General features: G+C 39.2%; 3 protein-coding genes across 3 annotated transcripts in view; 2 read left to right on the top strand and 1 right to left on the bottom strand.

Annotated features, from left to right (window-relative positions):
* Positions 1-10,150, top strand: part of LOC131300373 (uncharacterized) — a 10,425-nt gene extending 275 nt beyond the window's left edge. Inside the window, exons 2-7 of the mRNA XM_058326171.1 lie at positions 1,990-2,082; positions 3,167-3,301; positions 3,405-3,494; positions 4,518-4,667; positions 6,972-8,569; positions 9,015-10,150. Of these exons, the coding sequence (XP_058182154.1) occupies positions 1,990-2,082; positions 3,167-3,301; positions 3,405-3,494; positions 4,518-4,667; positions 6,972-8,569; positions 9,015-9,918 (2,970 nt within the window). The 3' untranslated portion in view covers positions 9,919-10,150. The remainder of the gene's footprint in view (positions 1-1,989; positions 2,083-3,166; positions 3,302-3,404; positions 3,495-4,517; positions 4,668-6,971; positions 8,570-9,014) is intronic.
* A 16,638-nt stretch (positions 10,151-26,788) lies between these two features.
* On the top strand, positions 26,789-58,438 carry LOC131300370 (putative protease Do-like 14). The gene is made up of 11 exons (XM_058326169.1): positions 26,789-27,454; positions 38,034-38,126; positions 38,223-38,356; positions 40,809-40,948; positions 41,031-41,317; positions 41,603-41,663; positions 44,046-44,176; positions 50,725-50,845; positions 53,253-53,345; positions 57,812-57,936; positions 58,186-58,438. The coding sequence occupies exons 2-11, from the start codon at positions 38,059-38,061 to the stop codon at positions 58,232-58,234; spliced, it is 1,209 nt and encodes a 402-aa protein (XP_058182152.1). The 5' UTR covers positions 26,789-27,454; positions 38,034-38,058; the 3' UTR covers positions 58,235-58,438.
* LOC131300372 (uncharacterized) lies at positions 45,532-50,725 on the bottom strand. The gene is made up of 2 exons (XM_058326170.1): positions 47,332-50,725; positions 45,532-45,768 (listed from the first exon to the last, which is right to left on the bottom strand). Exon 1 carries the CDS (start codon positions 49,480-49,482, stop codon positions 48,826-48,828), a length of 657 nt encoding a protein of 218 aa, XP_058182153.1. The 5' UTR covers positions 49,483-50,725; the 3' UTR covers positions 45,532-45,768; positions 47,332-48,825.
* Positions 58,439-72,089: the final 13,651 nt, after the last annotated feature.

The following is a 72,089-nucleotide window of genomic DNA, read 5'->3' as shown; positions in this document are numbered from 1 at the left end:
CTAATTGTTAATTTCTATTTGAGTGCAAATAATTCTCAACAATCCGCATGTATTTATGGAGTTGTGAAATGTTTTAGGGTTTCATGAATTTAATTCGAGTCATCATTTCATTGTTTCTCATACAGTTAGGTTCTATGCAGTTAGATGGCCTCATTGACACAAATTTTTAAATCCACAAGTATAGAGGATTTAAGACACCCGATATTTAGTTTCTTTGTGGAGCTGGCACTCAACTTTCGGGGGCTGATTAAAGATGGGGCTCTTTTTTGTTGGAATATTATGAGGAGTACCAAAGTATGTGGGGCCTTAACATTTTATTTTTTGGGGCTTAAAGCGGCTGCACCTTTAGTTTTAGCTCAAGTCCAACTCAGTTTGGTTAAAAATGGAAAAAGTCTCAACAACTAAAGCTGAGTAAGTTGGAGTGTAATTTAGTCATGCATCTTGAATTTTACCTGTTTTCGCTTCCCAGCTTGGATTATATTTGGTGGTTCACTCCTTATTTGAGTCTAGCCTTCCCAGCTGCTTGGTTGAATTCCAGTCAATAGTGTTCTTTTGGTTTTTGTTTCTCGCTTTCTATATTTCTTGAAGATTCTGTACTAGTTTTACTTTCTTGAGTGTTGAACATGTCATTGGGAAGATTGCTGCTTACTATCCACCACTGATTTCTAATGTACTGAACTGTTGACATAGGTAGTTAAGAACATTATCACCTGCAAGTATGAGAGAGTTTAATATTCAGCGTACTCCTCTGTAGTTGAAATAATTAAGTGTTATGGTACGTAATGTGACTTTTGTTGACTTGGATCTGAACTTAGATGCTGCGAGGAAGTTCGTTCATACACAGCTTTTCTAGTTGTTTCATCGGTTAAGTTGGCACCGGAACATTTGTAAAACATCTCTCTCTTTTCCTATCATTCCTAATTGGAAGGAGGCATCTTTAAAAATGGGATGAAGCTGAGTAAGGGGAAAAGGGCGAGGGCTGTGGCAGCAGAAGGGGCTGATGACTTGTTGTAACTGGCAAATATTTCGTTTAATGCTTTTTATGTAGTTCTGTTCAGAGATATTGTCTTTTGGTCCTTTCTTCTGTATTGAATAATTCAAAAGTGAGTTTGAGATTCTAACTATTGGAATATAGAAGCATATCGTTGTGGTAGCACATTCTTAAGTAAGCAATGGTATCTCATTCTTAAGTAAACTATGTACTTCATCTTAGGTCCTTTGTCCTGTGAAATTCTTATAATTCTATAACGTAGCTATGGGTGGCCGGGATGGCATTGCAAAAATTAATGAATACCAAAGTACTAGATCACAGTAACAAGAAACTCTCTGGGTGTTTGTTCATCTTGATTTGTGACATGAAATTGTTTTTCACCAGATGATTGAAAAAGGTCTGGCAAGCTCTTTAAATTAGTTTAAGCCGATATCATTTTGTAACCATTTCCTTTTTCCTCATCAATTTCTTATTTATTCTTTTGGCTACTTCATGGTGGATATGGTGTCAGTTATCTTTGCAATTACCACTATTTTTGCTGACATAGGGGGAGGTGCCATTGTTGTTGGCTCAAAAAATATACTTCCTCTGTCCCTAAATTTTGGTTCATATTCTGTTGTTTGAATGTCCTATAACTTTTTCCATTTTATCCATTTCATGGGGGGAGGTGACTTCTTGAAAAAAATGTGTGAATCGTTTGTGTCACAGAGGCTACATGCTTATATGTACCCAGCATCATGACAGTGACTGAGATTATATCGGTTTTGGCCTTTGTAGTATGGTCACATCTTTATGCTGTATGAACCTAATACAAGGTCCTCTTTTCTTGAGGTTTAGCATTGTTGTGTGGTGATGTTACTCCAGCTATTAATATTCTTTTTCGTGTTTTTTGTAAATGGGAATTTACAATTTGGTACTGAATATCAAACTATATTGAAGTCTTTTCCAAGTGCCTAGATGGTGGTACTTTGTGTTTCACTTATGGCTTTATTTGGCAGGTTGTTGAGAGCCGTGTACAACTGCTTACAAAACTTGGGGAGTCAGATGTATCTGACAAATCTGATTTGGCTTCTCTTAGTGCATCCCTCACAGTATCCAGCTGACTCTGTTCTACATTTGTTGCACGGAGTTTGTTCATTTCTACATAAATTTAAGTCATGGTTAATTTTGCTTCCCACATAATTGCTGTGGGTAAAATCACCCAAGCAAGAAACATGCTTTTATAATTTTCTATCTCCTTGAGAGTCAAAGTTATTGAAACCATTTATAGGCATTCTTATTGTAATTTCCTCCTGTTTGGTCAGGCCCTAGCCCTAACTTCATTGAATTGCCATGGCATATTGTAGTTATAGGCCTATAACAATCCGAAAAGAAGGCATTTTATGGCTTTAGACTCACTGCATTCAATTGCTGAGAATGATTTTGCTTGTCACTTTTCAACTGATTTGTAAGTAGACTATTCTTTTGTTTTTTCCTTTTTTTCTTGTTTTCACAATCAACTTCATGTATTTTAGTTCTTGTGAAAAATTAAATTCCATAAATTTCATGTTCATAAGTTGGTTTCTCTATTTTATGTTGTTCCTAAAAGATGGGTGGAGAAGTGTCTTGCGTTAATATGCTAAAAAATGGCCGGTAAATGAGCAATTGGGCTTCTTGCGAGGCAGATTGATTATGACAGGGTTTTTTCTTTGACAAAAAAGAAAATTGCAAATCATGATCTCAGGGAGATGCCTCAGGTTCAAAGCACATTGTTTAACTTAGATTTGAGGGGGGAAAAAACAGATTACTAATTGTGGGGTCCTATGTGCAGCAAGGAAGTGCTCGTTTTCTAGTTATAATGTTCTACTGTATATCCCTCTCATTTGGTGAATACCAGTTCTCGGACAAATGACAACCCTCTGAAAAAATTTAGCACTGCCATAAGGCCTTGATCAATTCCAGGATATGTTGAAAGGGAAGCAGCAGGCACTCTAAATTCAAAAATCCTGGAAAGTGTAGACGTTCTAGCAAACCAAATCTAGCAAGAAGAACTTCTCACATATTCAACGCATTTTTCGTTATTGACTTTCTTCCTGTTTCTAGTTCTCATCTACAATACGATCATGACTCGTTGTTAATAGCTCCCTCAAGCTATTTAAGTTCTTTATATTGATTAGTCCCTTAACCCTTGACTAGATGTTCTGGGAAGATTTTACATGTTTGGACATCTCTCAGTGCATGTTAAACAAAACTATTTTGCATGTAGCTGCAAAAAACATAGAATCAGACATATCAGGATGCCTGGGGCACTTTCTTTCCCTTGGGATCAAGGTACATTTGATTTTGATCCTCCATCAACTTCACAAGGTTATGAGAATTCACTTTCTTGAAGTTACTGGAAACATTTGTGCTAGAGTATTTTTCTCATTCTTAGGCAAGCATATGGTGTGGAAAGCATTTGAACATGACACTCATGTCAATTGAGGAGTCCGAAGAAGAAGAGCATTGCAACCTCTTTTTTCAGGTAAGTGATAACAAATATTGATATCCAAGTCTAGTGCACATACTCATATGCATAAACTTGGTTCCCAGGTTTATCTTTCTTTCAATGACAAGATGAAACTTCTCAAGTGGGGCTTCCTCTTGACTAATGCAGTATAGGATTTTTGAGAAACAATGTGCAATGAGAAGTGCCCGTTTCACTGTTCATAATCTACATGTGGAATTTTTTTTTTTTTTGGGGTAAATAAAACTTGTAGAAACTTGCTTCCTGTGGGAACAACATAGCATTGGAATCACAAAACACAGTTAATTACTTTCATTTTTGTGAGAACATGGATTTACATCGTGCTGACTAGAGGTTGTTAGCTGCTAGTTACTCATCCAGAACTCCGGATTTCAATTGAATATTTATAAATTAAGTTTGAACTTTACGCGACGAATGAAACGGTATGGAACCACTTGATAAGTAAGATGGAACCAAATTTAGGTTCCCCCCCTTGGATTATGAAGTGTTGGATGACAATAGTCAAAAACCCCATCTTGAATTTACTGAGGTTATATTCAAAATAAAAATAAAAATTTACTGAGGTTTTACTGTCAGGCACTTGTTCATATAGGATGACAAAAGAATTGTTGAATAAGGTCATGTATCCATTTCGACTCTGTAACATCTACAAATTATCAAAAGAGCTATCTATCAAGGTGATTATGAATTTTGGTCTGAGATCGTTGCAAGCAGAAAATTATCATTCCGAAACCTACATACTCTAGGCCTCTTGGGCAAGTAAACTATTTTCTCATCTGGATCTGTTTTAGATTGCAAGTTGTTGCCTTCTAAGAATGGTCCTCAGTCAATTTTTGATATTAAGTCAACATTTGTCATCGTGCAGCTTTTAGTTCAACACCTTTCTTGTGGTAGTCTATCCAAGTTTTCTTTGGTTTCTGAACGACTGCTAGATCTGACAGTAAATTTTCACCACCATGGTTTTTCATATGTCTTCAAGCGTTAAGATTTGCCTGACAGCTCTGAAATTTTCTTTTGTAGTTGCTCTTGGATCTGTTGAGCTACTCTGCTGCTTGTTTTTCAGCTTTGGCAAGATATCCTATTTCAGATGCCAAGGAGTTGATGGATGTCGTTGAGAAATGCACCTTTGAACAGTTAAATCTAGCAAAAATTTCGATATCAGAGGTCAAGGTATGGAATCAAAAGTATTGAAGTTTTGATTGATTTTTTTTTTGTGCACTTCATGATGGAGCCTCCATTTGAGAAAGCTATCAACCTGTTACTAGTGGACTAGTTTATCTACTAAATCAGAAAGTTTGTTAACGGCTTCTAGATGTTTGGCAATCTATAATTATTCTTTATTTTCTTCTGAATGCAAAAGTCTTTTACATACATGGTGTTGACAATTGGCAGTCTTTCACGAGTAATGAGTCATGACACTAACGCGTTAGCATTGTTGTGAATTGTGGTTCTTCAAGTTTTGGAAAACCAGCCTTAAGAGAACCAGCTAAGCCAGGTTGAATTTTTGGTCATTTGATAGCTTGTCAAACTTTTCTCTAAGATCATAGTCAGGGTCAGCTGAAATTTGTATGGGTTGGCTTTAAATGTGTGTTAAGGGTTGAGGTTAGCTTGACTGAAGAGCGCATTCTTCCAAATTGCATGGGAAGATTGGGAGAAATACATACACTTCTGGGGTGTCTTTGTGAAACAGTGTCCAAATTGATTCAAGTGCTGTTGTTTTGCCATAACAATTAACAGATGAAAAGAACTAAATTCCAAACTGACACTCAAACCCAGAATGTGTTCCTAGTTTACCAACTTTACTCAACAAACTTAGGTCCTATTAATGCATTTTCAGGATGTGTATGCCGGCTGCGCTTTTCCCAGCACTGACTTTCTACTGAGATGCATGCATTTAACTTTGTAAGAGCATAATACCTATTAAACGATGTCCGGCTGGGGTAAAACTTTGAGTAGTGCACTGAATGGTGCAGTGGAGGAGCTCATTGCTTAATTCCTTACTAGTATCTATTGAAGTACATATCACACTTTTAGAGTTATTCTTAGTTACAGTAAGTTATTCGTGCTTATTGGCAGTTTTGCACTGGAGCTGTCTCTTACAAATTCCATGTTCAGCGGGAGCATATTACTATTGAGCAATGTTCTAAAAGTCGCTCGGCGTTCGTCGCTCGGTCGACCACCTTCGAGCTTCGAGACCTATTAATCGCCGATTAATCGGCTTGTAGCAATTAGTCGGGTTTTTATTTATTTATATATAAATACTCCCCAATGACAACTCTCATAAAAAATTGAACATTCATCTATCAATCCAACAACATCAATTGTTTTTCAAATATGACATAGAAATCTCTCCTTTACAGAAAACTGTTAACATGATTATAACACCAACTGGTACTAGGTATGGGCCGTTCATTTTTTAGTCACTTACCAATTATAATAACTTTATTTATATATACCAAACAATACTACACTTCGTGTTAAGATTTAATAAAAAATATTACTACACTTTGTTTCCAGAATCACTAACGTGTCAATATGGGTATGGGTTTTTTAAAAAAAAACACTAATGTTCGAGGTCGGTGGAGACGTGGAGTGAGAGGAGATCTCGAATTTGAGAGAGAGAGAGGTGATAGGCGGCTCGGAAATCTCGTGTTTTACACAGAGATATGACAGGTGACTCCGAGATCGATCAATCGATGACTGGGTGTTGAACAAGCCCTAAATACTGTGATTCAAAACCCTTAAACTGGTATGAGTATATAATAGTTACACCCCTTAATTTTCCAAAATTATAGATTTTACCCTTATTAATCGCCGATAGCCGACTAATCGCCCATTAACCGATTAATCGACTTATCGCCGCTAGACGCCGACTGACTAATCGCCGGTTAATCGCCGACTAACTCCGATTAACCTCTTGACCTACTAATTCAACCTTCGAGGCATTAATCTAATCGGTTAGGCCAAATTTCTGATTAATCGCCGATTAATCGGCGATTAAACCCTTCTTTTAGAACACTGCTATTGAGTGTGGACCTAGGTGTGTGTGTGTAGTAGTGTTGTTCTCTATATAACCATAACACAAATATTGCAACGTCAATAATAAATACAATAACAAGAAGGGCACGCACTCTTCTAAATAGATTCATAAAGCCAGCTAGTATGTGGTGCTTACAAGTTTAAATTGGACAAGATAGTATTCACTTTGAAGGCTCTATTTGGATTCCGACACTTGTGCAAAGCTTGCTTTCACTTTTCAGAACTACAAGTTTTACTGCAACTGTTAGATCATAAATGCGTGGATGCAGATTATTTCTGTTCTGCCATTGGGTTTGGGCCTACAATCAGACATTTATCTGAAGTAGATGGACCGTCTTGAGTATTGATGGTATCCTGTATGGACTCTTATAGATCTGATATCATTGGCCATTTTGTATCACTTCTAAACTATTGTCCTTTGTCGCTATTACACAGAGAATGAACGCATTTGGTTTAGAAGTACTGAAGGTGGCACAGCTAGTACTTGAGGGTGTCATACGGCTATGTAAGGTGTATTCCGATTCTGTAAACTTGGATTTCGTTGATGCAAGAGCTGAGAATGGTGGAAACAGCATGGATTGTGAAGAGGCTGATAAAGCGAATCATGTTCTCAGTATAATAAAAAGCACTGTGAAACTATTTTGCGAATTGGGAGTCCTTGCTGCTAATGATGGTGGGAGTCTTGTCACGCTGCTGAATTCGTCATGGAAAGGTGTGGTTACGTTGCTTCAGCTTGGCAAAGGGGCTTTTGCAACAAAGTTGAATGTGGCAGAGATTCTGCAGACACTAGTTTCACTTGCAACTGAGTCTTTGAGATGTGCGGCTGAAACTTGGTTTTCTTTGCTGACGGAAAAAGTTTCAGTGTCAGAAGCTAAAAGGATATTTCTTCCAGTAAAATTTTATCTGATTAATGCTGTAAGAATATCCTCCCAATATCCATGCCAGGCTTTTTCAGCATACAAGGAGATAGCACTGTGCGTCTTGATTATCTTGACATTTAGAATCTTACTGAGTAAAGAAGAACTTCTGAAAACTGCAAGCGAAGTCTTGGTGGAACTTTTGGAGCCAATATCTTTCCATTTACTTAATTCTTTACTAAACTCCGCGCAACTGAAACAGGACGACAAGTTCCTCATTCTCGATTGGTTGTTTAATGAAAATGATTTAAGCTTTGTCGCTGGAAATATAAGCAATGGGAATAGGACCACTAAAAAGGATGCAATGTTCTCCCTAAGTAGCGGCAATATGCATGGGGCAAGAATGTTACTGCTCGGTCGGGTTTCGTTATTTGTTAACCTTCTTAAAAGTGCTTCCGATCTTGAAAATGATGTGAGACTGGGGACCGCCAGAAAACTTGGGTGGCTTTTGGAGGTTTTAGTTGATGAAGAGGTATATTCTTCTTGTCTTACCCTACAAATCCCTACACCATATGGTCCTGGTAAAGCCCCAGAAGTGGCTTATCAGTCTATGTTCTTTTCTATTCTACATGCACTGAAAACCTTCATGATTGGTGTCTCTTCAAGTATAGTTTGGAGCGAAATGGAGTCGTTTCTGCTCCAAAATATCTTCCATCCTCATTTCCTTTGTTGGGAAATTGTAATGGAACTTTGGTGCTTTCTGGTGCGTCATGCTGAGGTAGACATGGTAAATGATATTGTTGAAAAACTTTGCGCATTATTGACTTTTGTGGCATCTTCAGAATCAGTTCTTGTTCCTTTTAGTGGTCTACGAAAGATTGCAAGATCAATTTGCATGCTTCTTATGCATGTTCCACAGCCTACACTGGATCAAGTCTACAGTACAATTGTTGGCAGTACCAGATCTCAGTTTTCATCCATTATGTTAGTGGCCTTGCTTATGGAGGGATTCCCTCTGAATTTGCTTTCACACAAGATGAGAAGTGTTGCTACACAGAGGATCGTAAGAGAGTATTTTCAGTTCATGGAAAGCTTTGGTGATGCATCATCGAGAGAGTATGGTTCTAGTGAGTTTGGGGCACCAGTCTTCGCACTGTCTGCTGCCCTGCAGTCTCTGTAAGTAATGAGTTCCTTTGCATATGATATGTCATCTGAGTCACCGGATAATGAGAAGCGATTCTTCTGCATCACATGTGACTAATATCTTAAGAATATGTTAAGTCTAACGCCGGTAGTCGATTTTTTAGTCCCTGTTAGTAATTTACAATGATTTGCCCCCAGGGTACCTATAATTTAATGCTTAATGTTCCCCGTTAATGGCGGAGTTTAAGTACTTCCTCAGTTAAAGCACATTAGTTACTTTTTTGGGTTGTTTTTCCTCCCATTGATTCCCAAAATTCTTACTGAGTTGGTGAATAATCAATACTCTTAGCTTGTCATCCAAACCGTTTATCATTTCCTTTGGTGATTTTATAGTGTTCCTGCTAAGTACGTACTATAAATTTGTCACCACACAGCTAATGGTAACAATTTTTAATCAAGCCTTCTCATATATTTCTAGCCAGGTCAGCGTATCTGACATTGACATGAAGACCCTCAGATTTTTAGTTGCTGTTATTCATAGATACAGAGGGACAGCAGAAAACTCAACGAAACATCACTACCGCAAGCTTCTGAGCGAAACTTTAGGTATCATCTCGAACGTGAAGCATTTATACACATCTGATGGGATGGAAGAAGTCATTTTGGAGCTTCAAAACCTATTCATCTCGGGGCCAGCAGTTTCAGACGCTCAATTATACCAATGTAAACCAAATCTCGCCACTTTCATGGCCGGCCTTGGTCACACTGAATTGGCAGAAAATGATAATAGTAGTGGTACAAAGAGTTCAGCTGTGTTGGAGTTGTATCACGTGCTATTGGGCGAGCAGCACTGGGCATTTGTTCATTTGGCAATGGAAACATTCGGGTATTTTGCTGCGCGTACTTCTTGCAGTCAGCTGTGGAGATTCATACCTCAAAATGCTGCTCTTTCTTTTGATCTGGATTTGGGTAACGAGGCAAATGAGGAGAGGTTTTTGGCTGAGTTGAAAGTATTTCTGGAGAAGGAAAGAGCTCTTCTAACTATGACACCTTGCTCTGATGAGTTTCAGTTGCTTGTAAAGGAAGGTCAGATTCTAAAACAAACGATTCAAAAATATCAAAACACTGATCTAGGGGCTGTGGGATGTGAAAATATGGGTAGCGATGATGATAATCAAGCCAGTAAAAGAAGGAAACTTCCTGATGGAATTATGCAGGGTGTGGAATTGCTGCAGAGCGGTTTGAAAGTTATCGGCGGTGGTATTCCTCATTTGGAGCAAAATCATTTTGATCGCGCTGAACTTCATGACAAATTCTTGACTCACTTCTCGCACCTTGAAGAAGTGATTGAACAATTGGTCGGCTTAGCCGGTAGTGTGTAAGCCACTGTTTTCAGCCCCTTGCTGCAGAGCGCTTCAAACTCGGTAAAGAACCGAAAACTGGTAGGAAATTTTGTAGTGCGCTGAGTATTACTTGTCAATGTCGCTATCTTGGATGAGTAGTGATATTTTACCAACAAAGCTGCATATTGCTCTTCTCCATCGTTGTAATGCTTGTTTTCATATTGCGTCTCAAAGCACACATATTGATCATAGAGCGAAGTTGGTTCAAAAATCCCTTAGCTTGTACAGTTATTCTTTTTTGTTTTTGCTTTATAATTTTTTTTAATTTCTGGCAATGCTATTGAAATAAGCTAAGCCTTCTGAGAAAGTTGCAATGTTCAAGCCCTAATGTATCGTGATTGTCCCAATGCCTCGTCGCTGAGAATTGCTTCTATTGTTGAAATGGGAGAATTTCTCCATCTTGCGAGAGAAAAAGGTCACAATGGAGCACTTGACCCTTTTTTGTCGAAATTTTGATAGAAGTTACTGTATATATTAGCTGACCAATTAGACGTGATCGGAAAACATATAAGGGTAATTTGAACTACAAGAAAAGAAACAAATTTACGCAAGAAACTATTGGAACCAAAATACATAGATATAAAAGATTACATTCCAGTGGATTAACTTAATCAATACTAGATTACTTTTGACATGGTTCAAACTGCATGCACCCGCGGAAGCTCTCACAAGCTAGAGCCCACAGGATGCACACCTCCAACTTCTGGCACACCAAATTGATCTTTTTGAGCAATACTATGGGCTCTTTGGTTATGTAGAGGAAATCGAACTTTGTTGTCGTTGCAAAAACCTATTGAATTGGCTTCTTTTTTTGTCCTTATTTAATTTTTTTTTGTATTTGTTAGTTTTTCGTCAAATTTTTTTTGAAGATTATTGCATCGTCATGATGAGAGGAATCTAAAAAGTAAAAAATTATGATCGAAATCCAATTTTTTTTAATAAAGACGAAAAAATTGGCTTATTGGCTTATTTTTGTCTTTATTTAAAAAAATTAGGCTTCGATCGTAATTTTTTTCTTTTTAAATTCTTCTTGTCATGACGATGCAGTAATCCCCCAAAATTGACAAAAAACTAACAAATACAAAAAAAATTTGAATAAAGACAAAAAAATAAGTCATTTGGCTTATTTAGCCGAACGGGCGGGTCTAAATCACATACGTAATCAGATGTCACACAGACTCATGAAGGCCTACGGTTTCAACCAGAAAGAATTGTCAAAACATATGATCTTTCAGATAGTCAGAGGCCAATAGAACCCACCATATGATTTCCACTCTTGTTATTGAATGCTTGCCAAAAAAAAAAGATCTACGTAATCCATCAAAATCACCTCGATCTATAAAGATGAACATTTATTATTGCATAATTCTCCCTTCCACTGCCCTTTATCTTCCTATAAATTTCACAATAACAAAATGAAAACTGTGTCAATGTCTTGTACCATTTCAGAACACTGTTCCTCATCAAAAATGGGTACCGTCTTTCGCTTCCCTCTCCTCCTCACGCTAGTCTTGTGCTCCCTCTTCATCGAGATAGCTCATGGCGCACCTGTCATTACCATCTTCAACAGCTTGCCTAAAGATTCACCGCCTTTGAACCTGAAGTGCAAGACTAATGTCACAGTTATCGATATTGAACATCCTGTCAATGCGGGAGAAGCGTATATACGGAATGCCAAAACGAATGATCTTTATTTTTGCAACGCGATGTGGGGGAGATATTTCGCGGAATTTGAGTCATTCGACCCTAAAAGAGACGCCGGCCATGACAAGATAATTTGGAAGGTGGAGAAAGATGGTTTCTTTTTAAGCTATGGTAGCTCTACTAGGTGGACGAAAGAAGTTGATTGGGAGACTGATTAAGTACTTATGTAGAACGACAAAAGTGCAAAGTATTCTATAACATGAAAAATTGTCTACAAAGTAATAATAAAAAATGTTCTTGTTACTTGTTGCTATTTTTTTCATCTTTTTTTTCTTTTTGATCAGCTATTTTTTTTTCATCTTTTGGGTGATAAAGTACTAAAATTCGACGAAAAATCAACTTTAAAACCAACAATGTGGCTTTTAAATGATTGGTCAGTAGCAGAGATCGAGTGGCTCAATAGGCCAACAATGACAATCAAAAGAAACCACGTCAATCAGTTTTAAGCCGACTTTTGACTTTGACATAATCATTCGAGCAGCGGCTCTAATTATTTTGTGGATCCATAAGTATATCAGACAATTTTGAATATTTCTGCATCCGGATTTTCGCACCAATATCTGTGCACATAATCTTTCTAGATGTATTTGCACGTAGACCATTTCTCTGACATTATCTTCTCTTGTACCAATCTTTAAAAAAGAAAAAAAAGAGTCTCTTGTCCCAGCAAGAAAGTGCAATTATTATTTACCCAAAAAAGAAAAAGAAAGTGCAATTAAAGGCAGAGAATAAATTATTTACACCGCCGGTGTAAACATTTGTTTCCTCCAAATCAATTACATTGCGCCACGTTGCAAAACAATGGTCCCAATTAATAAAACATGGCGACGTGGCGCAATATAATTGATTTGGAGGAAACAAATGTTTACACCTGCGGTGTAAAGAATTTAATCTCTTAGGCTCTGTTCTGGAACCAAAAATAAGTCCTTATTTTTTAAGAAGTCAATTTCAAGCTCAAAAATTATGGGTTTATTGAAATCTAAAAATATGCAATATGGATCTTGTTTGGAAGATCTCTTATACGATGCAAAAAAAATTAAAAAATTATTTTTCATTTACTTTATTTTTGAGTTTGAAAATGTGAAATAAACTGCTTATTTTTTAAAAAGGTTTCTGGAACGGGACCTTAAAGGCATATCATCTAAAGTAGGACTTTCATGCATCTTTGAATATTCGGGTAACAAGGACCCGAGTCCAAATTCATTTAGGATAATTGAACCTTTTTGAACTATTTCTTTTTAAGAATCAAAAATTAAAGATTTGTGCCAAAACAACAATTACTAAGAAGAATAAAAGGCCAAGGCTGGGCTAGAAGGCTACGATCCAACTCTGTTGCAAAAGTGCGTTTCTGTGCCCTTTGTAGGCCCATTGTTGGTAATCAGAAAACACATCCATCAAACTTAGGAGGATAAGATGTGATTCATGGTAACTAATATTACGAAATATTACGAATTATTTTTTGCTAGTTACAACAAACATTTGGTCCTTGTTATATATAATTTGGTTGGCTACTAAAATTCAACTAAACCTCCGTAGCATGGTTGTACATAGAAAGTTTGGCATGTAGTAGACTTTAATAGGTGTGAGCTTTAGCCAATGTAGTATCAGTAGTGTGGCACTATAAAGCAGTGAACCAATTATATGTCTATACTGTTTGTATGAGGTAATCAATGATGTAAGCTTCAGTGTCTGTACTCCCTCCTTACGCCTATAAAAGGAGGGCTTCCCCGTTGTAAGAAACCAAGCTAGTTCAAGCCAGTGTTCTAATAATATTACTTGTGTCTTACCTTTATTATTCTCTCTCACGATCCTAACCTACTACTTTGTGTTTGTACCCACTTCGTGTCTGTCTAAAATGACTACTTTGTAAAACCTTATAAGATATTACGGGACGGTTTAGGAGACACCAAAAAAAACACCCCAAATCTCAACCTCATAGTTCCTGATCAAATTTTGATGATCCGAACTGTTTGATGTGTGCAGAATGTGATTCTAAGAGTGCCCGCGAGAAATTAGCAAAAAAAATGACCGGAAAAGGCTTGATTTGAGCAATTTTTATTTGAACCGTTCAGTAAAAAACTGTTCGGATCAAGCCTTTTCCGATCATTTTTTGTTGATTTTTCGCGAGTACCCTTAAAATCACGTTCTGATCACATTGAGTGGCTCGGATCATCAAAATTTGATCGGAAACTATGAGGTATTTTTTTAAGTGTCCCCGGAACCGTCCCAAAGATACTATGCATAAAAACTCTAAAAAAAACTTTTATGATTTCAAAATCTTAGACAGATATAGTGGATAACATAAAAGTATAAATGCATTTATGGAAACACAATCATTGCCCAAAGGTAAATGTAAAAAAAAAATCCCTCTAAAAATTTTGAACCTTCCACTTGAAGAGCTTTTTTTATTTAAGCTTTAAGCATTTTTTTAACAAATAGTACTTTTTTATTGTCTATTTCTGATTAGGTTTTATTGATTATTCCTTTTGAGTTTTATAGAGTGTTTTTTTAGTCTATATAGTACTCGCTAAAATTTTCCCAACATAAATTAATTAACGAATGCGTTAACTAACAATAAGGTAATACTAAATGTTTTCAGAATTTCATGAATTTATGAGATAGAGCAAGATTTTGAATTTTATAAATTAAAAAAAAGACTTGTGGTTTGTGCTAAATAAGATTAGATTATGTCACATGACTCACTTCAAAACTTTAATCAGAACCGAATGAACTCTTGCCACTTGTCATACACAAAATTCTGCTCACAAAAGAAACCGCAATGCTATGTAGTATAGATTTCGCTCGACAATGAAAAAATAACCTATTCTACTTTTCCAAGTTAACCATTTTGTAAGTGGAGTGGAGTGCAGTTGATGCTTTCTTTATACTTTTATGCATATGGGCGCAGGGTTCGATTTCCGTAAGCATTTACCCCTCCCTAATCCCCTATGATATAGTAGATTAGGTTTAACGAATAACGCAAAAGAAAAAAGAAAAAAAAAGTTAACCTTTTTGCACCAATTTGTTAGCTAGACTATTAGGTTAGATAGATGAAGCAGGACAATTTCCGGGAAGACTTTTTCAATAATTATCCTATAGCTTTAGAACTAGTTTTTGAGTGGGAATGTTTTTCTAGCTTTACAAATATTATGTTTCCTTATTTGAGTTGATTTTATTTCCTACTACTTCATTAAGATTCTTAGTCTACAAGAATTAGGATTTTAAATGAATTATATAATATCGGGATAGATCGTATCGTAATGACATCCCATTCTACCATTCTGTTAGGCCTTATATGTATACTAGTACATCTACCAGGCCTAACCCTTACCTGACCTGAGCCATTCCCTTGGCCGGTTAGGAATTTTTTCTTTACTTCAATGCCTCTTGTTTTGACATAATTTCTTATTAACTTTTTTAATTAGCTAAAGATTTTATTTTTGTTATTCTTTTTAATTGTTCTTTATAATTTCTTGATTAGCAGGACATTATCTAGTGCGATTCTTCCCAAATATACGACTTCTCTACCATTTTAATTTTTCCATGTATTTAAAAAAGTTGGTTTTTAAGAAGAAATATAAGAAAAGTGAAAATAATTACGAAACAATTTCGAAGAACGTGTAGAGGAAAATATATATTGTGCATAATGCATAATATATAAAAGCAATTGGTGTCAGTGAATTTCAGAGAGAGGTCGCGGCGGCCATTAGAGAAAGGAGCATGAGGAGACATTTTTTTTTTATGCAAATAGGGTATTGTACACGTGGCACCCGCCAGCGCATACAAGTAGTTCAAACGTGTTTTGAACAGTTCAGATCTAAACTGAGGAAAAGAGGAGAGAGAGTCGTCGGCTGAGTAGAAGAGAGTGTGCTCGGATCTGAGCTATCCAAAATACGTTTGAACGGCTCGGATGTGCTACCGGGTACCAACTACCACGTGTACAATACCCTATTTGCATCCAAAAATTTCTCAACAATTGAGGATAAGCCAGTAACCAAAAGTTTGTAACCAACTTATAGGATAAGCTTTAACCTAATACCAAAAAACCCTCGAGCTATAGAGATAAACATTTGTTATTCATAATTATCCTTTCCATGGCCCTTTAACCCTTTATCTTAATTCCTATAAATTTCACAATACCAAAGTGATCTGTGTTCGTGTCATATACATTGCAAAACACTGTTTTTATTTTATCGATCGGCAACGTTGCAAAACATTATTCCTCATCTATAATGGGTTCCGCGTTTGGCTTCCCTCTCCTCCTCACCCTAGTTTTGTGCTCCCTCTCCATCGAGATAGCCCGTGGCGCACCGGTCATTACCATCATCAACGGCTTGCCTAAAGATTCACCCCCGTTGAGCATGAAGTGCAGGACGAATGTCACGGTTACTGGACATCATGTCAACGCGGGGGAAGTGCATCTACTGACTCCCGAAACGAATGATCTTTACCGTTGTTTTGCGATGTGGGGGCTAAAATTCGCGGATTTCGAGTCGTTTGACCAGAAAAGAGACACCCGCCATCACAAGATAATTTGGAAGGTGAAGCAAGATGGTTTCTTTCTGCGGTATGGCAAGTGTACTAGGTGGAGGAAAGAAGTTGATTGGGAAACTGAATAACTCATGTGTCATGACCTAATTGCAAAAGGCCTCGGTCCATTTTCACTCATTTCTGCTGCTACTTTGGAGGCTTGTTTCTGACTGGAATTTTGGTTTTTTTTGTTAAAATTTCTGCTGTTGCTGATTTAAGTCGTTAATTAGCCCTTGTCATGCAAGTTTTGATCATGGACTATAGTTTATTTCTTTCTTCGTTGGATTTCTTGTACGGGTCTTACACATTGCTCATGTTACTACTACGTACTACTAGGAATGGCAACGGGGCAGGGCGGGGCCAATACCCGGATGAGGAAATTATTACACGACCTCGACCCGAAAATTATTACACGACCCTGACTGGTATTTTTTGGGTACCTCGTTCCTGCCCTGATCGGAGAACATGTTTATCCACCCCGCTCTGTAAGAAATTAAAAAAATTTGTACTTTTAATTTAAGAAATTAAAAACTTATATTCTTACCTTTATATTTGCTGATACGTAGGTAGAAGTTTTATTTTGCTTCATTTTCGTTGACTCTGCTCTTCAATATAATCTATGGTTTATAGACGACAAAAGAAAGTCTTCTTGGTCTGTAGCATCATTACCAATCATCTTACTTCAGTTGGAAAATGCTAGACATAGACAAGAAATGTATAGAATAGATGTGTTTGACGAATCAGATTGCTTATGTTGAACCCATACCACGTAAAGCCATAATTTTTTACCTTTCCGATTCGTCTTGATGAGACGAATTAATAATCTATGAAAATTAGGTGCAAAATTAACAAACGTGAAAAAAATTTGAAAAACGACAAAATAAGAAAAAACCCAAAGATCCAACAAGCCCTTAGAGGAACTTAGCCTTAGATTGTGCAAGTGATAGCATTACAGAGAAGAACAAATATTTGAATACAAACAAAAGAGGATAAGCCAGTAATAAAAAATGCGTAACCAACTTATATGATAAGCTTTACATACCAAAACATCGCTTATTAACCTTTTTGGTTCCCAAGTATCAATTTTGTCTCATTTAGGTCTTTAATAAAAAGATTAGAAACATTTAGTCCCCAGTGTTTTAAAATGTTTCCCAATGTAGTCCCTCACAACGGCATCACACCGTTACAACAAACGGCAAAACAAGGGGCACTCTTGTCATTTTCCCACCCCCAATCTTGTCAAGCCCTGTTCGACCCAAACGGAGGGGAAACTTTATCAAATTTCAACCCTATTCAACTCCCCCATTTTAGAAAAGAATCCAAAAGTTTTCGATCGTGTTTGGACGGACTGGAATTACAAGATTCCAAAATTGATCATGGACAAGGTTCGTGGAAGAGGTATGAAAATTGGTCTTTTCTCTCCTAATTTTTAAAAGTTTTGTTCAGTTGCATGGGTTTTGGCTTCATTTGTAGTATTGATTTTGTGTGTACAATATATATGATGCAACTATTAAATGTGTGTGGGAATTGTATAAACCATGTGAGTTCTTTATTTTTTTTGCTTTTAAAGAATCTATATTCTATGCAGGGGAGAGTAAAAAACGTTTTTTTTTTTTTTTTGCTTTTAAAGAATCCATGCAGTGGAGAGTAAAAAAGGGGATTTTTTTTGCATTCAACCTATTGTGGCCGTATAAATCTTTGGACTCAAAAGGGGCAGCCGTTCTGTTTCATTAGATTAGGGTTTTGCAAATGGAGAGAGGGGAGAGAGACAATAACAGAGAAATGGGTGGCGTTATAATATGGGTGGGTTTGGATAGAAGAAGTTTGGAGTGACCCTTTTTCTTTTCTTTTTTTTATCTTTATTCAATTTTTTTGTTTTTGTTAGTTTTGCATCAAACTTTTGTGATTTATTAAATTTTCTAGACAAGAAGAATAGAAAAAGTAAAAAAAATTGATCAAAACTTAATGTTTTTTAAAAAGGCAAAAATGAGTTTAAAAGACAGTTTTTTGACTTATTTTTTATCTTTTCCAAAAAAATTATGAGTTTCGATAAAAAAAAAAAAACATATTTTCATCGCCAATTATTTAATTCGCCAAATTGCTACACATTTGACGACGAAGGTCAACTTAAGGAATAATCGGCAATGAATTTATTTTTTTCATCGTCAAGCTCTTTCGCAACCAACCTTCGCTGACGAATTTTTTCGTCACCAATTTATTTAGCGATGAAATCTAACCTTTGAAGAGAAATTTTTTTTGACACCAATTACATGTTTTCTTGTAGTGAAGCAACCAAAACATCCTCGAGCTATAGAGAAAAACATTTGTTATGCATAATTATCATTTCCGTGGCCCTTTATCCCTTTATCTTAATTCTTATAAATTTCACAATATCAAAATGATCTGTGTTCGTGTCTTATACATTGCAAAATTTGTTTCTATTTCATCGGCAATGTTGGAATTTGAGGCCAAGTCCGAGACCAAATGGAGTCACTCATGTGAGCGTTATCTGGTGACTCATATATTAAAGAGTTCTATCTTATCTTGAAAAAATAAGATAGAAGAGGTTGAACCAATCCTTCATCTCTTAGGATTAGAGGACTTCGAAAACATTAAGGATTCTCTCTTTTTCTATATAATTCCTGCACGATATTCATAATAGATACACACAAAAGATATACTTCCTCCGTCCCTAAATGTTTGGCACTTTTGGGAGTTCTCACTTTTAAGGAAGAAATATTATTCTATTGTACAAAAATCAAGTGTCTCATCTTACACTACTTTTCAAAATGGACAAATTATATGGGACAATAAAAAGCATGAAAGTGCCAAACATTTAGGGACGGGAGGAGTATAAAAACAAGTTCTAGGAAACTCTCTCTCTATAGTTCTCTCTCTACTATTAACAGGCAACATTGCTACTATTAACAGGCAACATTGCGAAACACTATTCCTCATCAAGAATGGGTTCTTCGTTTGGCTTCCCTCTCCTCCTCACCCTGGTTTTGTGCTCCCTCTTCATCGAGACAGCCCGTGGCGCACCGGTCATTATCATCATCAACAGCTTGCCTAAAGATTCACCACCACTGAGCGTGAAGTGCATGACGAATCTCACGGATATTGTTACTGGACATCGTGTCACGGATATTGTTGCTGGACATCCTGCCACTGTGGGGGAAGTGACTGCCAAAACGATTGATCTTTACCATTGTTTCGCGATGTGGGGGCTATATTTCGCAGAGTCCGAGTCGTTGGACCCGAAAAGAGACACCGGCCATCACAGAATAATTTGGAAGGTAAAGAAAGATGGTTTCTTTATGCGCTATGGCAAGTCTACTAGGTGGACGAAAGAAGTTGATTGGGAAACTGAATAACTCATGTGTAATGACCTAATTGCAAAAGACCTCAGGCCCTTGTCATGATCTCCTGCTGCTTTGGAGGGCCTTGTTTCTGACTGGAATTTTTTTGTTTTGTTAACATTTCTGCTGTTGCTGCTTCACAAGGAACTCTAAGTTCCGCTAAGGGCTCTTCGGAATTTTTTGGCTTTTTTTGGTTGTCCTTATTCAATTTTTTTTCGCGTGCTTTTTGGGCTTTAACTTGGCTATTTTCAAAAATATTTGGGTAAATGTCATAATTTCTACTTTTCCAGTTCGTTTTGACGAGACGAATCAATAATTCACAAAAAAAATAGACGCAAAATTAATAACCGTGAAATTTTTTTTTTTGAATAAAGACAAAACAAGAAAAAATTCAAAAATCTTAGCAGAACTTAACCTAATTAGGGCCGATAAAAAAAAACTTAAATTAAGCAAGTCTTTGATCAGGGACTTATAAGTTGACTACTCTTCACTTCCAGAATCTTTTCTCATTCGCATAGTTGTCCTGATGATTTAAGTCGCTAATTAGCCTTTGTCATGCAAGTCTTTGATCGGGGACTAATAAGTTTATTTCGTTCTTCATATATATAGTCTTAGTTGTTTAAAAAATTTAAGTGATTTTAGTGTTCAAATTAAGCCACATGCATCAGGCACTCAATTCCACAGGATTAATTCGTTACTATTCATATCAAGTCCAAGCATGTTTTAAACAAGTTGAACAGTTCCGATTATTAGCGTGCGGCTTCAATTCGAACTATGAGATCCGCATTTAAGGTCCTCTAGAAAAACCCCGGCCGTCATTCCAACTTCTTCGTGCAACGAATTGAAGACACCGATTTCATTATTAAATTCTAAGAAACCCATTTTGTTTTTCAAATTTTTATTTTTGTTATTTAATTTGTTAAACCTAATCTAGCCTATCTAGGTACTTGGGGAGGGGTGCTTACGGGAATCGAGCCCTGCCCATGTGTATGAAATATAAGGGAGACACTAACCACACTCCACTCCAATTGCCACTTTGTTTTTCATTGGGGTTTCCCTATTTTACAAAATTGAAGTACTCTGTAGCTATTTTTTTTTGGTCAAGCGGAAAATCATGCATTAACTTAAACGATCAAAGTCAACAAGCCAAATAAACAGCATTCATACAGGTTCAAAAAGACTACAAGAGTCATAGATTACGTCCTAAGATTACCAACACCACCCATGGCATCGGCCAGGACGAATTCCCTAGCTACAAAAGGAATAGAGTTAGAGACTACTAGTACTCTATAGCTATTACTTCACAGAGTCAACCACTAAGATTTCTTGAATTCTATTACGTCACAATAACAAATTAACAACATTTGACCAAATTAAAAGCTTGGAAACTAATACACACCCGGTATAACTAAAAATGTTACACCTCTCAATGGTTAAGGTTATGCCATCTCAATGGTTAATGTTATGCCTCTCAATGGTGGTATGCACGGTTATGCCTCTCAAAGCTTTTGGTTACGCCTGAAATGTTATGCCTATGTTACGTCTCTCAATTGTTTGATTAGTTTAGTTCCGCTGAGAAAATCAACCACTAATTAATTCAAATTTTCTAAACTTGACTCAAAATAATCTCTCCTTAATTGGCAGGCTCTTAATTAAGCTACCAATTAAAAACACTCCAATAAAATCTCCACTCCCCAATCCATTCATTTCCCATTCTCCATCAACCAAAGGCAAAAGCATCATGAGAACTTCAATTTCCAGCCATTTCTTCGCCATTTCCATACTTTTCACTCTACTCAATGCAATGACAATCGCAACGAAAACAAACGTACGAATTCTCAACGAACTGGGCACTGATCTTTTAATTCATTGCAAATCGAAAGACGACGATCTTGGCTCGCACTTGATCCCTTTCGAAGGCTCGTACGGGTGGAGTTTCAATCCGAATTTCTTTCTGACGACGCTTTTCTATTGCCACACGCAGGGACGGATTCAGAAATGTTGTTTAGTGGGGGCACCTTGTTAATTATAGTGGCGAAAATTTATTTTTCTAGTTAACCATAATAAGATCGTATACAATTAAAGCATGCATTACAAACTACAAAAATATATAAAACATACTTTCACTTAAATTATGTAAAATTAAGCAAAAATTCTCAGACAAAATTTGAGAGTATGTTTTACATGAACATCGACAAGTTTTAGAATGATCGATATAGTTTTATTAATGATATTATTTTAAAATATTGCTCTTAGACGGTTAAAAATAAGTACAATTAAGAAAGAATCGATCCAAATAGACAAATAGTTCGAAAATCAACAAGTATAAATGCATCATATGACGAAATTGAAACATAAAACTAGCTTTGTATGTATATTTTGAAGATATATGCACGTGTTTATGTGTAATAGCACACTTAATTTTATAATTATGCAAAATATACAAAAATAGAACAAAATTATTTTAGTTTTGAGCGGGGGCACGTGCCCCGCTTTCCCTCCGTCCCTGGCCACATGCGATGGGCAGGCCATCGCGACGAGGACTTCAACGTGTATGACTCAAAGAGAGATGCTTTTAGGTGCTATCGCGATTGCGTAGTGGCTGCATGTTCTGCAACCGGGTATATGTCCATCGAGGATTCCCTGTCTGAGTAAAATCCGGACAGGGGCCTGTCCCACCCTTCGAAGCCATTGATCTTTCAAATCAACGGTTGAGATTTGCCAAGCTAAAACAACGTCGTTTTAGACCAAAAAGTGTTCAGCAGATCTCAACCGTTGATTTGCGAGATCAACGGCTCTGAGGGATGGGACAGGCCCCTGTCCGGATTTCACTCGGACAGGGGATCTGGTCCCATGTCTCTATGACTCAAAAGTTAAAGATTATACCCCATGTTTTGGTTGGGATCAAAAGGTCAATGCCACCGCCACGAGTGGTGAGAAGTTAAGGAAGAATTAGGAGTATTATGCTATTTGCGGTTTACAATAATCGAACTTTCTAAAAAGTTCGTTACATGTCGTTCTCAAGGTATAACGATAAAACACAGACACCGCAGCTGTTATTTTTGCAGCTTGTTTTTTGTTCGTGTCGTTTTGATTCTTTGTTGTATCTGTTGTTTTATAGGCTAATGGGTCGCGCAAATTTTGTAAATGATTTTTATGAAATATAAGTTGGGCTAAATTTTCTTTAATAAATTAAAGGATTTTTTTTTTTGCCGAGTTTTCTGTAATAAATTTTTTTGTCATAATTTTTTTTTTTCAAGTTGGGCTAAATTTTCTTTGCCAAGTTTTCTTTCATAATTTTTTTTTTGCCGATCAAAAAAGTTGGGCTATATTTACTTCGGTTGGATCCATGGGCTTAAAATCTGCAGATATGTGGTCTCACATTCCACCAAGGGATTGTATTATATCGAGTACTGCTATAGGTACCATACAGATGATGTACCGATGGCTATGCGGGGTCCACTACGGGTTCCACATAAAAAATCCAAGCCGTTCAATAATTTTAAAACAAAAAACCGAGTGGGTATAGCAAATAATCAGCTCAATCCAGTATGTTTAGGTGCTCGATCCAAGGTTTCCATTTTTCATCCAATCTTTCCATTTTTTTCGATTTTTACAAAATGAGAAGATCAGATCGAGCACTTATACATATCGAATTGAGCTTATTTTTTGCAATGCCCACTCGGGTTTTTTAAAAAAACTATTGAACGGCTTGGATTTTTTGTGCGGGGCCCGTAATGGGCCCCGCGTGGCCGTTGGTACGCCATCGGTATGCACAACCGTCGGTCCTCATATCTTTTTGTTGTCTGAGTACTACTATAGGTACCGATGGGTACCATACAGACGGTGTACCGACGGCTATGCAGGGTCAACTATGGGTCCCGTATAAAAAATTCGAGCTGTTCAATAATTTTAAAACAAAAAATCGAGTGGGTATAGCAAAAAATCAGCTTAATCCAGTTTGTTTAGGTGCTCTATCCAGTAAAGGGTCCATGTAATTCACAGGTCAAATCATACCGTTGAGAATTGTTTTGTCTTTTCCTTCGAACTTCCTTGAGAATTCGGCTGCCATCACGACTCCTATATAAGGTAGTAATGGTTGCAATAAAGCACTCCCACATCCCATTCGGAGTAAAGCGGAAACAGGAAAGGGTTATAGAATATGATCCAATGATCCATATTTCTATCGCGCTCCTTAACGTCGTACATTTCATTGTTTTATCTCCTCTGGTCCTAATTTTTGTTTTGCAAGTTTATGGAGTGTTCAATGTTGCTGGCGTCAGTGTCCTGGTGTTTTTTTTGTTACGAATTGTTGTGTGTCCTATGTACGTTTTGACCTTTGTTGGGTAAGCTTATCGGAGCTGAGTTTTGTTTCTATGTTGGGCAGGCTTTCTTGGTGTTTTCTTTTTTCTTTGAGATGTCTTGTATTGGATGTACTACTATTTATCTCATATTTATGATATGCTATTATGTTTGTGTGTTCCTCAACAACAAAAAAAATAAGGAATGTCAATTATGTTCAAGCAGACCGTACGATTGTTGCAATTGGTTATTACTAGTACCTTAGACTTAAGTATTTTGGGTCATTCGGTGTGACTTTTGAATTAAAATTAAGATACTGAGTCAATAATCTGCTTGGGGCGTTAAAAAATAACATCATCTAGCTCTATATTTTCTCTCAAAGACAGTTGCCTCCACGTTCATTGCCTCCAATCTGAATCAACTGAAATTGAATAGTTATAACTTTAACTATTGACTTTTTGTACGTATCGTTTTGGGGTGTTAGTAATTTATTTTAATCAACAGGTATATGTAATCTTAACGTGGGGAGATTAATAAGTATTTAATATTATGGAACTCATAATATAATTGAGATAAGAACGAGAGTGCAATTATAATTCTGTAGTGAGGTGAATTATAATTAGTGAAATAAGAAATAGAATCCTGACGGGATTAGGTTTTCTTATTTACACTAGGAGCCCAGACTTATTACTCCTTAGGTCCCTATCGTTGCCCTATATATACACGTTATGCTCTCTAGGTCAGATATACGTTTTTCTATTATTCACGAAATAGCGGCAGGCTTAGAGAGAGCAAACAGATCACGAAAAAGTCTACACTTAGTTCGTGTTCTAGACGTGCAGGGGATACGATAGAAGATCGTAAGGTACGGTCAAACAGTATTCGTGGATTATAGCAAGGCGTGCTATAAATAAGTTCAACTAGTGTTCGTGTTGCAGAGAGTTGAGAGGTAGAACCCTAATTCCGTTTTATAAGGTTTTACAATTCTTGTTGTTTAATCTGTACTCGTCATTACTGAGTCTTGGGGATTCGGCTTCCGAATATGGGGGAATATCGATACTAGAGCTATGATTCCATTTTATCGAACTTTCTGGCATTTATCGTCGGTACCGGCGAGTTCTGGCCATCTTGGTGGTTTTCCTGCTACCAGTTTAAAAAATAGAAAAAATAAAGGGAAAATAGAGAAAATAAGAAGATTGAGCTGAGAAAATGACCATAGAAATAAAAACGTGGTTTGTCCGTGCGTGAAATCTTCTTCTATCTTTAGATTTGTACCTCTGGTCGATCTAGTTTTTCGCTCCACTTGGATTGGTTTTCCTTTGTTCACTTTCCCCTTCTTGGGAATATGGAGTTTGAATAATAAAGAAAGAAAAAGTTGGTTTGTGTTTTGGGGAGGATAAACAACACCTTACATTGAAATACCAGCTTCGAAAAGGGATTTACTTTTCTTCAAAAGTAAATCCCTAACTTTTAAATCCTTTTTTTTTTGTCAAATCAAAAAAAGAAAAGAAATTTACTTTTGGAGAAAAGTGAGGGTATACATTTAATATGGAACTTGTTTTATATTTTTCAAGATCAAACATGTAAAACCAAAATTAGAAACGTGCAAGAGGAAAAAGTAAGGAAGAGAGAGAGAGCGCGCGCAAAGTCAAACATATTATTAGCTGACAAAATAGAAATAGGAAGAGAGGGGTGGACGGAATAAGATGGAAAGAAAGTGGGGGGAAGGAGAGAAAGAGGAAGGGGAGCGATCACGCATTATATGCGGCAAGAGATTATAGAGTTTTTTTGGAGGACTTGGTGGAACATTGCATTTATGCGCATAAGATTTGCTGAGCTATAATTTTCAAAAGTAGGACCGGCCTGTCATTTTCCCCTAGTAATATGGTTTCACCAAACACACTCATATTTAAATATGAGTTTGGGTGAAACCATATTACTAGGGGAAAATGACAGGCCGGTCCTACTTTTGAAAATTATAGCTCAGCAAATCTTATGCGCATAAATGCAATGTTCCACCAAGTCCTCCAAAAAAACTCTATAATCTCTTGCCGCATATAATGCGTGATCGCTCCCCTTCCTCTTTCTCTCCTTCCCCCCACTTTCTTTCCATCTTATTCCGTCCACCCCTCTCTTCCTATTTCTATTTTGTCAGCTAATAATATGTTTGACTTTGCGCGCGCTCTCTCTCTCTTCCTTACTTTTTCCTCTTGCACGTTTCTAATTTTGGTTTTACATGTTTGATCTTGAAAAATATAAAACAAGTTCCATATTAAATGTATAATTATATATATAAAAAAAGTGTTTTTTAGGCTTTTTTTAAATTTTTTTCAATAAACAATAATTTTTAATTTAGAAAAATTAATATTGTTAGTTGTGAATTTATGCTGTATTTTCAATCCCCTAAACCATAAAATTCTAATTGTTAATTGTTAATTAGCAATAATATTAATTTTTAATTATCATTTAATTATTAATTATCAGTATTTTTAATCCCAAAAATCATAAAATCTTAATTTTAACTGTTAATCAGTAGTAATGTTAATCTTTAATTGTCTTTTAATTGTTAATTAACAGTATTCTTAATCCCTAAAATCATAAAATCCTAATTTTAACTACTAATTAGTAGTAGTAATGTTAATGTGTAATTGCCTTTTAATTGTTAATTAATCCCAAAACAATAAAATTCTAATTTTAACTGTTAATTAGCAGGAATGTTAATTTTTAATTATTAATTCGCAATATTTTCAATACCCAAACTCTAATCCTAAAAACTCTAAACCCCAATTTTAACTGTTATTAGTTGTGTTTTTAAATTTATAATGCAAAAAATAAAAAAGAGGAGCCTGCATTAAAAAATTATAAAGTGATGTTGAGAGCAACAAGAGAGAGAGAGAGAGAGAGAGAGAGGGGAGGAGGAGGAGGAGGAGGAGGAGGATGAAGTGATGATGTACCTGATATTGAGAGCAACAAATTATAGCCAAAGACAAAAGTTGTGCACTGGACTACGCCAGTGATTTATGGAGAAGTCAGAGAGAGAGAGAGAGAGAGAGAGAGAGAGGGGAGTACGCATGGCCTATGGAGGGAGAGGAGGGAATGCTTTTGGAAGGAATGAAGAGAGTGGGTGTAAATATGCGTGAGAGGACTTTGTTAGACATGATCTTATCTTATGAAATAAATGCGCGCGGAACTCATAAGGACTTTGTTAGACATGATCTTTCCATATAGGACCGGTCCGGAAATTCTCCAGAAAGAAGGACCAAAGCCCACTAAATGATCAGTTTCTTTGGTCCTTATTAGGAGGATACAGGAACGAACGGCGGGACAAAAACCCGCGTACTCGTTTCACTATAACATTCCCGAAGCGAGCCAATTCTCACTCCAATCGTTATGGCTCCACTTCTTAGTCGAGGTAGACCATTCTATCCACTCTCAATACACGAACGGCGATTCGTATGAGAGGGAGAGAGAGCCTCAGAGAGAAACGAAGGTCTGCGAAGAAGACAGGTGATTATTCGTCTCTCGACCGGTCGAACTTTCTAGCCTCCATTCAGCATCTCCATCGTCAATCTAATCACCATTTTCCCAGACCCGTCTTTGACCTAGTACCATCAATTCAGGTAAACACATGAACAGAATCTTGATTCGGCCGTTTCCATGGTTTCCCGACGCCGTTCCCTAATACTCCATCGTACCCTGTACGTATTTTTCTGTACCGGGTACGATGGTTTCACTTGTAGTTTTCTATGTGTATTTATCTTCGTGGATAAATTGTTTCTTCATTACTGAAAATTAGTACACTATTAGCATGACCCATTTTATGATGTTCTATTATCTATGCCTTTTATCATCCCTGTCGTGCTATTTTTACTTTATTAGCTCTTTATTCTTTAACCAAAATACTTGTTATCTACGGGGTGAATAGTTACTTCATTACTACAGATCAGTGTTCTAAAAATTGCTAGGTGCTAGTTAGGCGGAAGAGGGGCACCTAACGCCTAGCGGCTGTCTAATCACGTGCCTAGGCTGATTTTAATTTAGGCATTGGACCCCCACCTAGACCGACGTTTAGAACACTGCCAGAACTTACTAGTACACTATTAGCATGACCCATTTTATGATGTTCTATTACCTATGCTTTTATTATCCATGTCGTGCTATTTTTACTTAATTATCTCTTTATTCTTTAACCAAAAATACTTGTTATCTACGGGATGATGGGGAATAGCATCTACCTTGATTTGGGAAAACTTGTTTCCGAGATAAAGATTAACCGTGAGGACGTCTCCAATCTGTAGCGGGTGCTTTCTTTGGTTAACTAGAATCGTTCTCTTTGCTTAATCAGCGATCGTTAACTGCCATCACGCTTCAATATTCCTAGGGTAGTTTGTAAATTGCCTAGATACTAGGGCCAAAGCTAATTTAGTATTGTTTGAAGGTGAAAATGTTTGGAGAATTTTGACAGGGCAGTGACTCTAAAGTGTTGATCGGAACAAGGTTGTAGGGCATGGGGGAAGTTTGGTTCATGTTGGTTGCATAACTTGCATCTTTAGTGGTGATTAGGCGTGGAGAGCAGGTGGTACCAGAAGAGATATCACCGGCCAGAAGAGATAGGTAGATTGGTAGGATTGAATCTTATGGAACATACTTCAGTTTGTACACTTGTGACTTATCGCTTAAAGTAGTTATCGAAATTTTCGGATTCCTTGTGAGGAGTTTGAGAACAAGGCATCAAAACTGTAATGGTAGTCGGAGCGAAAAAAGAGGCCTAAGAGAGGTGTTATGCAGGGTATGTGGGAGAATCAAAGATCGATTGCGAGTGAGTTAAAAAGTGGTTAGTGAAAAAAAGGGTTGGATAAGAGTGGGGTGAGTGGAGGGGATTTATGTTGGCTGCCCTTGGGGTTGATTAGAGTATTGGGTTGGCTAGCATTTTATTTTCTTTATTGGTTTTGGCCTTTATGATGGTTGAGATGTTGTAGAGATTCACTTCTCTCTTTGTACTATTTTATGCTGCTTTTGTCCTTGGCTGGTGCCCTTGACACCTATCTCTAGGAGTACCCAATCATATTGGTTTAAAGCCATGCCATGGTTGTTTTCCCACGCCCCCCTGTAAGAAGAAAACAAAGAGAAAAATTATATGATGGTGTAATTTTAATGATGTATGGAATATTCCTTCGTTTTCACTTCCTAATTATGTCGGTCTCCATATGCACCTTTGGTTTTTCCCAAGCTTAATTGCCATCTATGCTGCATACACGTACTTCCCGCCTCCAGCCAAATGCTGCTAAAAACCTGCAAGAGGTGAAGGTCATTGGCTTGACCATGAACTGTGGTATCTGGTGGGACTATGGCCTCCCTCCCGCTATGGCTTGTTCTACCTTCCTTTATCTATAGGCTTAAGAGTGCATCCCATGTCATTGCTTTCAAGGAAGCTTGATGGAGTTGCATATGAGGGTCCTGCGTTCTATTAGCATGATCCATTTTATGATGTTCTATCACCTATGCTTTTATCATGCATGCCGTGCTATTTTTACTTAGTTATCTCTTTATTCTTTAACCAAAATACTTGTTATCTATGGGATGGCGGGGAACATTGTATCTACCTTGATTTGGGATAACTTGTTTTCGAGATAATGGTTAACCGTTGGGACGTCTCCAACCTGTAGCGGGTGCTTTCTTTGGTTGACTAGAATCGTTTTCTTTCCTTATAATCGGCAATCATTAACTGCCATCACGCTTCAATATTCCTAGGGTAGTTTGTAAATTGCCTGGGTACAAGGGTCAAAGCTAATTTAGTATTGTCTGAAGGTGACAATGTTTGGAGAAGTTTGACGGGGCCGTGACTCTAAAGCTTTGACCGGAACCAGGTTGTAGGGCATGGGGGAAGTTTGGTTCATGTTGGTTGCATCTTTAGTGATGATTAGGTGTGGAGAGCTGGTGGCACCAGAAAAGAAATCACCGGCCAGAGGAGATAGGTAGATTGGCAGGATTGAATCTTATAGAACATACTTCAGTTTGTACACTTGTGACGGCTTTAGAATAATATACTTAAAATTTTAAAATTGGAATATTATTACTAATAGGAATTAAAGGTAATATAGGAATCTACCCGTTTACCCTACCCTACCCTATACATATCATATAATTTTTGAAACACAATCACATTCTTCTCCAACTTAGGTTAATCACGCCAAGCTAGGTACATTCTTCGCCATATGGTTTTGTTTTGAGATATTGACAATTTTTTTGTTGTTGTTACTGTTACTGGCTTTTGAATGCGTAGCTAATTTATAATTGTTACATCTTCTAACCAGTTGCGTGGTTTTTTAATTGGGTAATTGAAGATTTTATAAACCAGAGAGAAAATACAAAGTTAAAGGGGCATACCCCAGTGAACAAGAACCAAAAATGCTCCACCGAGCACACTACATCAATACCTAACTAAGGAAACAAAGAGTCGCCCAGCTATACAGGCTAAAACTCCTATACATCAACAAGAATAAAAAATACTACTGGAGAAGTGCCAACGAGAACAAAGAGCAAGATTTACCCCGGTCCTCTTGACCCCTTCTCCAAGAGCTAATAGAAGCTCTAATTTCAGTCTCCAAACCCTGCATATCAAGGCTACAGTGCTGGAATATACGCCTGTTCCATTCACCCCAGATGTGGTACGCAATTGCAGCAAGCACCACTTTGGTCACTAAGTTCACAAACTGAGAGCCACTATGATGCTGAATCATCCACTCCATAATCTTGTGAAAGCCAAGGAAGCTACAAGAGTAGCTAAATCTCCTCTGAATAGATCTCCACGACTGATAGGTGTATGGACTTTGAAATAACAAGTGCACATGAGATTCCATAGCTGCAGCCCAAAGCACACACTGGGCATCCGCAATCACACCCAACTGCCACTGCTGCAACCTTTCTTTTGTGGATAACCTGCCAAGCAGAGCCTACCATTGGATAATCGTCCATCAAGGAACTGCATACTTGGTTGATGTAAAACCCCATGACATAGACATTTTATAGAATAACCATAACATTGAAAAAATAGGCTACCGCAACATCTGCTCACTTATTTGGTGACGCAAATTATATGAATTGTAACTATGAAGCATAAATTAGTCTTTTTATTTTTTGTCATTCATTTTGTTGTCTACACATAAGATTTTTTTGCATTGACTTATTACAAGTTTTCTTGGGTAGTCTCTATGGTCATGTTTGCAATGTTTGAGCATTCTGTAAATATTTTGTAACGTGTCCTGAGTAATTAGTTGCTTATCTTGCTTTTTCTCTTTGTTTTTACCCATTGTTTCCTATCTCATTATAATATTTTATTTTCCTTATTTTTATTGTCTTTCGTGAAACATTTGCATGGGGTGTTAGATGCGGGGGTCATGCGGCATATTTCTTAGAAATATTTTCATTAGTGTATATAAAGATTTTATTGTCTTTTGATTCTCTTTGTCTATCGTCTTTTTATTTTTCTAGGTTAATTGTTTGCATGAATAGAGTAATGAATGAGATTTCCATTAGATTTCATAAAACATTTCTAATGGACATCAGATGCCGGGGTCATGCGGCATATTTCTTAGAAACATTTTATATTTCTTAGAAATATTTTCATTAGTGTATATAAAGATTTTATTGTCTTTTGATTTTCTCTCTGTCTATCATTTTTTTTCTTTTTCTTAGTTAATTATTTGTATAGACAGAGTAATGAATGAAATTTCAAATAGATTTCGTAAAACATTTCTAAGGGACATCAGATGCGTGGGTCATGTGGCATATTTCTTAGAAATATTTGATTAACGTAAATAAATATTTAATTGTCTTTCGATTTTCTTAATTTTTATTTTCTTTGTATTTTTTGACTTTAGTTTCTCTTAATATGTTATTTTCTCTCTCATTGTTACTTTTATTTTTTGTTTAATCGTAAATCTTATGTTTAACGTAATTTATGTATGAAACACTTTATGAAGTAGACGATATTAGAATCCTGAACGAGGCAAAAATTAATTATCTGCTTGATAAAAATTATAAAAAACGCATATTAATTATGCAGTTTCATGAAAAGCTAAATTTTCAATAAAGCCTGTGAAAACTAGTTTCATCAAAACTAGTTTGTTCTATATTATTTCCACCATCCCCACCTCCACCTCCACCTCCACCTTCACGACCCCAAACGTCAGCACCTACCCCGCTCCAAACACCACTACCTCCACCTACACTGTCCTCAACAGTGAAATTGTTTAGTTTAGAAAACCGGCTTATTTTGCATGAACGAGACTAAATTAGCTGTTGGTCTGTTGAATCGTGTGAACTGCTTCCAGATCAATCGTCCCAGATTGATTTTGATGTTTGAAAAGGGAGTGGCGACGTCACTTAAGAACAACTGGGGTCACGTGAATCCAAACCAAACCAAACCAAACCAAACTGAGTCTTAAGTCCCAATCAACTGGGGTCAACTACATGAATCTTTATTTTCTATTGAGCTCTATCGAAGGCATCCTGCTCTGTAATATCCAATAAGCGCCTAGATCCTTGCACATTACCGCTTCTAAGGTCAATTTCGGTCTGCCTCTCCCCTTAGTGCTATCATCTACCGTAACTATATCACTCCTCCTAACTACTACGTCGACGGGTCTGCGGTAGATATGACCAAACCACCTTAGTCTATGTTCTCTCATCTTAGCTTCTAATGGTGCTACCCCTACCATTCCACGAATGTTTTCGTTTCTAATTCTATCTCGTAAAGTCTTACCACCCATTCATCTCAGCATTCTCATTTCTGATACACTCATCTTACTCGCATGTTATTTCTTAGTTGCCCAACACTCTGTTCCGTATAACATTGCTGAGTAGTACGGTAGAATATCCCCTTCAACTTTGCAGGAATCCTGCGATCGCACAACACACCAAAAGCACTCCTCCACTTCATCCATCCAACTTGTACGCCATGTGTTACATCCTCAGTAATTTCTCCATCCTTGTTAACAATTGAGCCAAGATACTTAATACGCTGGCTTCTTGGTAGTTCCTTATTTTGGAGGTCCACTTTGTCAACACTAGCACTTTGACTGCCACCAGTCGGGCGGCGACCCACAGCCAAGAACCAAGCCCGCCTAGGCATTCGGCGTTTTTCTAAAAATTATTTTTAAGGCAATCAGGAGAACACCTCAGCAAAATAGAGGGAGACAGAGAGAAAGAGTAGTAGTAGTAGTAGTAGTGTGTGTGTGTATATATATGCACACACAAAACTGCCTATAAGGGCGCCCTTAGCTTATTAAGTTAAGGACGTCCATTTCCCGACCAATTTGCGATGATCTGAACCGTTCAATATGTTCAGAATGTGATTTTAAGGGTACCCGTGAGAAATCAACAAAAAAAAAGACCAGGGCTTGATCCGAGCAGTTTTTGTTTGTATTTTATCGAACGGTTCAAATAAAAACTGCTCAAATCAAGCCCTTCCCGGTCATTTTTTTTGCTGATTTCTCGTGGGTACTCTTAAAATCAAGTTCTGAATACATCTAGTGGCTCGGATCATCAAAATTTGATCGGAAAAGGGGAGAAAAGTGGACGTCCACATTTTATTTAAAATGAGGACGCCCTCATAGGAAGGGGACTCATATATATATATATATATATATATTCGATCGGGAAAGAGGAGATCCTTAACTTAGCAAGTTAAGGAAGCCCTTAAGAGAAGCTTGGTGTGTGTGTGTGTCTATATATATATATTTACAGTCTGGATCCCCTAAGGGATGCCAGACAGTTTTATGGTGCAGACTTCACCTTCCCGATCGAATTTCAATGATCCGAGCCGCTTAAAGTGATTAGAACGTGATTTTAAGAGTACTTGCGAGAAATTAGCAAAAAAAAAAAAGACCAAGTAGGGCTTTATTGGAGCAGTTTTCATTGAATAGTTCAATAAAAAACTGCTCAAATCAAGCCCTTCCCTGTCATATTTTTTTTTTTATGATTTCTCGTTGGTACCCTTAAAATCACATTCTGCACACTTTAAGTGGCTCGGATCATTAAAATTTGCTCGGTAAATGGGAGGTCCGCATAGTAGACTAGTAAGGGATCCCTCACTGGATAATCACGTTCTGATCATAATGAGCGGCTCGGATTAGCAAAATTTGATCGGGAACTATGAGATGTTTGTATAGATGTCCCTGGAATTGCCTCGTATATATATACTAGGGTTTGTCCATGCCTGAAGACATGGCACAACACATTTTGAACACAACTTAAATGAATTACGAAACTATTGACTACCCCCAACACTGATTTATACGGGAATATTTTTTTAAAATTAGTTTCTAACAGAGTTTTTTTAGTGCATGCTCGTGCTCGAGGACGTGGATTGAATGCAGATCAACACTATAACCGTGAACAAAGTATCAACCTGTTCATATAACACCGAGGGTCGTTCAAATTTTCAAAATAGCACACAAAGAGAGAATATGGAATGTTTAGTTGTTGTTGTTGTTATTATTATTATTCTTAATTTTTTTTTTTTTTTAGGGGTGGGGGGGAAGGGAATCATTGCAAAATCAAACCTCGAACTAAAGGTAGACAATCTTGTTACAGATTGGACAATGGCGGGAGCTTTGCAATCGAAATAGCCATTTAAACTGAGAAAAAAATGGAGTCAGTCTGGTTTCGAATCGGCTGCCATCGGGAGTGTGTGTATTCAAGAGAGAGAGAGACAGTCTGAAATAGACTTGCTTCGTAATTGAAATGACAGAGAGAGAGAGGAGCAGTTTGATTGGATTCATGACCAAAACTGATCTAGTGGAGTGTTCGTTCTCAAAGGGTGTTCGGTCTCAAAGAAAAAACACAGGGGGGGGGAGAGGGGGAGAGAGAGAGAGAGATATGAATTTTGAACGTGAGATCTAATTAGTGGCAATTGTGCAATTACTATTGTTTGAGAGAGAGGGACAGTCGTAGAATTTATGGAGCAAATCAATGGTTAGGATTTATAGAGAGATAATATTCAAAAACCATTCTCCCTTCTTATGTATGTATATATATACCTCTTCCTATAAGGGTGTCCGCACTTAGCAAAGTGCAGGCGTCCCCTTTTCCGATCAAATTTTGATGATCCGAGCCGCTCAATGTGATCAGAATGTGATTTTATGGGTCCCCTTTATAAATCTGCCAAAAAAAGACCGGAAAGAGCTTCATCCGAGCAGTTTTCATTGAACGGTTCAAAAAAAACTACTCAGATGGAGCCCTTCCCGGTCATTTTTTTTGCCGATTTCTCACGGGTGCCCTTAAAATCACGTTTTGAATACATTGAGTGGCTCGGATCATCAAAATTCAATCGGAAAAGGGGACGTTCGCACTTTGACATAGTGCGGACGCCCTTATAGGACGGCTCATATATATATATATATATATATATATATATATATATAATCCCCTTCTTATGAGGGATCCCTTACTTAGCTTAAGTGTGGACCTCATAAATCCCGATCGAATTTCGATGATCCAAATCGCTTAATGTGATCATAACTTGATGTTAAGGGTCCTTTTAAGAAATTGTCAAAAAAAAAGCCGGGAAGGGCTTCATCCGAATAGTTTTTTATTGAACGGTTTAAAAAAAACTACTCAAATCAAGCCCTTCCCGGTCATTTTTTTTGCCGATTTCTCGCTAGTACCCTTAAAATTACGTTTTGATCACATTGAGCGTTTCAGATCATCGAAATTCAATCGGGAAATGGGAGAAATGGGGAGGTCCGCACTTAAGGAGCTTATTTAAGTTCCCCATAGGAAGCTCACTATATATATATACACACATATATATACACACACTTTGGTAAAATTACACCAAAGATCTTTTTATTCTAACACCACAACACTAAGGCCCTTAGCCGCCAAGCTCACCCCGCCTAGCTCCGCTAAATCTCCCTGGTCGCCAAACGAACCATCGAGGGGTGTAATCGTGGCACTGACTTGCCGCCGTGCGCCTAGGACGCCATTTAGAACACTAATTGCCTCTAAACTTACCCTCCATGTACTCTGTTTTACTCTTATTAATCCTAAAGCCTTTTCACTCCAATGCTTCTCTCCAAGATTCTAGTTTGATATTAACACTTCTTGCAGTTTCATCTACTTAGACTATCATCCGCAAACAATGGGGTCACATGAACGTAGTGAATAAAAGTTTCCTTTCATTACTATGTGTAAATTACTCATTTATGCATATTATAGCTATATATAATTATGACATCATGGTTCGAAACCATGGTTGAAACCATTGACCCCTTTTTCTTGCTCAGTCCAGTTTTCGGTTTCAAAACATTGGTGCCCCAACACCAGTAACTACACCGCTTCCGATGCTGCCGCCACCACCTCCACCGTCCCCAATACCACCACCTCCACTTAGTTTATAATTTATATCATGGGTTTGCTTCGTTAGAAATGGAATGGCTAGAAGATTCAGTTGCTGCGTCGTTAACTTATCATTGCAAGTAATTCTAAATGTCTGATTGGTTTGGTTTGGGATGGCAATCTACCCTTTCCATCCCATCTCTGGGCGGTCTCTTAACTTTAGTTTTTTGGGTTTTGGGGAAGAAAAATAATGATTCTTTTGGGTCAGGTTTGGGTCGGTATATGTAACCCTGCCCCAAACCCAGCCCAAAAAGATTTATTAATATTTTTATGGTTTACCCTTGATCTATTCTCTTATTATGAATATGCCCCACATGCTTGTTTTTATTGCTTGGTTTTTAAACCATTTTCTTATAAGAGATGACACGATGTTCCTTAATTTGAAGCATTTGCAACTCCTTTTGTCAGGATTGTATTTAGGGGTGTGCACGGGTTGGGCGGGTCGGGTTGGGCCCAAACCCGCCGCCCGACCCGACCATGTCAGGTAGCCATTTCTTGAACCTGCAACTGAACCGTGTAGGTAGCTAAACCGTCCGTGAAACCGATTATTTCTTGCGGGTCGGGTGTGTCGGATTAGCCGCAGAACAATCAAAACTCTCAAACCCAAACAAAAAAAATACAAGAGAGCGAGAGAGCGCAAGAGCAAGAGCAGGAGCAGGATTGGACTACAAGTCTACAAGAATGAGATTTGCCGATCTGAGATTCCGAGGTCTAGACTCTGTATTAATGATGGCGAACTTGAACTTTGATTTTCTCCTCTCAACTTTGAACAGAGAGAGACGAGAGGGACGCCGGACACGAGAGAGCGACTGAGCGAGAGAAAGAGTGGCGATGGAGCTGGACGGTGGAGCACCGGTATGGAGGCGAGGGAATGAGGTAGTGTGCAGCGACATTTCAGATCTGGGCAGTGATTGTCTTTTTGGCTTTTTATACCTAGGGCTATGGCAGTATAATATATACTCCCTCCGTCCCGTAATGGATGTCAATTTTGGGAAAACTCAAAATTTATGTAGACACAATTATTACACCTTTATTAATAAAACTTTCCAAAAATACCCTTTCAGTTTGAAAACAACTTGACTGAGAATACAAACCCCACACGAAACCCAAGGAATAAATCCTGGAGTAAGAATCTGGGCGGCAGAGTTGGTTTGCAGCAAATCTGGCGCCTTTTTTTTTTTTAAGGAATTTGAATTTGAATAGTTAGAGACAAGGGCAAAATGGGAAGATCAAGTGTAATGGACATCCATTTTGGGACAACAAAAAGCGTCATAAATGACATCCATTACGGGACGGAGCAAGTATATATATAAAGATATATTTGGTCGGGTTGGGTCGGACCCGATGGGTTGAACGGATACAAACCTGAACCTGAACCGAAACTCCATTTTTTTTTTTCCAGAATCCAACCCATACCCAACTGAGGCACCTGTTTGAACCCGCCCGAAACCCTTCGGGTCGGGTTGGACCTGCGAGTGAGCAGGTATTCTGCACAGGCTTGATTGTATTAGTTATGGAGTTTTTGAATCATATTCTATTAAGAGATAATACACTGGTCCTTTTAGATTTTATGCGAATGATGATACAACAATCTCTCTTTCTATTGCTCGTTCTCTTTCTCATTCGATTAAGTGTCACCATGAGGTTTCCAGGATCAAAACCTCTGGCTTTCCTAAATATTTGGTTAATAATTTTTTTTGAGCTGAAAGTGGTGCCTTGTGTCGTTTATATTTGTCAATTGAATGAATTTGTCGCTGGATTCACTGAGAATCAATTTCGAAACCTTTCATCCAACAGGTCCACAATTGAAAAGCGGTAACTTATGGAGCTTAATGGTCCAAATCGAACCTTTAGTCCTTGGAAACGGCGACGCCCAGAATACAAGGGTAGGTATAAAGTTTGTTGCTTATTTTTTATCCTGTTTAATTTGTTATCTCTGTATATATTTATATACATTTTGTTGGCAAATATTCTGGGAACAGGTAGCCACTTAATTACCCGCCATTCATTTTTCGAGGAGTTTGATCGAGACATCTATGCCAACATGGACTTGGACATTGACACCAAAAGAGCTGCGCTGAAAGTCTCAGCATCTGTTGTTAGTTTGGTGTCTCTTACCGGTAAGCACTAGTAACCGATCCCATGTTGGTCCTTGGACTGAATTAGGCAAGTAGTTTTTGAAATTCTGTTGATTTAAATAGTGCTTGTATTTGATAAATATGAAATATACGCAGAGATAAACTGTGCATATATTTTTCTGACCTGGATAAATGTTCATTTGAGGTCATTTGTGGGCGCTGAATTAACAAGGATGGAGCCAGAGATAAAACCGTACTACTGCATTAAAGAAAAATTATCGTCAACCTGTATATTCCCGTCCCCTCTCCATAGATATAGCCCGCCCCCCTAAAAAAAATAGTAACAGCTTTAGTATTGATGTAAACCAAATCAAGGATAGATTTGTAAGAGATTGATCATTCCAAAATGGGATACAAAGAGCAAAATCTCTCAAATATTCTTTAATTAATACACCAAAAATTAACTACTGAGGACTCTAGACACCTATTTTATAGACTCACCAACACTTAACATAAACTTAACTTTAGGCTCCGTTCTCTTGAACTTAACTTAAATTTGGGAGTTTTGTCCTTATTTAATTTTTTTCGCATTTGTTTGTTTTGCGCCAAACTTTTGTGGGTTATTGATTCGTCTCGACGAGAGGAATTGGAAAAGTAAAATTTTGACACTTTTACCCAAGTACTTTGAGAAATAACCATTTTTTAGCGCAAAAATGTCATTATTTTGCTAAAAAGTGGTTATTTATCAAAATACTTGGGTAAAAGTACAAAAAAATTACTTTTCTGATTCCTCTCGTCGAGACGAATCAATAACCCATAAAAGTTTGGCGCAAAACTAACAAATGCAAAAAAAATTCAAATAAGGACAAAACTTTAAGTTAAGTCTAAGTGCAAGAGAACGGGGGACACAACATGATATAACTACCCTAAATACCACTTTATCATCAGTCTCCCTCTAGACATAAAACTTGTCCTCAAGTTGGACAACAAAACACAAGACACTAAATAAAGAAAACATAAAGTATTTATTATGCAGCTCTGAATAAACATGTCCTCTTGTGGCTGCATTTCCTTAATCACATCCCCTCATGTAATAACCCATCTTCAATACGAGCTTTTCGTTTGTGTGCATCCACTGTGTCCATGCTTATGTGCAAGTAGACCACCCACTTGGCATGTCTTTTATGTAGAAAGAAGCCATCAAAATAGGCCATGACACTTGTTCCCAATGCACACCAAGAATCATCCAACATGAAGTGCAAAAACTCCCAACTTTTCTTCATAAGTGAGGCTTGCTTCGATACAAACCATACCCAAAGGATCTTCAAGATGTCCCAAGTAGTGCTTACCCTTTGTTGACAACTTTAGAACTTGTTCGGGCACCACAACATCACAAACTTGAACATCTTGCACCAAAGACAATCCAAGGGGCATCTTATACAAGCAAATATCAAGCTTCGGCTCTATGAAATCATCTAAAAGTGGAGGGATATCGAAAGCTACCTCTTTTGGCTTTGGCAACACACCGACTCCATTCTCTTGTTCTTGTGCATCCTTGCTTTCTTGCTTGGCCATCACGAAGCTTTCCTTGATCATATTAACAAGCCTTCCCTCTTCAATGTCAACACTAAACGCTTCTTCAAACTTGTAACATATGGGCGCACAATCTAAGTCACTACTAGCCCCAAAGGCGGGATCATTCTCAACATCTTCACATTGAAAGATAGAAACGTCATCAATATCCTCATTTGCATACTCATCATACACAGGATTCCTTCAAGATCCCCCCCAAAGTCTTCATTTGGAGACTCATCAAAGATGGGTAAATCTTCGCACTCATCTTCTACCTCACCTAAACAATCATCCCAAAGAGCATTCTCGAAATGACCGAGTTCCTTCCCCCCTTCAAACTCATCCGGATTGAGGCTCACATCCTCATCAAACTCCTCCTTGTAGGCAAAACTAGACTTAAATTGACTCTGAGAATGATCAATACCTCCACAAGGTAGGAAACGATATGCCTTCTTAATCAAGGTAGCAATTTGTCTTTTCAACAACAATTTCACCTTATCATTCAAGGTACCAATTTGTGTACTCAACTCTTTAATCTCATTCCTGTAACAATTTGGATTCCCATGGTTGAACCCACCATCATTGTTCACCAAAAATGCTCTGCCTCTTTGAGCCATTACAATTGACAACCCAGTCAACCCATTCAGCAAATCAAACCCATTTAACTCAGTACCTAGTAAATGTTAACACAGTTCAAGAATATGCTGATTTTTGTAGATAGGATTAGATAAATGTTAACACTTTTGCAATCTAAGTTGATAGAAGAAACATGTTTAGTTTTATATGAATTGGTATAATTTTCACATTGTTGTCTCTCTTTATTATTACTGTTATTATTTTTTACTGTGTTTTTTTGGCCCCCGCTGCACAAAAATCTTGGCTCCGTCCCTGACTGAATGTGTTTGTTTATTTCGGTTTTCAGGTGGTAAGCCATTTTTTATGGGCTCTGGCACTATTATAGAGTCAGAGGAAGTTGATGGTACACACCTCAGTACCATCCTAACTTCTGCAAGTCTACTCCGATCTACTCCTGAATCAGATGCTTTACCTGGTGATATCAAGGTCATTTCTGTTCAATGAAAGTGTTTGCAATACAATAATGTTCAAGGGTTTTGGATGGGCTGAAAAATTAGTTTCACTGCAGATTGACGTGTACCTATCAGAGGGCAAATTTTTGGAGGGACAAGTGTTCTCGTATGATTTTCACTACAATATTGCAGCTATTAGGATTAAAACAGAGCTAGCTTTACCATCTGCAACCCTTAGGATTTTGGATGATTCCATCTCGGCAGTTCCAAGTGCAATTTCAGAGTCCTTTCAGCTCCGTCCTCACTCAGATGTATTTAACCTTTGTCCTGGTGACATGGTTGTAGCTGTTGGGCGCTACTTCGAGAAGCCCAATGACCTTATGTCTGCTCCGGGTAAATTCAGGTACACAAGTATTTTATGTAGGATGGAATTTTCTTACCCAAATAAGAGTGTGTTAGACATGTATCAGCATATGAACAGTTGTCCAAGGTTATAACAGATTATAGAGCTGTATGAAGCTTTTAACTTTAGAGAAGCTTTATTATGGTGTCCATTACCCAACTATTAATTGCTTTGAGTCAACATTGCATAAAAGATGCACCAACTGGCGTAAGTATGAATTGTGGGACATTTGTACTTTAAATTCCTCAAAGATAACTTACATTTGCTTTCTTTCTATCTGTCCAGTCTTGACTGCATCAAGTTTGACTGTAAAGAGCTTTTCAGGACGAATTGCCAAATTTCGAAGGTAATAGCTTCTTATGTGACTTGGGAATCTTATAGAAAATAAATAAAAGTGCAGTTCATATTATGTTATTCAAATAGATATATTTTGTATACATCTGGATATTAGATTGAGAGAGGGGGGAGGAACCCTAGATCTCACTATTGGGCCCAGATCACTCAAGGAGAATATGAGAAAGAAGTGGAGAAAACCCTAGATCCCTAGGGAAGCAGAAGAATAGGGGAAAGGGGGAGAAGAAGGAAGAGAAAACATGACCACTAGTCTCCACAAAGAACTGATGTTCTACATATGTTTTCAACCCCTTACAATGACACTGATAAATCTTATTTAGAGAATCTTAAATCCCTAAGTTGCAAAACTACTCAAATAACCCTCAACTAAAAGAAAAATAGTGCATCGGCCCATCAATTTCTGCATCTCATCAGGTTCACTCTCTTCCCCATCTTTTATGTTTATCTTAGTGTTTGGTTTTGGATCAGTCGTGAGGGATTAGTTGACCTTTTGCCTTCGTGGTGGTTTGGTAGGGGATGATACTAGGGTGGAGTAACTATGAAACATGTCCTATCCCACCCCTTAAGGAATGGTGTTGATAAGGGCAATAGGCAGATTTGATATTCCACTAAAACTCCGTTAGATTGTTGGCGGAGTTGGTATTTGGCTTAACACCACCTCTAATTTGCATTGTCCAGGTAATTGCAAGATATGTACAGTTTTCTCGTATATTCCCTATATTTCTTGTATGGATATGATTTTAGGTTTTTTTAACAAGTGTATGCATGATTATATTTACGCTTGATGTGGTCTGATTTTAGGCAATATTAGTGCTGGTCCCAGGAATCTCCCCCAGCGGAGTCAATGGAAGACTTAATCCTAGCAATTGTTTAGTTTAAGAAAATAATTTAAATTGCACAAAAAAATAAGAAAACAGATCATGATGGACGTTTATTGCCAGATTCCATCTGTTCGTTGTTACAACACAAACACAAATTAATATTCATGAACTGAATAAGCCACAGAGTTCTAGAGCTGAGTTTATTCGCACACTACGAAACAGATCTCGTTCATTTGTAGGGATAAGTGATAACAATGGGAAGAGAGAAACTGGTGAGAGAGAGAGAGAGAGAGAGAGAGAGAGAGAGAGAGAGAGAGAGAGAGAAGAATGTACAGAGAAAGAAGAGGAAGAGAGAGACACAAAGATGAGAGTGATAGACATAAAAGACGAGAGAGAAATGTCAGTCAGTTAATTTTTAGGGAAAATATTGGGTGTGAACAGATATTGTTTCTTGGTGATAGTAAAGAAACACGAGCCATTGGATGTGATTACAATAGTCAAGTGGGTTGAAGTGGAAATTCTAAAGGTTCCTTTAAGAGATGTGCCAATTTGTACAGTATATAATAACGTTTTCTCAATTTTCAATGGACCCACTCATTCCTATATAGCACCGCCCCTGGGCAAATATGTGATATAATGTATATATCACAAATGGTGGAATGAGATCCTGATGAGATGAAGATTCAGGACTCTTTTGGGTGGGAGAAGTGCTTTAAAAATGAAAGAAAAGGAATTCGAAGAACTGTTTTTCTTTTAAAAGTAGTTGCCTTGTTTGGATGGTGTGTTGAAATTTTATGAGTTTGGTTTTTGGGTAACGAGTAGAGAGAGAAATTAAGGGAATAATTGGAGATAGGGGTAATAAGTGGAGAGAGACAGAGAAAGAAATGAGAATAATGATTGAAGAGAGGAGAGAGAAATGAGAGTAATGATTAAAAGTGGGGGTAATGAGTGTTTTTTTAGTTGGAATTTTTTTTTCTTCAAAATGTCATCCAGACAAGGCAAGTATAATTTGATTGATTTATGTTTTTGTTCCTTGGGTGTTATTAAGAATTCTAAGAACTGCTTGTAAGCAGCTTGTCACCAAGTTTGTTCTGTAATTGCCACTTGCCCTCTTGATATTTTGTAGTTTTTAGTCCCTTTACTTCACCATTAAGTAAACCTTGTAGCTATTATATACAGGAAGTTTTTTGAGGTATTGAAATTTTAGATTTCTGTGTTTTATTGTATCCATATTGTGCTGCCTTTAGGGCTTGGTTTTGTGCCCCATAGCTCGTAGATTACGAGCCTTGTCTGCTGGATTTTGCAGAAATCAGTCCCAAAGGCTGATATCTTCGTCCTTTCGCCTTGATCTGAGTTTTTTTTTTGTGTCCACCCACGATTGTAGTTGGAATTCTCCGACCAAGCTACTTCAGATCCGACCTAATTATTTTGAAACAATTGATGCATGCAGTTTAGTCTCTTTGAGTTAATGCGTGTGCTGTTGGTTTTATTGAATAGACTACATGTACTTGATACTTATGCAATCTTCATACTAATGGTTATTCTTTTGCTAGTGTGGTATTGGTGGACCCCTTGTCAATCGCTATGGAGAAGTGATAGGAGTCAATTTTTATGATTCTCTATGTACTCCCTTTCTTCCTATCAACATAGTTGTTAAATGCCTAGAGCACTTCAAGATATATGGGTATGTTCAAAAGTTCTGTGTCATTTCGAAATGTGTTTTTCTTTTTTTTTTGAATGGCTTTTTGTTTTGTTTTTTAGTAACTAGCAGCATGCACATATGGGATTTGTTAGAATGTTTAACATGCACGCATGAGAAGACAGGAGATTTTTCTTATGCACAATTAGTTTTATCGTCCAGAGCACCACTTCTAGTTGAGGGCGTTGTACATTCTGAAAGTAGTCCTAAGTGGGTGAATAGGACAATATAGTTTTTGCTTAATCCACTTTTAATTTCTCTTTTGATGGCTACAAACCAGTGGTCATAACGAGTCTAATTTGTTTTTTGGAGAGAGATTTTGCTGTCACCTTTCTTATTAACTTTTCCCTTAATCCTTGTAAAAAGATCCCTTAAAACTCCCTTTAGTTGCTATCTAGGAATTCTTGGACCTAATCCTAAGTCCTAACAAGTCTTCAATTCTATCCAATTACAGATTATAACCCTAGTTTTGTTATTGAACTCTTAAACTGTAGCCTTTCGAATATTACTTATATTGTACAGCAGAAATCCCAAGTTCATTTTGCAAGTGGATTAGTGTTTGGAAGACAGGAAGAGCATAATAAACTCTAGAAAGGTGGATAAGGACCTAGTGTACAAAGGTGGGGTCATTTTTGTCAAGTCTTCATTACCATGTACACCCATCTCCAACACACAATGAAATAGTTACATGAAGAAGATCGTGGAGGTAGTCGCTAGTAAGTTTGCTTGGCGATTGGTATCTTACTGTTTCCCCGCTTGGTCAACTCTGTTGTATGGGGACGTTGCTTTGACAACCATTCCTAATTTTCTGTAGGTCTCATTTTTTTCACTTTAGGAAAATCCCTTCTCATTCCCTTCAAAAATTTTATTACTAATTTTTTTATTTTTTGGGTAAGTTGAAATTTATTAGAAGAAACCCAAGCTACAACGCACAGGGCATACCGCAGACAAACAAGAGTCAAAACAGACCAAGAACCAATCACAACAAGCTGGTATTTGGATCTTGGAGCATGAGAATAGGAAACAGAGCTAAAGAAAACAACAAGCTAAGCACTGCTAAATATTCTATCAGAGAAATTCCAGGAGGAGCAAAGGGCTATAGTTGCCGCTGTCCTGACCCTTCGCCAAGAGCTTACACAAGCTCTAATGTCAGTCTTCACTTTAATTTCCAGTTGCCGAGCAGTACAACCATGAGCTTTAAAATTTCTGCTATTCCGTTCTCCCCCCCACCCACATGGTAAATGAGAGCAACCAATGCAAGCTTTGAAACCGAGCACAAAAATTGAGAGTTGTTATTATGATGCACCAGCCATTCCATGAATTGAGTCAGTCCCTTTATTTTGGTGGTAATCCCTAACCAATTCTTGCATGAGCAACACATTATCCACTATAGATCTCCCCTTAAGAAAGGCAGATTGATTAGGTTGAATGAGAGAAGGCAACAGAGGTTGCAGCCTGGCCATGAGAACCTTGGAGATACATTTGTATGTAACATTACAGCAGGCTATTGGTCTATAGTCTTTTTATAGTAATAGGAGCTGAGGATTCTGAAGAGTTCCACTCTCTCAACAAGTAACCTGTCACGACCCAAATCTAGCGGATTTGAATATCGTGACCGGCCAGTGAGTCCGTCTCACCAGAGGCCTCTATTGACCCTCTTTTCTTTACCCTAAGAAATAACCATAACATTTATGGAAGCCTTCTCTAATAATCAACAATCACTATTTATTCATTATGCTAAGATTAACATAGGCTACACTCTTCTCTTATTCATTACATAATCATAACATAAGCTTAACAACATTGTTACTCGGCCGCCCTTCTAATCATGATTACCTGAAAAAGGAAAGATTTCAACAAACATAAGCCACTGCTTGTGTGAGTTTATGAATTATCAGAGTTACATGACCTACCATGGAATCTTTAAAATTCTTTTCATGATCAAATAAACACAAGGGAAATAACTTCAGTTTTTCAAGGCTTGAACTGTAACCCAAAATCATAAGTTTAGTTTTTCATGGCCTAAACTGTAACCAATATCATAAACAAAACCATATATACAATATACCATCCAACGATTACCGCCAGCCAGTAATGAGGGAGCGACCCCCAACATAACATGATGAATTGATCAATTCAGTTGGACATCTGGCTATGCCCCTTTTTCCATTCCGTCCTTGTAACACCATTCCGATTAGTATCTTTAACGTCTCCTAGATTCAGGGACATCGTTCGAATGTATCGATAATACCTTTTTTCCATAAACTGTTCAAAACATCATAGTTTCACGGTATGTTTGCTACAAAATAACCTTATTGTTAAATAACCATAATTTGAAAACATAAACTTTGCAAAAATTCATGTAACAAGGATAATTCATAACTCACCTTTCGTTTCGTCCAACTTAACTTATGATGAATTACTTCGAATGACTCGTACCTATTTTTTCCTCTTCTTTCCTCCTCTTTTCTTTCTCTCCTTTCTTTTCTCTCTTCTTTTTCTCTATTTTCTTGGTGGAGTGTGTGGTGTGATGTGTGGAAAGAATGTGAAAGGGCATGCCTATTTATACTAATAAAGGAAGATTCTAGATCATATCAAATCAAATCTTAGATCATAATCTTATAATATCTAAACATAATCTTATATTATCCAATAATATCCAAATCGAATCTTATATAATCTAACAAAATCCAACTATATCTCATAATATCTTTCCAAATCTATATGTAATCTAACAAAATCCAACTAGAATCTTGTAATATCTAATAAAATCATATCTTATCTTATCATATCATATCTTGTAATATCTAATAAAATCCACCTAGAATCTTATCATATCTAGCAAGATTTAGTGTATCTAGAAGGACCTTGCATAATCTTTCATTATATAAAATCTAGGGATATTCTAATAGGATTTGATCCGATTCGCCCTATAATGAGATGTCGCCTCTTTCCGGATTAATTGTTTCGGTTCGCGGGGACAATGTTAACAGGGTTAGGGCAATAATGTTCTATATATTGACACATATGCAGAAAATAAGTCACAAACAATTTACTTCCTAAATCCTAATGGTAAGCGGCCCGTTAAATGACTTTTTCCTTATTCTTTTTCATTCTAAGAAGTCGGGGTGTTACATAACCAGAGTTGAAAAATTGTTTAACTGCCAGAATAACATCAGGACCTACGATATCCCAATTCTTATGGTAGAATGAAGAGCTATAACCAGGGGCTTTATCCCCATTAATAGAGACCATAACATTCTTTATCTCCAAATCAGTAACAGGTTGAATCAAAGCAATACTTATTTCAGAAGGGACCCTAGCAACTGCTGCCTGCCTAAGCTCAGCTTTTAAGTTCCCATTGGAACTGAAAGAAGAACCCAAAAGGCCTTTGTAATATCCAACAATTTCCTCTTGAATGTCCTTGGGGTCCTCTAATCTCACTCCAGAATCAGTTACCAAGCTCAGAATCAGAATCTTGTTCTTAATCGTATGCATAGACAATTTTTGATGGAAAAATCTTGTGTTTTGATCTCCAAGAGAAATCCATTTAACTCTAGACTTTTGCTTTTTAAACCCTTCCTCAGCTAAAATTAATTCCATATAGCTACTCAGAGCACTCATTTCAGCTTCACAATGGGCAGCATCATAGGGGTGAGTAAAAAAGGCCTCTTGCACCTGATGTAACCTGAATCTGGCTTGCTCAACTTTTAAACTGTATTAGAGTAGTGTTCCTTATTTAAGGATCTCAAACAGGTTTAAGTCTCTTAAGGTTAAGGCAAAGAAGCAGCATAGGAGATTGACAGTCCACGGGCAGTCCAAGAATGAGTCAACAAATCTCTAAAAGTAGAATGAAGCATCCAAAAACAGAAAAAATTTAAAAGGCTTCCTCATAGATGCAGAATTCAGAATGGTTACCAGAATTTTGCAGTGATCAGACACACCTGGGGCAAGGAAACTAGCTTCAGAATCTGGAAAATCCTCCACCAACTTAGAATTCACCATAGCTCTGTTTAGCTTACTCTTGTTATCCCCTGCACCTCCTCTTTTATTGGGCCAGGTATACCAATAACCTTTGGCAGGCAAATCATCCACCTCAATATCATAGATACAAGCATTAAAGTCACTAGCAGCATTAGGATCAAAACCAACAAACCGTTCATTTGGTCTTCTAACCACATTATAGTCACCTAATTGGATCCAAGCAGCATTAGCAATGGAAACATTAGCAGATCTGAGATCATCCCAAAGTTTCCTTCTATCTCGAACCCCATTAGCACCATATATGATGGAAACATAAAATTCCTTGTGACACTCCAACCCCCGAACCAAAACCAAAATCATCTGTGGAGAAATAGCAAGACCACTTGTGCTCAGGATTAAGGGATCCCAAGCCAGGATAATTCTAGCGGGATTACCATCATTATCCCCATTTGTAACATGAGACCAATGACAAGGAATTTAAGAGCAACTGTGGAGTCCCAAAAAATCCCTCCTAACCTTGGTTTCAATAACCCCAAACAAACTAAGTCTTTGAGACTGAACAAAAGAAAAAACTTCTTTTTGTTTAAGAGGGTTGTTAAGCCCTCTAATTTTCCAAGCAGCTATTTTCATCATTGAACGAGAAGAGAAACTTATCTCGTTCCCTTGCTTTTGGAAGGAGCATCACCACCACCACCACCTCCTTTCCCTTTTCCTTTAGGCTTCTTAGTGACTAGAGGAACAGGGACAGCAAAGCTGGAACATTCTTCAGGAGAAGGGGGGATGGGATCCATCTCCATTTCCATAACAGGTTGCCCATCCTCATGAACAGTGGATTCGAGGACATCAAAAGTGTTAGAAAGGCTGGACTTAGCCTTAGTTTTAGGAGAGGAACTGTTGCTTTTAATCAACCCCCTGCTTCCAACAACAATTTCAGAAACTATAACATCTGTCATAATGAGTGTATTACCTTTAGGAGACATGACATTATCCTTCCCAATATCAACAGAGAACCCAGATTTCCTTACAGGAGATACCTGCCTCAAAACCCCAGAATTACCCTGCTCTACAGCATGGACCATCATAGCATTCTGAACAATCTCCTCAAAAGGAAGAATAGATGGCAAAATAACATGAGGAATATCAACAGCAGCCTCCTTCAGAGTATCTTTCTCAGTATTTGCAGAATTCATAACATCCTTAGGAGCACTGGCTTCAGTGTGGCTAGCCTCAGAGTGCCCAAAAACGACATTTAGAACACCTAGAAGGCTTCCATGGGTACTTAACATTGATAATAGCTGAATCCCCATTAGTGTATTCTACTTCCACTGTGTCCAATAAAGGAGAGTCAACATTAATTTTCGCACAAATCCTTCAAAGCTGAGCCTCTTACCCTTCACTGTTAAAGCATCTACACATAGAGGCTTCCCAAGAGCACTAGTAATGTAGCTTAACCCATCAGCAGTCCAATTCCAGAGGCACGTTGGAAAATTGTACCCAAATAGGGATGGTACTCAACCTTTCCTTAGTTCCATTTGGGGGCCAAGGTTTCAGAATCAGAAGTTTCCCGGCTATATGCCAGGGTCCAGCTTCAATTACAGCTCTATGCGCCCCATCCTGAGCAAATTTGAAGAAGAAAAAACCTTGATCATTTGCTAGGACCTCATAGATCCCATATTTTTCCATATCTTCTTAACGATGGTCTGTACAACAAAAAAGGGGACTTCCTTTTCAAGGAAATGCCCAACCGCACAATCGGACCAAAGCTCAGAACCCAGATCAACCACCTCTTGAGGGGGACAGACCACAACCTTCGAATCACGACATTGTGGAGGGTGGTAAGACAGACATATGAGATGGATTTGAGGCATCTGTAACAGGAACTACGGCATCCACCCACTTAGGTTGAACAGCCTTTGAACCAGCTTTACCCCCTAAATCTTTAGAGGCTAGTTCCTTTTTCAGAATTAGAGAAGTTCCTTAGTTGGGGTTTTGATTTGATGCACAGTTGGGTCATCACTAGAATAAATTTCCACTTCTTTGGTAACAGACTCCAAATAATCCAGCAAATTATCATGAATAGAATCAGCTTCAGCCAAACCAGGAACAGAGGAATTCAATTTCTCAACATTCATCGCAGAAAGTGTTTCTAGGTTTTTAGAATTTTTAGGGGTTTTCTCAAAAGAAGATGAACTCAAAACAGGAAAATGATGGGCTAAATCCATTACACAAGAACTGAGAGCAACAAAACAAACTAAGAAACACAAATCGCCTTGCTAATTTTTCTTAGTTCTTAGCATCTCTCTGTCACATTATGTCTTGGTGGAGAAGGGCAAGGGTATCAGTCTCTTTTGATCAAAGTGTTATTTTCTGCTTTGCACTTTGCATGGTATATCTGTAGGTTGATGATCTCAATAACATGCAATCTCCCGACCCCGAAAGGAAAAATAAAAAAAATAAATGTAGTCAGGAGTTTGTTAGATTGTCTTTGCATTCAATAGAATTTTCCAAAAATATATTTTAATGGTCTAATGGTTTTTGTCATGACATAGGAGATTTTGTCGACCTTGGCTTGGAATGGAAATGACTAATCTTCATGCGGGAAGCCTAGGGATATTGGATAAAATTAAACAAAAGTTCCCCAATATCTCCAAAGGTGTTCTTGTTGAAGAGGTATGTTCTCTGCTACACCTTTTGAAGATGGATCTTCTTTGGGGCAACTTTGCATCTTGTTCTTGTCAATAAGTTGTTGTGGAAGAAAATGTTACTTCAATTTTTGACACCTGCAATGGATTCAAAGTGCACCGAGGAGGTGGGGGATTTTGGGATGGGTTCTTTTGTTGATAACTTTTTAAAACTTTGCTTAAGGTGCTTTGTATGTGCAACACATTGATTATTAGTTATTTCATAAATGAGCTTGGATATTGAACAAATTTTAATTTATCTATATGGGATATTTCTTTCGGGCAAAATCCAATTTACACCCCGAGGTTTGCTTTGTGTGTTTACCTCTATCGCATGGAAATGTGGAGACCACCTCCCAGTGGTTTTGGACTAAAAAGCACAATCTAAATGTCCATCTCTCGCTTTCTCTCTGCAATATTTAAACAATATTAATCTATGCAGATAAAAAATCAGCCTTAATTTTCGTAATATATTTGAAGCTAATAGAGAGGACTGAGGAGGCAACAAAAAAGATTTGGACATCTCATATGGTAATTTGTCTCTTCACCTATGTTACACGGTTTGGGAAAAGAACCTGTGTCGACACGACACAATAAGGCTGCGGGATACTTACAGGATCCGGCAGAAAAAATTCAGATATGACCTTTTTTCCAGACCTGGTTCACCCACGAAGAAAAATAAGAAGAGAAGAAGGAGGAGAAGAAGAAGAGGATGAAGAATAGAAGAGGAAAGAGGAACTGTACCTGGCATCGAAGACAATCGTTGCTGTGGGTTGGTCGTTGCCGGAAGCCGACGGACCATTGTTCTACATGAAGAAGAATAACAGCGTTGGTTCTACGCTTGCCCTTCTAAAAGTGAAAGTTATTCCTTTGGGCTTTAGGGTTTGTTTAATTTTTTGGGGTGCAAATTGGGCTTGTATGTTGTAATGGACTTATTAATTCTTTTAGGGCTACTAATGGAAGTAGATTCCAGAATTCTTTATAGGCTGCAAAAATAATTTTAATGGACTTTTATTATCTGTGATGACAAAACAAAAGAATACAAGTATTTTTAGTACATAAAATCAAACCAAACCGAGCTTTATGTCCCAATCAATTGGGGTCGGCTACATGAATCCTTTTTCTCCATTGAGCTCTTTCAAGGATAGTTGTTCACTCAAACCCATTAGACTCATCTTTGCGCACAACATCTAATGTCAATTTTGGTCTTCCCCTCGCCGTAGCATTACTACCCAAAGCTATCTTATCCGCACTCTTAACTACTACATCTACAGGTCTACAGTATATGAAATTTAAAAAAATAGAGAATATATTTTGAAAAATATTATTTAACGTATCCCCGTACCCATGTGGCCATGTTGAAATCTAGATCCATATTCACGCATCTCCAATTTTTAAACTTTAGGTGTCCGACCTGTAGATATACTCCTGCACCCGTATCCATGTAACATAGCCCTTCACCCCTGCTCTCAGGTTAGATTCTTTGATACAGGGTTTGATAGGAGCCTTTTTGGGGTTCGATGCCAATCCATGGTGTTCGATATGCTCCTTCCTTTCATTGCTCTGTGGGTTTGGGTTGATTTGCTTCTTCCTTTCGTTTTTCTGTGGGTTTGGGTTGGTTACTGTTAGATAAAGGGTTTCAGATTACTTTGAAGAATATGATCAGATTACTTTGAAGAATATGACAGCATTTATGTCATTTTGCAAGATCATATTGGTAGGAAATATTGGTTTCTGTGTCCGATCATTAGTATGGACAAAAAATATAGAGGTAGCAGTTTATGGGAGGTGCTTTGCATATTCCCAGGCGATAGGGGGTAAACCGCACATAAGTCGAACCATAGGGGGGTAAACTGCACCTGATCCCCGCTATAAGCAACATTTTTGCTTTGTTTTTTGTTTTTTGTTTTTTGTTTTTTTTTTTTGGGGGGGGGGGGGGGGGGCGGGGGGCGGAAATCTTCATTTTGCGCAAGTGTTTCTACTCAAGAAGCAAAAGCTTTTCAGTGCGCGCATTACTGAACTTAGGGTTCTACTTACCAAAAAAATTACATAATGTAGTGTTCTAGTTAAGTTTCTTTTTCTTGTTTCTTTTTTGCAAGGAAGCTGTCTACCTTTTTCCAGTTTCTCAGAAATGGTTTCGATTGGCAGTATCTTTAAGCATTTTCAGCTCTTTATTGGAACCAGACTTTCATGAACAAAAATTGGTAAAGAATCCAATTGCAATGTTAAATTATAAAGCATACTACATACTAACTAGCTTTGATAGCTTAATCCTTGGTAGGATATTTAGAAGAGAAAAATTGCCAAGTGTGTGTGTATGTATCGTCATATGCATCAACTGAGATATACCTAATTCTTTTATACTGCTCTACATAATCTTCCCAATAATCAAGTAGGTTATTGAAGGGTCCCCTGCTGAATGTAGTGGAATATGCAGTGGTGATGTTATCATTCAATGCGGCAACAAAGATGTCCGGAGTTTTTTGGAGGTATACCACTTTTATCATTGCTGTTATTGGAAAGTGCTGTTTGCATCCTTAAATAGCTATCATGCTCCTTTGCAACACTTATTGTATAGAAATGTACCCTTTCATAGGGGATAACCTAGCTGGCCAGGAAAAACATGGTTCCTCTGCGTTGTTTCCCTCTGTTCTAGTGCTTTTAATGTTTTATGGAATATTATAAATTGCAGGACTTTTTTCATCATTGTTAGTGTTGTCCTTAAATAGCTATCATGCTCCTATGCAACACTTTTTGTATAGAAATGTACCCTTTCAAATGGGATAACCTAGCTGGCGAGGAAAAACATGGTTCCTCTTCGTTGTTTCACTCTGTTCTAGTGCTTTTAATGCTTTATGGAATATTATAAATATAAATTACAAGACTTTTTTCATCATTATTAGTGTTGTCCTTATTAAATGAGGCGGGAACTCTACCTTTTTCTTTACTTTATCATTAAATTCAGCCTCAGACGAGAGCTTTGGGATTATGATCAATAACTAGCGTATACTTGTCAGGCCAATATACTAGACTTATTTCATATTTACAATGTCCTTGATCCTTGAACTTAAAGATTTCCTTTTGTGATTATCTTGTGTTACAAGTATTCTCCCGATTCTGTTATGTTGTGTGCCTATATTTATAGATGTGATTGTATACGTACATGGTACCTAGGCTGCCCCGTGTCTCCCCTTCTCCCCCTGCCACGTGGCAGCCCAATCATCTTGACATTCATCTGCAGGTCGAAGACGTCTCGGAAGCACCAACCTTGGGACAACCCTCGACACCCCCCAGAGGGTCTCGAGGGCACCCTCACATATCAGGACTGTGAGCAGAGTCCTGATACCTCACACGGAAACGTAGGAGGATTTGTGGATCAGAGGTTAGAGATGGAGGCTCATTAGAGGTCGCAATCCCTCCTCTTGAGGGGGAGCCACGCCGCCTCGTCCTAACACGGAGAAAGGGATTGCATGACTGACCAGAACTCCAAAGATACCTCTAACAGGATTAGAATGATCTCCACATAGAGCCAGGGACGCGTCCTCTGACTTGTCAGGGACGCATCCGTGGAGACAAGCTCCACTACTTGTATGGCAGCCAACGGAGGAGCACCACCTAGCAACAGGAGAGTGGTCCTCCATCGTACCCTTGTACCCGAGGTGCCTCACCAATACAAGAGGGCCACTTGTCCCCAGGCAATTGATAAGCCCCTCCTATATATAGGGGCTGTCCCAAGGCAAAACATGAAGACTAACACTGATACTCAGACTCATACCACTATACCCTTCTTTCGGTCTAACCAGAGAATACTCTCAGATCTCTCCCACTGCTCCGTCTCCTTTACCGTGGTAGCTCCATCTCTCATCTGCTCCACCTCCTTTGTTCTTGAGTCTCTCTATCTGTGCCTGCCATCTTCCAGATCTCAGTCGACCTCACCAGGACCCCTCCAACCTGCACAAACAGATTATCGTCTGGAACTTGTGAAGGAAGTGTTGATGAAGAAAGTTTGAGCGCATGCAATCCCTTGCCTATCCATTTGAACAGTAATGATGATATAAGTTGCTCTATATTAAGTTATTAACAGCAACAACAAAAATAGTAAAACCACAGCAATAATCCGATGTCTTCAAAGAACCTTCCTATTATGTGATTCTGAGGGCCTATAATGACTAGAGAATCTATACTTATTTTCTTTTATATTAGAGTGGAGGAAGACAAGCAATTGACTAAAATAGCAAAAAGAAAAAAAAAAAGACAAATGACAAATAGTTTTAATAAAGGACTTTCCACTTCCAACCTACACACGCCTGAAAAGAAGACAAATTAAAAATACTTTACTAGTAGGACTGCTTCCAACTTATCTTCTAACTTCTAACTTTTTGCCTCATAACACCGTAAAAGTTACAAATCTTCTAACTTCTTCTAACTTTTTGCCTCATAACACTGTAAAAGTTACAAAATCCTAAAGAATAGCCGCCTTGTTGGATACAACGAACACTTAGACAAATCTCATTGGAACAACCCAATCAACCTCTTTCAACTGAAAAAAAAAACCCCGACATGCCTTTAGAACCCACAAATTTTGTAAGCTAAGAAGCACGGACATGACGTGACATAGACACACTAACACAACGTCTTGAAATACTTATAACACGACCTTCGAAGACATAGTGCTTTGTATCATACTTTTCATAGACTTAGATGCTGTTTGATAAAACTAGAAACTAAAAGCTGAAAGCAGAAAATTTTAGTATTGAAAGCTGAATTCTGAATTTTTTAAGCTGAAAAGCTGTTTGATGAACATCTTAAGTACTGAATTTAGACATTTTATATTAATTCTAGTTCAATTAGTTATAGTGATTCTATTTTAATTTTACTAATGGCCACCATATATTTGTGATAGTGGTGGTGGTGGTGGTGGTGGTGGTGGTGGTGGTGGTGGTGGTCAGAGGAGTGGTGGTGACGACAGTGGGAGTGATGGTGGTGGTGATAGTGGTGGTGGTATCTATAGTAGCAGTGGTGATAGAAGCGGCCAAATTGGTGGAGATGGTGGTGGTGGTGGTGTTGACGGCCATGATAGTGGCAATGGTGTGGAGGGTAGTGGTGGGAAAGGGTTGAATGCAAACACTCATGAATTCAATTAGAATTAAGCAGCTCAAAGCTACTTAGTTTTTATTAACTATTTAGCCTACATTTTAAGAGGCACTTAATCGGTTAAGCAATGTAAAATGTGGTTATCAAAATACTTAAATCACTTATCACTTAACTCATTCAGTTTTAAAGTGCTGAATTTGGGTTATCATACAACCCCTTAGTTTGAAACTATCTAACATTACATAGCAAAATATCAAAATGAAACCTAAAATATTAAATAAGGACATTAAAAACTATGAAACTGACGTCTGTGCTTTTTTTTGTTCTAGTATGTTGTTTGGAACATATCAAAATTGTTCTCCACAAGATAAATCAGAAGGTCCTTTCTTATACAAATTAAACAACTACATTCCAAACTATGTCTGCAGGGACACTTGTCCCCTCTGTCTCTGTAGAAGTATTTCAGGCTTTCTTGCTTGTAAGCTCCTACAAATTGTTCGAAATTTTTTACTCTTGTGAAGTTTGTTCCCGGGGTCAATGATTAACTTTCAGCCTATCTTAGGCATACAAATGGAGTTTGCCCTCTAAATTAGTAAGATCACTACTTCACTATGTGGTTTGGGGAGGATGGCTTTTGTGAGGAAACGAAAAAGGACACAAGAAAATTCAAAATTGGGTTGGTGGGTTTTTTCTTTTTATATGATAATTAGATCATAACGTAATCCCACCTCCTACTAGCCACTAGAGACGTACTTTCGTAGAAGCAACATTGGGCGGTGGTTCCTCCCCGTCCTCATGAACCTTAAACAAGATATTGATCTTGACCCTTGTAACAAAAGAAGCCCCGCAGTTTTAGTTGTGTCAATGTAAAGTCTAAATGTTTAGATTATTTAGGGCAAACATCAAACCCCACATCAACCTCACTTAATCCTAACAATTTTTTTATCATTTAATCCTAACAATTTGTCCATCTCCATTACAGACACTAATGGAAGATGAATAATTTTATCCATTATTATTTGTCCTCCCTCTTCTGTTCATCACCACCGGAAGCAGTGTTCTAAAAGGTGGCCGCCTAGGCCGATTAGTCTCCGCCTAGGCGCTAGGCTGTGGTCCGACGCCTAAATTAGATAGCCGACTAGTCGAGTACCTAGTCCTCGCCTAGGTCCTAGGAGGCCGACTAGTCAGCACCTAGGCGCTACGTGCCCCTTTCCCGCCCGACTAGCGCCTAGTGATTTTTAGAACATTGACCGGAAGCCCCAACTTGTTCTCTAAAATGGCAGATGATACCTACATATGTTGCATAAATGCTTTCCTGAGTCTGTAACTTCTGAGTTCACCACAAAGGCATTAAAGGAATGCCACCCGTATACAATAAAAGCCCATAAGACAAAAATGCCGGCCTTATACACTTGCACTCCTATGCGACAAAAAAAACTCAAAACCAATCTAAAAATTGGTCAAGAGATGGAAAACTATCATTCTTGTCCCAACTATACAAGATGTTTAACAAAAAACGTTTGATTTTAAATAAAGGCTTTTCAACTCCTTCAAAGCATCTTGAATTCCTTTCACGCCAAATCACCTACATCAAACAAAGAAAGATCATAGTCCAAACACGCTTCCTTCTTTTTTCCACTGTAGCACCTTTCCAAGCAATCAAGAGTTCCATGACACTTCCAGATGACAAACTGAGTAGTTGATAAATTTCTTTCCACTCTTCTTGATCAACTCGTCCAGCTTCTTTACATATGCACAACTTTTTAACATGGTACCGTTTCTTTTCCCTCAAAAATTCTTTCCTACAATTAATCATTTACCACTTGCCATGTGTGTATGTTTAAATTTTCTCTTGATGTAGTTCTATGGAATGATGTTGGAGCAGACTGGGGAATTTGTGGAGTTGGTTGTGGTACGGGAAACAAGTGGTCAACGTTTGCAGATAACTGTGACGGCTAATGAGACTCGCCCTGATAAATTTTACAGGTATCTTGTAAGCATTATGTTACTATCACTATCATCTTTAAAAGGGTTGTAAATTCATGTGATTTTTATGACAGTTTGTGAAAATTGATTGGATTGTTCTTTTGACTATTTTCTCTCGACATTTGGGTTGAATTTCAGTGATCTATTTGATAAGTGGCATTCATTTGTCCGTCATGTGGTGGTTTTATTAATTCACAACAACAATTTATCCTTCATTTTGAATTTTGACCATTTGCCTTGTCCTCTCAGATGGCCTCTCCCCGAAAAGCGTGAGGTGTGCGTTGGGTGCATTCGGTAGGGATGTTCATGTGCAGTGGAGTTGTAACTGGAATGTATGAACACGGAGATTTTCCGGAGTGGTATTTATTTAGTAATGGTCAACTTTGGTTTGCTGCCTAACATAGGTCTAGTATTTATTGATATAGCCGCAAGTTGTTTAATTATGCTTTGTCTTGTTTTGTATACATTAGATTCATTTCTATACATTAGATTCATTTCCTAATTAGATGTCTGCATATTTGGATTTAATTACGTCAATGGAGTGTTATAGTTTCCTCCATTCGCAACAGGTATTTTCTTCTTTTTCCAATCTGGCAGTTATAGGTTATCTTTTGGTGATTAAGTGTTGTGGGGGTATTGGTTGGCAGAGCTTAAAATGATCTTGGATTTCACACCAGAATTTTTTCCCAAAGTACCAGAAGTTGGATCCCAACAATCCTATGCTGTTAGTTGCTGAGCCACAGTTCTTTGCTTGTGTAAACTGAGAACTTGTCATGCCCACGATTTTCAACATAAATAACGAGTAATAACTTTAGATAATTGAAATCCTTGCGATAAGATAAATAATACCCCAAAGGACATTACAATTCTCAAATTTGGATAAACCGGTTTAATAGTTACAACATTTTAAAAATAAACGATACAGTGCAATACGGTTTATTTTACAATAATACTAGGATAACTTTTGAAAATAGCTTTTGACAGTGATGTCTGCAAGCACCCTAAACACTTCATGCCTGTGCTCTTGTGCTGTACTTGAAATAATGAAGGGTTGAGCAAACCATGTGTCCAGTAAAGAAATCTATATTCAAGTTATATGAAAATACAATGTGTTATGCTTCTAGAGTGAGTGAGCTACGACGAATGTGCCCAAGGTAAGTATGACTATCAAAGAACAACATGCTATGGTCAAAGGACTCTAGATGTCCTATGTGCAACACTCATTAACTCATATGTCTAATTAGAACCATTAATTTTCCCACATCAAACATAATAAACCAAATATCAAGTTCACAGCCGTTTTACCAAGAGATTTTTCAGTGCCGAGCGGGTATATCTCACATGGTACCCGCTCGGCGCATCCGAGCCGTCCGATACACTTTTGGACGGCTCGGATTGAAACTCTCTTCTCTTACCCCAACATTTTCTCTCTCCAAATTTGAGCCGTTCAAAAACAAAACAGACGGCTCGGATGCAGGAGCGGGCAACACATGGTACCCGCTCGGCACTAAAAATTTTCCCGTTTTACCACATAACACATGAATCCACAATCATTTCTCACTTCTTTATCGTTCGTCATCAAAATTTGTTTCATCCATCATCATAGTCCTTCCAAAATTCATTTGTTTTCAAATAGATGTGATATAGAGAAATACATGACCATTAATGGTCAAGCTCCGTTAATTCGAGCTTGAATAGCTAGAGTCCGTTGATTTTGTGCATGAATACCGAAAATAGTTGATTCGCTCAAGAATAGCTGGAGGATTTTTAATAAAAATCATTTTCCTTTTAAAACAAGTCAACTTGGTAAAACCAATCTTTCTTTTTATTCCAATAAAATCTCATATCTCATCAATCAAGGTTTTTGCATGTATCGCGTGTGCTCCGGGACATGTCACATAATAAGTGACATCCATTTATATGCTCCGGGACCTATCACATAACAAGTGATACCCATTTATACGCATTGTAGCGTTACTCCTCTTTTAACCTCGCCGAATGTCCATGGCGAAATCAACAGTGTTCATGCGTTCATGTCAAGTTCTCATTAACAACATATCACAAGTTCTCGTTGTGTCCGTTTGTTTTTAACATTTATTTCATCTATCCATTTCACAAATATCAAGCCATTCAATCAAGTCTAAAGCCATTTAATCTATCACATGATATTATGAAACCAACAATCTACCGTAATGCGTATAAGCGAATACACACATTCTCACCGTATCTCTAAGTACATCCCCGTACCTTCACATACCATGTATCAACCCACGACTAGACTCTACGATGCCTGATCTTCTAGTTTCTACACTTGGAGTTCGTACAGTGTATGCCCAAGGAATCTAAAGGATTCTACGAGTGGAGAGAATACGAATCACAATACTACCCATTGGATCACTAGACAAGCTTATATCTACCCATAACACTCACCACATTACTCCTTATAGCCTACGGTACTCCTATCAACCTTATAATACATTTTCCGTTTATTACAACACTAGAATTTCATTAAATGATCGCCAGAGGGATGGTATCAATCAACGAGTCTTTAGGACACGAACAATCTTGTTTGAGAAAGATTTAGACATGTTCTGTTTGTATTGGAAGTAATAAGTCGAAACGGCGAAACAAGAGTAATCTTTGAATTCTTAGGGAGACGAAAACAAACTGTCATGCAATTCGATGCACCCAAGTGTCAAAACAAGCGACCAAGAGTAATATGACGCAGCCAAGTGTCAAAACAAGCGGCCAAGAGTAGTACGGTGTGGCCATGTTAGATGCGCGAGCAAGTTGAGGATCGGTGCGCGCGAGTTGAGGATGCGTGTGTCGGTCACATCTGGGAACAAACAGAACCTTCTGCAGATTTTCTCTGGAATCCAAAACTCAGTTCAAACAACGAAACAAAGCACAATCTAGATACATAATCATCACATAAACGTCTAACGAGAGTAAGAAATCCCTACCTCGAGTTTCAAAGCCGAACCCACGAGATTACTCAAGCCCTAGACTCTAAAATCTTCAATATCAACTGAATAATCCTTCCCCAAGCTTGACCCAAGAAATTCAAAGCTTGAATTGCATTTAGAAGACAAATTGGAGGTTGGTTTGTGTAGGTTTCAAGTGATTTTGGTGGGTTTTTTGGTTGAGAGGATGAGAGAGTGAGAGAGAGCCGAAGAGAGAGTGATAGGAGTAGAGAGAGCCGGCTGAGATGAGAGAAATGAGAGAGTAAAGTGCGAAGGTTGTCTCCGACAGCTGTGTTAATGGTGGTGGGATGGATGAGGTGTTGGTGGCCTCACAGGACAACACTCTTTCTGCGTTAGCGTTTCCTTGGTCCTTTCGCAGTTACAAATCTGTGCCTTTTGCCGCAGGCGTATTTCTTTGCAATTTGTTGGCGAGATTTGCAGCTTGCGGCAGTCAATGGCGTCTGATTAGCGGGTTTCAAGTGGTCGATTGCTTTGTCAGTTTATTTTTCTGTCCCTGTGCGGATTTATCGCCCTTTGAGGGCTTGTTCACTCGGTCTGTTTGGATCTTGTTCTCCCGGTCCTTTTGGATAACCCGTAAGTTGAGGTCTCTACCCAACCAAAGGCTCCGAATCTGGTTCTTGTACCCTTTGTGGGATTTTACTTAGTAATGAAAAGTTTCTGCTGTTCAAAAGAAAAAAAAAGTCTCTCCTGGAATAATTGAGAGAGTGAGATGGGAAAATAATTCCCTACACTTGCACCACACACACATGCACCTCTCACCTAATTACCCTTATACTCTCTCGCTAGTTCGCGTTTAATCCCAAAATAAACAACTACAACATTCTCTCACGTGCAATCCGTATTCTAACATTTTATAAAACTCTGGAATAATAAAAAAAAATATGGGTCTCTGCAGAACTAGTCTCTTTCCTTCACGTGGGCACGCATCCTCGGAAATTTCTTGTTTTAGTATAAAATCGGGTGCGCCCCTTTTGGAAAAGTGCGACGAAACGCTTCAATTCAGAGTCGCCACTCGGATTTTGCGGTATGCACCCAAGGAACCGAACTTGAAACGTTTGCTACGTTATTTGATTTGAAAAAGGCTTGTAGGCTGGACCGTCGTCGCCTTCGATATCTGAGGTTCGGCAGCCAGGTTACGAGAGGAAAAGGGTTTTATGGCACCCCTCTCGCCCAATCCAGAGATCGGTCTCTACTTTGGCATCTTATAAAACATTTGCATTTTTCTCTCGTTAATCATTTTCAGCCAGTTAGGACGGGGAACAGTTGAAGGGGATTAAAACTGTAACAAGTTTGCATTTATGTGACAAAATGTGATGGATGACTTATTGGAATAATTACTATAGATTGAGAACAAGCACCTATAAGCGCGTTAAACAGACTGGAACACAACAGTCGAGGATATCGTATGCAAGAAGAAACCTGCATGCACTGGACGAACCACTGCATGCAAACCTGACCTGCGCATGCCACACCATGACTAGCGTACACCAGTACCCTAAACTCACAGTTCTTGCTTTCAACCCTTTGGGCTTTGGAAAGGACCAGTGCACACCCAAGACAAACCACGCAATTCACATAACCAGTTTCATACAGATACAGACAACATAAATGAATCTAAGGAAACAAAATGGACAAGACACCTCATAAACAATGTGGGGAAGTAAATAGAGGCTAAGGCCTAAATACCATGCAAGGGCCAACCACTATGTTGGATACAACTACCGTACGCTTGTAGTAAAACACCATACACCAGTTGTATCTCTTGTCCAGTGCTTGGCTTTGCATCATCTGGGCTCTAGAGCATGACCAGAAGGATTCCAAAGGCCTTCTTAAGCAGAAATAGCAGACAAATAGATACACAGTTCTAAATACAAAAAGCTATATGTAGACACCCTAATCTGGGCTTCCAGATTAGTTTACTTACGGTATTTGATTCCCCAATGATGAAACGGATCAAAAACACCCCAGGAATGCCGAGTGTTTGAGCTTTGAGTATTTAACACCCTTTTGAACCTAACCCAAGCCTAAGCCACTTCAAAAAAAGCCAAAAACCCTACTGGCACGCATTGGTTGAGAGCTTGCGCGCGCAGATCAACCTGGCAGGTGTTGGTCAATGGTCAAAGCTTGACCGTTGACTAACGCGTGAGTAGGTGGTACACGCGCGCGCTGCTCCACGACCATCGCGGGCTGGTCAAACTGCCAGGTGGTGGTCAACAGTCAAAGTTTGACCGTTGACCATCGCGCCAAGGCGCAACCCTCGCTCGCCGGACTGACTCTATCACGCGCCAAAGCGCAATGCCAGTCCCCACCAACTTTTCTTGAGGTGAAAACTTAGCCACCAATGCACCCAAGGCTAGCCTCGTGGACTTGCTGAACTCCCCTCTTTGCAGCTCATACCTACCTCCATCTCCTCCTATACATTGCCCCCATTGTTGCTCTTTCAAAGGGTTACAAAAATTCAAAAAGATAAGCACATAAGCTCTTGTGTTTTTCATCCAAATTCACATTCCTCAAAATACTCAACACAAGCACCCCAATCAATTTCAAACCTCAAAGCTCAACCTCTTTCAAACTCAATCTAGGTATAGCATACCTATTGTTTTCTGTTCTGATCCTTGAGGGGGGCTGGCAGGGTCAAGACTGGTAATCAATACCAGTTCTGGCCCTAAAGGTGGCAATGTTTCAAAAACCGTTGTGGTAGGAACTAGCGCGCGACACTCTGTTACTGTGTGCGATGGACCACGTGGGGATTGGTTTCCTACGGTTTTATGTCTTCTTGTTTATATAGATCACTGGTAAGCATGCTAACAACCTGTTTACTGCTTTTTAGTTAAAATTATTAGCTTTAGTTCAATATGCTTACCTGCTAATATGGAGTACCCCTGGGACCTTTCTGAACATACCTCAGAACCCATAAACATGTAAACCAAGCACTAGTCTGGTTCAGTCCCTTGCGCGCCAGGGCGCGACAATCGCGCGCCAGAGCGCAACCATCGCGCGCCGGAGTGGCACACTCACGCGCCAGAGCGTCTCTGACCAGTGGCTGGCCTTGCACGGGTAACTTGGTTTTAGGCCATTATTTTGTCCCCACACTGTTTATGGGGTGTTTTGTTAATTTGTAGGGCTCTTTCAGCCTTTTAAAACTGTTTAGAATTGTTTATCAACTGCCATATAAACTGCTTGGTTTGTCCTGGGTGTGTACTGGTCCTTCCAGAGCCCAGAGGGTTTGAGAATAAGAGTTGTGTGTTTGAGCTTACTGTCGCACGCGGGTCTCATAGTAGCTCGCGTAGGTCTGGTCAGCACGCACGTCACTCTGAAACAGTAGCCCTCCAGTCTGTTCAAACTTCCACAACAGTCTGTTTTCATCCTATACTAACTGTTTCAATAAGCGAACATGCTATCTATCACATCCTGCAAACATGTTACAGCTTTAATCCCCATTAAACTGTTCCCCACCCTAAATGGCTAAAGAATTGATTAATCAAACAGAATCGCAAATGTTTTTGCAAATACCTAAGTAGAGACTGATCTCCGGATTGGGCGAGAGGGGTGCCTTAAAACCCTTCCCCTCTCGTAACCTGGCTCCCGAACCCAAATATGGTTATGACGGACTGGTGCCTTCACCATTTTCAAAATCAAATAGCGCAGCGAGCGTTTCAAGTTTGGTTCTTTGGGTGTTAGACCTTCAAACCCAAGTGGCGACTCTGAATTAAGCGATCGTCTGCCAAAAAAGCGCGCTCATCGATCCGCTTTTCTCAGGGCATGCTGCCCACACTATAAACAGGTTAGTTGCATGCAGTAAGGTGATAAAATAGGAAGGAAAACAAGAATATAATGATCGATGATCCCCACACCAGTGGTGCACGTACAGCCATAACTGGCGTACGGCTTAAGACCACTGGCGTGCGCCACTTATCATTAGGTTCGATCTTTGAAACCTTGCCAGCTTTAGGGCCAGGACTAGTATTGATTACCAGCCTTGACCCTGCCAGCCCCCCTCAGGGGTCAGAACAGATAACTTTACGAAGGTGGTATACCTTTGGTTTGAGGTTGATGGAATGGATGAGCTTTGAACTTGGGGATTGGAAGGGTGGATGGTGAGTGAAATAGGTGCTATGGTATGTGGGAGTGTGCTCTTTGCTTGCTCTTTTAAGGGTGAAAGAATAGAAAGCAAAGAACTTGGGAAAGAGAGAGAAAGAGAACTTGGGCTCTTAATGAGTGTAACCCCTTGCATATGAATGCAAAGGGGGTATTTATAGGCCAAGGGGTCACTGAAGAGGACTGGTAACTAGGCTGGTTGGGGCTGGTTGAGTTAGAGAGGGAGAGTCTCCATGCATTAAATGCATGGGACTTGCATGAAAGGAGTTGTAGAAGGAAGGGGAACATCCCCTGCCCGATTGTAATCATCAGGAGATCGTTCACTGTACTGGAGTGGCCGCAAAAGTCTTGCGCACGTGGTTGAATAGTGACAATTAACTGACTTTGACTGGCGTACGCAATCTGTGTATCGGCGTGCGCCAGTGGTAACTGAGTCAACGGTCGATGACTGACACGTGGCAGTTTACCAGCGCACGCCAGCACAGTATTGGCGTAAGCAAGTAGGATTTTGCTGAGTCCATTTGGTTCTAGTTTAAAAGGTTTGAAATGGAGTTCAAAGTGGTTTGAATAAGGTTCGGGACGCTTAAAGCTCAAACACACCAAAACCCTCGGGATGTTCTTGACCTTAATCATCATCGGGGAATCAAAGACCGTAAGTAAACTAATCCAGATTGTCCAAAATAGGGTGTCTACAGTAGCCCCCCTTTGACGGCACTTGGAGCACCAGTGATATGGTACAAGTAACGTCAAAGGTCTTCTAGACGCCCTTTCAGGATATATCCAGAGCAGAACATACTAGTCAAAGCAAAACATGAATACTTAAAGAACCTGATTGATTGGGTTGGACAGAGATTGCCGCTGCTAGGGATAACATGGATGGATAGATCGTGACTGATTGAAATAGTGGACAGAGCGGGCTATCCCAGAAAGAGAGGGACTTTCCTGGGGAATAATCCGTAGCAGATGAATCGACTCTATTTCGGGAAAGAAACTATTGGACGGGCGGACCGTCGTTGATTTGAAATTGGACGAGCGGACCGTCATTGATTTGAAATTGGACTGATAGATCGTCGTTGATTTAAAATTGGACGGACAGACCGTCGTTGACTTGAAATTGGACGGACGGACCGTCGTTGATTTGAAATCGGACTGATAGATCGTCGTTGATTTGAAATTGGACGGACAAGCCGTCGTTGATTTGAAATTGGACGGATATATTGTCGTTGATTTGAAATTGGACGAATGGACCGTCGTAGATTTGAAATTGGAATTGGCGCCTGCTTGGGGATCAATTAAGCACAGGTGCCAACATGAATTAGGGCAATAAATTTTGACCCAACGAGTGATTTGGGCCTGAGGCCCAGATATTACTGGCGTATGGATGAAATAGACTGGCGTACGCCAAATGTTTAGTAGACCCGAGCCCAGATCCAGCTCAGATCCGGCCCAGCTACTTCCCAGGCCTTATACACTTCTGTACGAGTTCTGAAACCGCCATACTTCAGTTTTTGAACTCCCAAAACTCTCTCAAATCCCTCAATCTTACCCTTAATCCTTCATTCTCTCCCAATAACCACTCACCCACGCTCATCCATGGCTGAATCCGGTGGTGGTAGTGGCGGTAATTGTGGTGATAGAGGCGGTAGTGACGAGGTTCGGTCGAAGAGTCAGACCTTAGCCTCGGGGTCTCGAATCGACGATCAATCGACCGCAAGGGCATCGCCCAATACTGGTGCAGAGTCTTCGAACATCGGTGGTGGCAATGGCGGTCATGCAACGGAGGTGGGTGACGGCGGCGAGCGGCGTACGCTAGAGGAGGGGGGTAGTACGCCAGTTGCAGCGCGGATCGAGGGCCCTCGGGTTCGTTGACTGGACTCTCGGAGTGGCGTAGAAAGCTTGGTGATTACTGGTTTGGGTTCGGCTGGAGTTGGCACCGGTGATAGTAGTAGTGGTGGTGGCAGCGGCAGTGACCGACCGGGGACGCTGCCGAGGGATCCGGCAAGGGGTAAGGGCCTGGTGGTCATGGAAGAGGCATCCAGAGAGGTACCAGTAGAGGAGGGTGAGTTTAGGCCAGCAGCGGAGTCTTCGACGCACATTCCCATTATGTGTGGAGACTTCGCGAAATTTGTGACAGAGGAGGAGCATGGCCGGTTGCTCTAAGAGAATTCGGCAATGGTTGCTTTAGTGATATCGGCTCGGGAGGATAGACAGAGGTAAATTGTAAAAGCTAAGGAGGAGGAGCATTTGAGAGCCGAGGCCGAAGGGGTTATAATCGAGGAGGAGGCCTTCGCGAGGGAGACCGAGGTAGCCGAGAGGGCTCAGGGGAGGAGATATGGGCGTATGAGCGTGTGGTGACACTGGCCGAGTCCTTATGGCAGGCACCATGTGCCAGGTTTATGGCAAAGACGTACACCCCTCCAGAGCCGCACTTGTTTGTACTGTCCAGGGTTAAGAGCTACGTGCCTCGACAGGATAGCTATGACGCAAAGCTCATACTGAGGGACCCTGAGAGACACTTGTCGGTGACTTGGGCGCAGGTATTCCTTTGATATCGCTTCGGTTTCAATTTTGTACTATCACATCGACATGTCACTTGAATTTGTACTATATAGCTCGCGTTGCATGTAACTTGAACTTAGACTCGACTTTGTGGAATGCCATAATTACTTGATTCGACTGATAGAATTTTGGAATCTTGATAGGAATTGCCAATAATGAGCTTGAATTAACCGTAGATTGCCTCGACTGATAAAGTAACTTTAGAACTTGAAATCGACTGAATAGAATGCCATGATGCGATAGTGATCCGGATAGCATGCCCAATAGCTTGAATCGACTGGTTGATAAGTAGAATACCTTTGAAATCAACTGAAAAGCATACTTCGATGTAATTGACTGGAAATAATACCTTGATTGAGATCGACTGGTAGAATGCCTTGTAGCTTGGAACTCGACTAATTAGAATGCTTTGATAATGTGCCTCGACCGGATGGAATGACCCAAAGTGATAACCGACTAACAACATAGCTTTAGAACTCGAATCGACCGTAAAATGCCGTTATACATCTGACATTAACTGTAAAGCACTTGTTTTTAGTCGTAATACTTCTTTGCAATGTTTGATTCGACCCCTATAATACCTGTTGAACTTGATCTGTGTATATTGACGGACTTCTTTCTGCATTGGCTTTCGTGTTATGTAGAGAGGAGCGGCTAGCACATGGGAACATGGCAGTCCAGTGAGTTCGATTGAGCTATATAGAGAGCTGCCTAAGCAAGTCAGGGCTTTGGTAGATGCTGCAGGATTCAAGCCTTTCATCCTCACGTTGACTGCGGTGAAGAGTGACCATTCTTTACTTACTGCACTAGCTGAGAGGTGGTGGGATTAATCCAACACCTTCCACTTTCTGATTGGGGAGATGACAGTGACTTTGCAGCTCTTATGGGCCAGAGGGTAAGAGGTAAGCCTATCCCATTTGACTCGGGGATTCACAGGGACACTGAGGCGTTGGATTGGTTCTTGGGACAAATACTGATGGGTGGAGCGGAGACGATCCATTATGACCAGTTCAAGAGGTACCTGCAGGGGAGAGTACCGATCACAGAGCAGAAGGTAGAGCAGCTGGTGAGGGCCTATTTGCTGTACTTGTTTGGGGCCACACTGTACCCAAACAAGCGGGCTATAGTGCACCTGTCTTACTTGCCGGCCCTTCATGAGCTACGCACAGCCTCACGGTACGACTGGGGAGGAGCAGCTTTGGGGGTCTGCTACGGCTTCATGGGGGAGTTCTCTCGAGGAAAGAAAGCAATCGCCAGCTACTGGAGAGTGTGGGAGGCAAGAAACGAAACTTGTAGTTCATTTCCTATTTCATTCTTACGTTTGTCTTCGAATTGTATATGTACCATGTTCTGATGCACTGATTGCTTGAACACCTATAGTTGTGGCCTACGAAGTGCTGAAGATGTACCCTCCGGAGAACAAGTGCCCGGACCTGAGGATGCTTCCACGTGCCATGATCTGGGGGCTTTTGCACAAAGGCAAGAAGAAATCAAGAGGGAGCTTCCTAGCCTTCAGGTCGTACATTGATAAGCTGTCGGGTATTCAGGTAGACAAAACCTTCATTAGTCATCTCTGCCTTTGAATTGCTTAATGTTGTCGCTGATGCTTGTTCGATTTTGGCTTTTGGTTGTCTTGTAGGTGGACTGGACCCCGTGGAGGAATGCGGAGCCTGAGCCTGAGTACCTAGCGAGGAGCAGAGTAGTGACTGCGAGCCGAGTACTGTTGGAGTCGGCTTTTGGGTGGCAGTGGTACTTGGGGGACCGAGTGACACAACAGTCACTTGGCTTTCCTGAGTACCAGGCTCCTGGGCCACTTCCGTCTCGTGCTTCACATACGGACAGGTACACGCTAGCTGAGCTGCGGCGCTTTACTGTTCCAGAGGGCCTTGCTGCTTTCTCGAGGCCCGAGCGTGACTATGCCGTTTATAGGAGGCAATACTTGGCGAGACCACTTGGGGTGTTGGAGCACATACCCGTGGAGGGCGAGGCTCTAAAGGACGGCGAAGAGAGACGGGGCCAGAGGGGAAGGACAGCTAGCTCGAGGGAGTGGAGTGACTATGCTGCGGCGACCAGGCTTTCGTGGACTTTGGTTGTGCGGTACGCGCATGGGGAGGCCTCTACAGTTAGGTTTGAGCCTACTAGGACAGAGTCAGCGGCAATCAAAGGATCGATATGACTTCCTTTCTGTTATGATCTTTGCCTTATGCCATATCTGAACTGCACTTGAATCACATATGACTTTGTTCCCCAAAATGAAATACAAGTGCCAATGGAATGGGTGCGAGAGGTCGTTCGCTTGACGTTGGCCATGGAAAAAGAATTTTATAAGATAGTGAGCGAGCGTGGCTGCTCAAATGGGGGCACGAAAGAATGTGGTACCCCTTGTCTTGGCGGAGACGCTCCTAGGCTTGGACCTAGTGTATACTGGCCAAACAAACATCTTCAGTGGAAGTCCACTCTTGCTTCAGGTAAACTCACTCAGCTCACCCTTTTTCGGCTTTCGCACTTTCTCATTTTACCTCGACACTCAGCTCAGGTTGCTCCCTGGCTCCTTACTTGTTTTTCCGCTCAGGTTTTATTTGGCTTCTTACTTGTCTTTCTTACTCGTGCAGTTATGGCTATCGGACAAGCTTGGGCTGCTGCATCCACCGGTGGAAGGGTGGAACCTTTTTCCGAAAAGAATCCATCAAAAAGAGATGCGGTACCCTGATCTGGATTTAGAGGGCTGGTATGAGTTCATGCAGCAAATGCAGCCTGAGGAGATCGTATGGAGGTGCCCCTGGTTAGATCTCCCTGATGTGGCCATTCATTCTGATGGGTTCGATAGGATGGTGATTGCCGGGCTGACAAGTTTCACCTTCTACATCCCTGGCCGCATTCTTCACCAACTGGGCGTCCCTCAAGAGAATAATCGCATCAGCATTGGGAATTTTCGTGTCCTCAATTTCAATGCCCAAACCCTCAATGGCTATCAGAGGCGCTGGGGCCTTAGAGCCTTTCAGGCAGCAATGCCAAATTTTAACCCAAGACTGAGGAATCGCTATAGACAATGGCTAAGAGCAGATGTATTTGCATGAGAAAATATTTGACTGACTTCGGACTACTTTGCTACACTTAGAATAAGCTGTGAGCCGTTAGGCTTCTCAAGCATTTTGTTCTGTTTTTCATGCTTCCATTGTTTTAAGGCTTTTATGCTCAGCTTATGTATTAGAAGTAGTAATTTTGCAATAAAATTGAAATATGAAGGGTTTTCCCCTTTTGATTCTACAAGGCAGCTTTGACTTGCGCTCGACTTTCTTGACTTGTGATGTGGACCCAAAATGCCAACCATGGATCAAGTTGATAGAGTATGATCGGGTCTCAAGGAGAGACTGCCTACGTATCCCTTTTCAAGGAATCAGGTCAAAACATAGTTCAGGCAAAGGTTTTCTCGTGTATTTTACCTCACCTTTTACGCTCTAACTTTTGCCTAGGACCGCCTTTTCAGGTTTTCGGTCTAGCAAGCTTTCGAATTTTGCCTATTTATTTTTGCCTAGACCGCCTTCTTAGGTTTTCGGTCTAGCAGGCTGCTCCAACTTTTTCTTGGAATCGCCCACCCTTTTGGTTTTCGATCCAACTAGCATCTCTCAGGGATAGTATCGCTTGAGTTGATCCAGGTTGACCAGGGTGTTGAATATGTTGCCGTCGAGATCGATGAGCTTAGCAGCACCCCCAGACAGGATGGTCTTGATAATGTAAGGTTCCGATCGTTCGGCCTGAACTTTTCGCGATGATCAAACACTGGAGCGCGAATTTCCTTTGTAACTATGTCCCCTTCGACTAAGCCCCTGGATTTCACCTTTTTATTGAACGCACGAGCGATGCGGCGGTAATATCCTTGACATGATACAAAGCACGGAGCCTTCTCTCATCAAACAACATTAGCTCGACAAACCTTCTACTCAGCCACTCAGACTCTTTGAGACCACTTTCAGCCATGACCCTTAAAGACGGAACCTCAAGCTCAATGGGGAGTATTGCTTCCATTCCGTAGACCAGGGAAAACGAAGTTGCACCAGTTGATGTGCGGATCGACGTTCGGTACCCCCAAAGGGCTAGAGGTAGTTGTTCATGCCAATCCCTCGCAGACTCAGCGGTTTTCTTGATGATCACCTCGACATTCTTATTCGCGGCCTTGCACTACAAAAAAAATGGGCTTAACCGGCACTTGATTTCCAGCATTTATAAAAAAAAACCCTGGTAAAAGTCCAAAAATTACTATAGAGGAGCGGAGACTACCACACAATAATTACACTAACCCCCTCTATCTCTAGAACAAAAAGAACAAGCGCTCTTCCGATCTAGGGCTTCCCTCCTCTTTGCCCGTTCTCTCTCTCTCTCTCTCTCTCTCTCTCTCTCTCTCTCTCTCTCTCTCTCTCTTTGTCTCTCCCTCTCTCGATCTCGATCTTGATCTCGATCTCGATAGATGGAGATGGAAGCGAAGGAGGAGCAAAGAGAGAACGAAGTGATTCC

The sequence above is a fragment of the Rhododendron vialii genome, chromosome 9a (assembly GCF_030253575.1).
Source record: "Rhododendron vialii isolate Sample 1 chromosome 9a, ASM3025357v1".
NCBI lineage: Eukaryota > Viridiplantae > Streptophyta > Magnoliopsida > Ericales > Ericaceae > Rhododendron > Rhododendron vialii.
Note: the sequence above shows the minus strand (reverse complement) of the source record. Positions and strands in the feature narration are given on the sequence as shown.

What these genes read in the sequence shown, in the direction of transcription:
- LOC131300370 (XM_058326169.1), top strand. Translation starts at nt 38,059, where the DNA reads ATGGAGCTTAATGGTCCAAATCGAACCTTTAGTCCTTGGAAACGGCGA. An exon ending in CGCCCAGAATACAAGGGTAG is followed by an intron (nt 38,127 to 38,222) that starts GTATAAAGTTTG and finishes GGGAACAGGTAG; the next exon opens with CCACTTAATTACCCGCCATT. An exon ending in TCTGCTCCGGGTAAATTCAG is followed by an intron (nt 41,318 to 41,602) that starts GTACACAAGTAT and finishes CTATCTGTCCAG; the next exon opens with TCTTGACTGCATCAAGTTTG.
- LOC131300372 (XM_058326170.1), bottom strand. Translation starts at nt 49,482, where the DNA reads ATGGGGATTCAGCTATTATCAATGTTAAGTACCCATGGAAGCCTTCTA.